Here is a 72,089-nt window from a genome sequence, read left to right as displayed (position 1 = left end):
TACAAGGATCCGTGAGCATTAATTGGGCATACTTATATGTTTGTTTAAGGTTTGTTCGATTCAGAAAAAGGTGCATGGCACCGCAAACGAAAAGGTGCAGGGGGTGCATGGTGTGCCGGGCTGCACCCACTCACTGCAAGGTGCAAGGGTGCACTGCACCGCGGCGACACCTTGCCTTGCACCCTGTTCAATCGAAACTGGGGGTGCAGGGTGCACTGCTGCACCTCGGGGAATCGAGGGTCTAGGTGCAGTGCACCGCGAATAGGTGCAGGGAAACTTGGCTTAATCAAATAGGCCTTTAGTGTCCTTGTTTACAAACAATATTGGCAGAGGTCCTTGTAAGCACTGTCGTCTCCATAGCGTTCCTTGCCTTCCTACGAGTACTCCACTTGTGTCAAAGCCTTTACAGCTGCAGCTGAACACTAAACGTGCAGTAGAAATATCAAGAACACACAATGTGTGATCTAAAATATAGCATAACGTTTTTTTTCCTCTAGACTTCGCGCTTATCGCCAATGTGTTATGAAAACAATGCGACATTGCAGCTCGAGCTTACCTTACTGACAGTACGTTTTTGCTGAGAACTTCTTGTGTTTCTTTTTTTAAGCTAGCTGAAATCATCGAAGGCCGACAACATACATGTGGTATGGAACACGTCAAACAGCACTGTATGCAAGACAAGTACTAGCGTAGGCGAGCACAATATCGTTGTCCTTGCTATAGCGGCGCGCCAAACGCGATGAGAAAACTTCGCTCGATTTCAGCTTCCAATTCCGTTAAATAGATTGCTACCTGTGCTTCTGTATGTTGTAAACTCAGTAACTGCCAACATTATCTCCACCTGACCTTTACGAAAATTGTGAGCATGTACTGCTTCATTCACGATTGAAAATAAACAATGTAAGCTTACTTGTATGACGTGTTTTTTTGCCAGTTGAGGCCTCTCGGTCACCTGGCGATATAATAAAGGTATCGACAGTTATTTTAGAGTATCGTACACACGAACACCGCTCTGAAAGCTGTAGCAAAACACCTAAAACCAGGGAGCGAGCAGCACAGCGAACCCCACCAGCCGCTACCGCAGCGGCGATATTGCTCACTACTTAATGATAACGATAATTTTGCCAGCGCTATCTCTCGGTCGCATACTTTAGTTCAAAACGCCACCGCTACTCTTATTTCCGTTGCACTGTGAAAGGTACAGTTTCCCTTCTCTAAATTTGTATAGGTGTCCTGTGGCTATACTTCTCGGGAAGGTCATGCGTACTACTTCACGCGCTGGTATATGTGTTCAGACCTCTAAAACGGTGTTTATAATTGGGTATGACATGTATTTATGCCTTAGGGATAGACGCCTTTCTTTGTTTTCTTTATTTCATTTAATTCTATTTTCATGCAGTTCGATGATTGCGAGTGCATTGCGGCCGCAGTGTAGGCTTTCATTCTGCTGTTATTCCACGGTTCACTTTGGAGAACAAATATTTTTCTTGTTGTTCAAGGAGCATGTATCTCTTGTGCGTATTTTTGCACATATAGTTTTCCACCAGTAGGTCTTGCGAAACGCAGACGGAAATACATATGTAAACTTCATGCTTCCCATTGGACCACAGATATCCACTGAATATCCAACGGACGTCCTACAAAGGATATTTTGACGTCTGTCGAACATTCCTAGAAGTCCCGATGATGTACTGCGGATGTCCATAGGATCATCCGACGCAAGAGAATTGCACATCCAACGAACGTCCATCGTGCATCAAAATCAAATATTCGGACGTCCACAAGACCTCTGAAGATAACCCATTAGAGCACCAACGTGCTAGAGATGTCCAGCAGATATCCAAAACGGGACACTCGAACGTCCCTCGGATTGACGTTCATAGAAGCGTCCCACGAACGTCATAATGGGTTATTCGGACGTCCAAGATATGTTTAAATACGGATTTTTCTTATTGCATAATCCCGAGTACATCCTAAGGACATATGGTTGTGGATTTAGGATACCCACAGGGCGTCCATATTGATTATAAATTACCATAATTGGGACGTTCCTCAGAATGGGCCCTAGCAGTGCAGCAAGCCTGCTGCAATTTGCATACCATTAACAAAGTAAGCTTGGCCTGGTTTTGTGATGGCTTGTGGGTAATGATTAAAATGAAATGCATGGCTCTTAAAGATCCATCCCAGCGGTCCAATAAGGCAGCCAAATATTTTTGTCATTCAAAAGCTGAAGTACCAGGAGACAATCCAGGAATACAGCCCACCGCATCTCAAAGCACGTTAAATGAAGGCTGCAGTGCAGCTAAGCATTGTGCACATGGTTCCCTGCTACGCTATGCAAATACATTACATACAACTTGATAAAAATGCTGTAATTCAAGACGCATAGAGATGTAAGCAATAATATTTTGTGCTAACGGGAAGGAAGCTACAGAACTAAGTTCTGCAGGCTGCTGAATAATTTGACAATCTCATTAAATATATAGCATTTATTTCAATAAAACAGTTGCAGGAAGATCACTAGTTCAACTCTAGAATGCACTCAGCAGTTTTCAGTAAAGCCCATCAATGTAAACAAATAAAACTCAATAATGTCATCATACAAGCTCAGCCATTAGGAGTTATTTATACCGCACCATGGTTAGTAAAAGTGCACATGAATCAAACTGTTTACGGATAGAAAGAAAATCTGAGAATTCGCAGTGGGGCCACTACGGAACTTATCACGAGGCTTGCTGTGGGCTCACTTCCATGGTCGCAGGTACATAAATGCAAAATTTGCTGAACAGTTCAGATATGTTAGCCACTTTAAGTTGCCAGAGCCTTTCCATAGGCCTTCTTCAGTAGTTACATACACCAACACGAGTTATGCTAAAGATGTCACAACTACATTTGGCATTAATAGTGGCCATTAACAGTTCAGTGGTCATATATAGACACAAACAGCTGCTGTATGATCATCCATTTATAGAGCAAATGCGCTGTGCATCTATAACAAGTTCTGGTAAAGGTCACCAGAGCAAACATCGATACTTCCGTGTTGTGACGAGACCATTTCAGTTTAGCTAATAATTTGCAGATGCACCTCGGCCAGTGAAATAATTTTAAAAGCCCTCTGCAAGGATGGGGGGTACAAAGGAAGTTGGTAGGAGGGCTACTGCGGGCTGGCTTACTTCAATGGTCGCAGGAACATAAATGAAATATTTGCTGGAATGTTCACAGGTGTCTTAGCCATGAAGGAAGATACTCCAAACTTTCTACGGGCCTACTTCAGTGGTCGCACATAGTAAAAGTACTAAAAATTGGATATATACACTGAGCATTAATAAAATTACCAAAGGAACACTTAAGCAGTTGCAAACACGAACGTTACTGGAGAGCTCACAGATACAAAAGCAGTTACAAGACACGTTATTTATTTATTTATTATACATACTTTCAAGGCCCTAAGGCACTGCAGAAAGGAGTGGCACATGACAAGCAATGTAATATGCAGACAATGGTATGCAGGCAACGTTAAGCGATAGCGTGGTAGACTGCTGTTTTGAATGAAGTTACATCTGTGATCTGCATGATGGAAGCAGGAAGGTGGTTCCAGTCGACACTTGTGCGGGGTAAAAAAAAATTATGATACTTGCTTGTTCGGGAGGATGGGACGGCAACTTTATATCTGGTCAGAACGGGATGAAGTGTAGGAAGGTGGGGTGATAAGTTGATTCTTGAGCACCTGGTTTGAGTGATAAGCCTTGTGAAATAGGCAAACACGAGCACATTTGCGGCGCAATGAAAGATCTGGCAGATTCAGGGTTTTTTTCATACATAGAACACTGGAATGGCGGGAATAGTTAGATGAAATAAAGGGAGCTGCTCGATTTTGAATTGCTTCAAGCTTTACGGTTAGTGATGCTTCATTGTTATCCCAAATGGCAGATGCGTATTCAAGTTTGAGCGAACTAGGGTTTTGTAGAGTGTCAATTTTACCGAAGTAGGAACGGTAGAAAAGTTACGACGAAGATATCCTAACATACGATTAGCATTAGCAGTAATATAATTAGTATGCAAATTCCATGAAAGATCATTAGTTATGTGAAGGCCAAAATATTTGTGAGCGTTAACGGATGCTAATGAAGTGTCATTCAGTACATATCGACACTGATTGCTATTGCTGGTTTTAAGTGATATGCGCATCGATTTACACTTGTTAGCGTTAAGTTTCATGAGTCATTTTTTAGACGAGAGTGATACATTGTGAAGATCTCCATGCAGTTTATCTGAATCATCAGGGTTAGTGATCTTTCGGTATATTACGCAATCGTCTGCGAACAGATTAATTGATGATGACTTTACACAGTTAGGGAGATCATTAATATAAATCAAGAAGAGTGGAGGCCCCAAGACGGAGCCTTGTGGCACTCCGGATGTAACTGTTGACAATGCAGATGAAGAGTTATTGGTTGTGACATACTGAGTTCGATTAGAAAGAAACTGTTTAATCCAAGACAACACATTTGGGTCAATATTAAGCTGATTAAGTTTATGGATAAGTAGGTTATGACATACGGTATCGAAAGCTTTGGCAAAATCTAAAAAAATACAGTCAATATCGAATCCTTGATCTAAGGCGGCAAACAAATCATTAGTGAAACAAAGAAGTTGAGTATCGCATGAAAAAGTTTTTCTAAAACCGTGTTGAGATGGATGGAAGAACGAGTTGCTTTCCAGGAAATCGATGAGGTGAGAATAGATTACGTGTTCTAAGAGTTTGCATGGAATGCTGGTTAATGAGATGGGTCGGTAGTTCTCATGGCAATTTGCGTTACCTGATTTATGGACTGGAACCACCCTCGCCGTTTTCCAGTCTGAAGGAAGCGATGAGCACTGTACTGACTCAGTATACAGTTTAGATAGAATAATAGATGAAAATAATGCAGTACATTTTAACATTTTTGAATTTATAAGATCAGGACCTGCAGAAGCTGAGATCTTTTGATTATCAATCAAACGGTTAATACCAACCCAATCAAATGATATGGGAGCACAGAACAAGGAATCAGGAATATTTGGTAAATCGGCAAAGTTATCAGCACAAAGGAACGACGTAAACACTTCATTTAACACAGCGCAACACTGGTTTTCGTCAACATCGCTGCCATCTACATGAATGGAGTCAGCTTTCTTGTCGCCAGCAATACTCCAGAATTTACGTGGGTTAGTTAGTAAGAGGGATGGCAATGTGACATTAAAATAGGTTTTTTTGGCATTGCTAGCCGCATAAATGTACTCGGCTTCTGCACGATGGTAAGCATCCCAGCGATCGGCAAGATTGGTTTCTTTGACACGACGGAAAATACGTTTCTTTTTGTTGCGTAGTCGCTTAAGGGAATTATTAAACCAAGGTGAGCGTGAGTCATCAGGAATCTGCCTTCGAGGTACATTTTGGTTAATTAAGTCGAGCAATTTATTTTTGTAGAGCTGCCAGTTTTCTTCGACAGATCGTTCATCGAATTTGATAAGGTAGTTGCTGGTAAACGTTTGCAGTTCACCGGTCATTGAGGGTATGTCAGCGCAGTTATAGTCAACGATAATTTTAGATCGTCTCTTGGTATATACATGCATTTTCAAGGTGAAATTAATAATCGAGTGATCACTTACGCCTTGGAGGTAAGCTAGTTTAGAAACAAGGTCAGGCACAGTGGTGAAAATAAGGTCCAGGATGTTAGATGACGTAGAAGTTGTACGGGTGGGTTCATGTACTAATTGTAACAAGTTAAAGTCTGAACAGATATTCAGAAATTGTGCATCCTCGGATGAGCTTTTTGCCAGGGTATGGAACCCGAAATCACTTCCCCACAAAATATTAGGAAAATTAAAGTCCCCCAGAATAAACAAAGGTGACGTAGGGTACCGAACAGTTAGATTGTTGAGAACATCATGTAAATCATCGCAGAAAGATTTTGGTGCTGTTGGGGGTCTATAGCAAGCGCAAAAAATGCAGTCGCGATTATCAATAACAACACGTACGCACACAAGTTCTAAAGCAGACACTACTGGAACATTAGGTGAAGAAAGTTGATCATTCACAGCAATTAAAACACCCCGCCAGCACGAACATCACGGTCGTACCGGTAGATCTTGTAGCTTTTTTCACATTCGAAAATCTCACCGTTTCTTATTTTTGCCGAAAGCCAGGTTTCTGAAAGGACAACTGTGTCAGCTGAGCATGCGTCAATGCGAGATGATCAAGTTGTTCGTTTATTGAGAATACTGCGTGCATTGGTGAAAAAGATTGAAGCACCATCTGCAGATAGGGGAGATAGCTACGCCGATCTGTCATGCGCTGGGTTAGCAGGTGCTTTGCGAGTAGGACCTGCACGCGCCTCTCTAGGGGATACCAGTCCACAAACAGTGTCAGTGACTGCGCTGTATATGTAGGCTTTATTGCTGATGACTACTTTATTAAAACGAAGTGAAAAAGGCTGGCCGCTAGACTTGCCAAATTCGAGAAGTTTTTTTCGTGTCAAACGCGTTGCCCTGCAGAAATCTTCGCCAATGGAAACACCTGTACTTTTCAATTTAGGTTTCTGTGAGAGAATACTTTCTTTGGTTTTGAAGGAAGAAAACTTCACGATGATTGGGCGTGTCTTATTTGCAACATAAGCACCCAACCTATGTGCTCTCTCCACCGTGCCATCTGTAATACGCAAATTTAAATGACGTGAGAGAAGCTCACAGATATGCTCTTCCGATTGTGTCCAAGTCTCGGAAACGCCGTCCGGGATGCCAAAAAACAGTAAATTATGTCGCCGTGACCTATCCTCTAGATCATCAAGACGCGAGGCCAACGCAATACTTTCAGACTTAATGGCCTGGGCAACAGAACTGCTGAAATCTGCTGTAGGTAGCGCCGTTTCAAGACATTCGACAGTAGATTCAAGATTTGCCAATCTGCATGCAAGATCTGCGACTGTATGTGAAAGTTCCTCTTGGTTTTCTTTTAGCTCAGCAAATGCATGCATCACCTCTGAGTGGCGACCGTCGAATTTCGTTGAAAGCGCTCCTATGGCGTCAAGCAATTCTTTGTGCGATTTGGTAGAGTCAGCGTTTAGCGGACCGGGATTTTCTTCTATATCCCCGCAAAGCAGTAAAAGTTTCACAACAAAAATGCATTCGCACAGAGTATCGTAAAGCACACTGGGGCACGGGAACAGCAGCAGGCAAAAATTGTTCGATCGTTTAGAATTAAGAGATGAAGTACCACCAACCTGCACATGAAAGAAAAAGGGATTCGTGAGCGACATCACTTTTGCCGCTCTCCCGTGCCCACTGAAGGCGGACAGCCGACGCCAGTCCTTTAAGGGCTCGCTGTGGAGTGATGGCGCTGGTGTTGCCGATGTGCCGCTTGAGTGCAATGCAAAAGCACTGCGCAGGTCACGTAGGACGAACCAGTCATCTTCGCTGATTGCAGCCGTGACTGTCAGGGGTGGTCTTGAGTTCAGAACAGGTGACGATAAAGGAACACTTGGTCCACCGGGAAGCAGGGAAAGCCACACGCCAGTTAGGGCAACAAGCTGCACATGAAAGAAAAAGGGATTCGTGAGCGACATCATTTTTGCCGCTCTCCTGTGCCCACTTGCTTCAACACAAAACCAAACTGATTTCACAGGTACTAGAAGTTACAAGACACTTGCTGTACTTGAGTGGTCACAAACACAAATTCACCATAAGTGTTCATAGGCTTAAAGGCCTCTAAGCAAGTAAACAGAAGCTGAATGCGGCCTTTTCGTGGTCGCAGCCAAATATTGTTGAAGCCGTCACTGGTATCTTGGTGACTACACAATTAATTAAAAGCTTGCAGCATGCTTGCTTCAGCAGTCACAGACAGAAAAATGCATTATATGAGTTCACCCGTACCAAAAGCTAACAGAGGATATGTGCAGGCTTGCTTCAACGGCCACACACACACACACACACACACACACACACACACACACACGTTTCTCCTAAAAATTCACGGGTATCAGACAGCCTCGATGAAAGTAACCAGAGGCAGAGCGTGGCCGTTCTTCCATGGCAGCAGATACAAATACTTCTGAAAAGATCCCAGGTATCTTGGCGACTAAACATTTTACTAAGGCTCACTGCAGGCTGGCTCAGCGGTCGAAGACAACTACATTGCAGTTCACGTGGACTAAGAAATTTAGTGGGGCATTTCTGTGGACTTGCTTGAACAGTCACAGAGACAAAAATTAACCCAGAGTTCACAGGTACATCGGCCCATAGGAAGTCGCCACACGCTGGGTGAAGCTTTTTGTCCATAGTTTCAGATGCAGAACAAATCACGGGTACGCTACACAATTTACTAGTCATCCTGAAGGATCGGTTCCAGTGATCGCAGACACGAAAATACACTGTTGCGATCAGAGGTACTGAGAAAGTTAGCAGATTTCCGTGGGCTTGTTTCTGTGCTGATCATCAACGAAGAATGATGTCGACCAAAAGTGACACCAGGCTGATGGCAGGAGCGCAGCATGGCTGTAAAGTATGCAATGAAAACGTGTTAGAAATGTGTACGAAAATTGCTATCCACCATGTGCATGTTAACAACCTGCGCGTTTAGCAGAAATCTGCAGCTTCTGACAGCAACTTTGCTTCCTTGTGGCTTAATACAAACTCGTTCAGCTAACAGTTATCAGAGGAGTAATGATTTCAACTCTGTACAAAGATTCTAAGGTCAACGACAAGCTGTCCCATCAACCTTCAAAACCACAATTTCTACTTATTGTATACAATCCCACCCCTCTTTGTAACCCCCTGCGTGACATTTAGAGTATTGAAATAAGTAACGAAAATTCAGTTAAACCATCCTTACACAGTTTTTACCATTGCTACCGCGATCATTAAGCAAATAAGCAGCAATGGCAGACGAAGCTTAAGCGACACGGTTACTCACTACGAGCGTGTGATAGAATCAACTCTCACAAACTCTTATAATAAAAAAAAATGCGCGTACGTGCGAAAGAGCTCATCATCGCGCACGTTTCCTCGTTACAGAGCTGAGACGTGAAGTTGAGCTTAACACCGCACTAGCATGCATCCGGTTCACGTGTAAATAAGCACAAACCTGACAAGTCGCCCAGATGTTTCGTTATTACGACAACGTGCACGACATTGCTAGCCAAAAACAATACCAACCGTAAATACACGCGTTGTTAAATCCAGCAGTGCGACCGGCCATCAGGGCAGCAAATTCTGAGAACGCGATACAAACGCCAACAAAGTTCTAATATTCCGAACGCACGCAGTTTTACGATTACTTTGGCAATCGCTGTTACGCAAACAAAACGCCAACAGCACACGCACCGAAGTTTAAGCGACACGGTTATCACTACGAGCACGCGAAAGAATCAGTCAAGTGAGAAAAAGTTTCACTGTTACGTACTAAAGAATACGACCACGTGTGAACGAGCAATTAAATAGGCGCGAAGGTTTCCTTCATCACAGACAGCCAAGGAGTAAACTTGTCTTGATGTCACCACCATCCGAACACGTGTAAATAAGCAGAAGTCTAACAAGTCGCCCTAAAGTTTCGTTATTCCAAGAAAAGTGTATAGGCTATTTCACATGCTACGACTGGAGCGACGAAAATCGATGCAGTCGCATGCGTCGCAATGCGATTTTTAGACGGCCCACTTCACATGATTGCGATTTCAACAATGCGACTGGTGCGACGTCCACGGTTGCTTACTGCCAGGTTTCGTGGCACACGCGGCATAATTCTTTTATTGTAATGAATAAAACGTTTGCATTATAATATTATTGACTTTTTTTGATTAGAAGCAAATAATATGCACGTTTACTAATTTAAAAACGTTAGTTAAGATTTGTCTTGGAGTGCGCAACGGCGGTTTCTGAAGTTCAGTGCGACATGGGGCACGTAAACAGCTGTTCGCAGGTGGTTCAGCGCTGTGTGTTGTCTTGTTGTCTCATCTGCCTTCTATAACCGTTTCGTTCTGCCTGCGCTACAACAACCTACTAAATGACCTATCGACAAGTTCATATAGCTACCCTCACCGTATATGCAGTATTCGGAATTCGGCTTCCACGAAGTCGTCGTGTCAGCCCAACAAGATCCTCGCGCTACCCGTGCTCGGCGTCAGCTTCTGGAGAAATGATGTGTGCACATTGCTCGTGATTGCGCATATTCAATGCCTGCCCCTAGCCATATTCTTGCGCCAAACGCAACAAGAAGCACCAACCCGAAAGCCCGCGTGTGCCCCTGAACGAAGCCTGAAATGATCTGTGTGATTACTGGACGTGGAATGAAAATTGTGTTGTGAAATTCAACCTTAGCGCTAGCCTGGTTCGTCCATCACCGTGCTTGCGCTGCCAATATATATATATATGGGAGCCCTCTCTAAATATTTCTAAAAGCGCAAAAGCCGACGCATCGAAAGTTTCGAGCAGTTACCGTCACTTTTGTAGAAACCTGTACGTTGTAACATAGCATTCTAAAAGACACGCTTCTCGTCCACTTTGTTGTCCGGTGTTTCGCGCTGGAAGTATACTCGGAACTTATAACAAGAAGACCATATCAATACGCGCTACTCATAATGCAGGATCGTAGGCCCACGGCAGGCGCACTTGCCGTAGAATTTTTCAGCTTTCTGCTCAGCCTCGCACGCCGCTCACGGTTAGCCTGTTTTGTGGAAATAAATATTATTATTACATTATTAATGTTATTAAATACTATAGTTTCTTCACGGTAATTTATAGCAATCACACAGATTTCTTAAGCTAGTCATGCATTTAACCTGTATTAGATCAACATTGTTACGACATGCTTATGGGAGTCATTTCAAACTGGATTGCTCAGCCCGAGAAAGTACAGATGCAAGTCCCAATGTTTATTCCAATTTGGTATTCCTCAACAGATAATATTGGCAGAATTTTATGCCTCCTTGCATTTCCTGCAATTCAATGTTCAGAGCTGGAAAAACTGATTCCTTTTCTTGCTGTCGAAAGGTTGCTTCAATGTCGATAGCAAGCTATAATTATTCATTTTAAAAGTGTTAAGCAATGACCGTATCTCTAAGCTTATCAATGCGTTTTTGTTCCACGAACACAATTAAGTTTTCTTTCTCCTTCTCATTGACAGCCATGTAATGAAACTGTTTACTTTCATAAGTATTAGGATGCAAACATTCTGGAGTTTGTCCCGAGCATTTGTTTGCATCCTATAGTGTGCATGTTTGTATCGAGTTCTGGTGTTGCAATCGCGGTGATTTATGCATATTTTTTATACTGCAACAAACGAATTTATGGAACTTTGTTTTCAAATCTACAATGTGGCTATGAAGTAACGACCACATTAATAAGCAAAAAATAAAGAACTGCAGATTCAGTGAATGTGTTGGAATCTACGCGAAGTGAAGTGTTTGTCAAGTGGTCAATTAAATGCTGTTAAAGTAACTGCGATATATACAATTTTCCTTATTTTCAACAATCCAACATGTCGCTTTTGCAAGGCTTGCTTATGCAGCGCATAGGTCACAACCTTAATGTCATGTAATCTTTATGCATTACACTGTTCACAAACTATACCGAAATGCAAACGGTAGTTAATGTAGATGCACGCTGTGAGACATCAACACAGTGACGTTTGTTGAGCAAGGAATGGTGCGAGGTGTATGCAGATGAATGAATCACGTGCTTATGTATTTATTTATATACCTCGCAGGCTGCAAGGTTGGAGCATTATGCGAGGGGGAATAAAAAAGTTGTTACAAAAGGAAGAAGGGCACAACATTAAGAAAAAACCAGCAAGAAAGCAGTACCAATACACTGCACCAACTACCCCAACGTGTTTTACTGGCACAACATTATACAATACTTAACAAACAATAACAGAAAAATTTACTGCCCATGCACCCTGTACAGATGGTAAACCAGCGAAGCTGAAATGTGCGGCCCCGCTGTTTCATCATCATCATCAGCCTGGTTGCGCCCACTGCAGGGAAAAGGCCTCTCCCATACTTCTCCAACTACCCCGGTCAAGTACTAATTGTGGCCATGTTGTCCTTGCAAACTTCTTAATGTCATCCGCCCACCTAACTTTCTGCCTCCCCTGCTACGCTTCCCTTCCCTTGGTATCCAGTCCGTAACCCTTAATGACCATCGGTTATCTGCCCTCCTCATTACATGTCCTGCCCATGTCCATTTCTTTCTCTTGATTTCAACTAAGATCTCATTAACCCGCGTTTGTTCCTCACGCAATCTGCTCGTTTGTTATCCCTTAACGTTATACCCATCATTTCTTTCCATAGCCCGTTGCGTCGTCCTCAATTTCAGCAGAACGCTTTTCGTAAGCCTCCAGGTTTGTGCCCCATACGTGAGTACTGGTAACACACAGCTGTTATAAACTTTTCTCTTGAGGGATAATGGCAATTGCTGTTCATGATCTGAGAATGCCTGCCAAACGCACCCCAGCCCATTCTTATTCTTCTGATTATTTCAGTCTCATGATCCGGATCCGCAGTCACTACCTGTCCTAAGTAGATGTATTCCCTTACCACTTCCAGTGCCTCACTACCTATTGTAAACTGCTGTTCCCTTCCGAGACTGCTAAACATTACTTTAGTTTTCTGCAGATTATTTTTAGACCCACCCTTCGGCTTTGCCTCTCCAGGTCAGTGAGCATGCATTGCAGTTGGTCTCCTGAGTTACTAAGCAAGGCAATATCATCAGCGAATCGCAGGTTGCTAAGGTATTCTCCATCAACTTTTATCCCCAATTCTTCCCACTCCAGGTATCTGAATACCTCCTGTAAACACGCTGTGACTAGCATTGGAGATATCGTATCTCCCTGTCTGACGCCTTTCTTTATTGGGATTTTGTTGCTTTCTTTGTGGAGGACTACGGTGGCTGTGGAACCGCTGTAGATATCTTCCAGTATCTTTACATATGGCTCATCTACACCCTGATTCCGCAATGCCTCCATGATTGCTGAGGTTTCGACTGAATCAAATGCTTTCTCGTAATCAATGAAAGCTATATATAAAGGTTGGTTATATTCCGCACATTTTTCTATCACCTGATTGATAGTGTGAATATTGTTTATTGTTGAGTAGCCTTTACGGAATCCTGCCTGGTCCTTTGGTTGACGGAAGTCTAAGGTATTCCTGATTCTATTTGCAATTACCTTAGTAAATACTTTGTAGGCAACGGACAGTAAACTGATCGGTCTATAATTTTTCAAGTCTTTGGCGTCCCCTTTCTTATGGATTAGGATTATGTTAGCGTTTTTCCAAGATTCCGGTACGCTCGATGTCCTGAGGCATTGCGTATACAGGGTGGCCAGCCTTTCTAGAACAATGTTCCCACTATCCTTCAACAAATCTGCTGTTACCTGATCCTCCCCAGTTGCCTTCCCCCTTTGCATAGCTCCCAAGGCATTCTTTACTTCTTTCGGCGTTACTTGTGGGATTTCAAATTCCTCTAGACTATTCTCTCTCACATTATCGTCGTGGGTGCTACTGGTACAGTATAAATCTCTATAGAACTCCTCAGCCACTTGAACTATCTTATCCATATTAGTAACGATATTGCCGGCTTTGTCTCTTAACGCATACATCTGATTCTTGCCTATTCCTAGTTTCTTCTTCACTGCTTTTAGCCTTCCTCCGTTCCTGAGAGCATGTTCAATTCTATCCATATTATAGTTCCTTATGTCCGCTGTCTTACGCTTGTTGATTAACTTAGAAAGTTCTGCCAGTTCTATTCTAGCTGTAGCGTTAGAGGCTTTCATACATTGGCGTTTCTTGATCAGATCTTTCGTCTCCTGCGATAGCTTACTGGTTTCCTGTTTAACGGCGTTACCACCGACTTTTATTGCGCACTCCTTAATGATGCCCATAAGATTGTCGTTCATTGCTTCAACACTATGGTCCTCTTCCTGGGTTAAAGTCGAATACCTGTTCTGTAGCTTGATCCGGAATTCCTCTAGTTTCCCTCTTACCGCTAAGTCATTCATTGGCTTCTTATGTACCAGTTTCTTCCGTTCCCTCCTCAACTCAAGGCTAATTCGAGTTCTTACCATCCTATGGTCACTACAGCGCACCTTGCCGAGCACGTCTACATCTTGTATAATGCCAGGGCCCGCGCAGAGTATGAAGTCGATTTCATTTCTAGTCTCGCCATTTGGGCTCCTCCACGTCCACTTGCGGCTAACCCGCTTTCGGAAGAAGGTATTCATTATCCGCATATTATTCTGTTCTGCAAACTCTACTAATAACTCTCCCCTGCTATTCCTAGAGCCTATGCCATATTCCCCCACTGACTTGTCTCCAGCCTACTTCTTCCTACCCCGGCATTGAAGTCGCCCATCTGTATAGTGTATTTTGTTTCGACTTTACCCATCGCCGATTCCACGTCTTTATAAGCGCTTTCGACTTCCTGGTCATCATGACTGGATGTAGGGGGATAGACCTGTACGACCTTCAATTTGTAGCTCTTATTACGTTTCACAACAAGACCTGCCACCCTCCCGTTAATGCTATCGAATTCCTGTATGTTACCAGCTATATCCTTATTAATCACGAATCAGACTCCTAGTTCTCGTCTCTCCGCTAAGCCCCGGTGGCACAGGACGTGCCCGCTTTTTAGCACTGTATATGCTTCTTTTGTGTTCCTAAACTCACTGAGCCCTATTATATCCCATTTACTGCCCTCTAATTCCTCCAATAACACTGCTAGACTCGCCTGACTAGATAATGTTCTAACGTTAAACGTTGTCAGGTTCATATTCCAATGGCGGCCGGTCCGGAGCCAGGGATTCTTAGCACCCTCTGTAGCGTCGTAGGTCTGACCGCCGCCGTGGTCAGTTGCTTCGCGGCTGCTGGGGACGGACGGCAGGGCTTTGATCGTTGTATTCATATAGGAGATTGTGGCCAAGTACTGCACCAGGGTGGCAAATCCTGCTCTGGTGAGAGTGTGCGTTACCGGTTCTGCTCACCGGGATCAGGTCGCACTCCAGGCCTGTTTATGCAATTTTCTCAACACGCGGATTTTTTTTCCGGTGGAAAATTGCGCGGCACCGGGCTTCGAACCACGGTGCTCTTGCACGCGATGCGGATACTCTACCTCTTCGCCCCCACAAGAATTGTACGCCCCATTTAACCTACAGTGGTGCCTTCTTCGATCAGTCAAGGTGGACCAATCTGAGGCCGGGTAAACCGCACAGATGGCGCTCAATTGGCGAAACCTGGTAGTTTATGACCTGCGCATAAGTGGCCATACATAATACAGGATAATTTTTTTTTCAGAGGGTCCCCGTGTGGACGGTCGTGGCGAAGATGTGCAGTCCCCTCGTATAGTGATAAACTATAAGAAAATAGATTAAAAAAAGGGGGGGGGAGAAGAAAACAAAGAAAGGAAGAGAAGAGGGAATTTGAACTCGTGATTTTTGGATGGATGTTGCCCGGAGAGATAGCTCAGTGGGTTGGTCCGTCAGGCCCCAGGTTACATTGAAGCGCCATAGCTCCTGTCCAGAGTCTCGTACTTACGTGGAAAGAGACTGATGTTGTCCGCGATAGTCGATTTTTGGTGGTTGGAAGGCATACTTTCTGGGAGAAATGTCCGCCCGTCGATGAGAGGGAACTCGAGCGGCTCTAGAGACTAGGAAAAGCTTGAGCAGGTGTGAGGCGAGCGCGGCATGCTTAGCGCGGGAAGCGAGACCGAGTAACTATCCCAAGGACTGCTGCTCACGAGAGCGAAATACCGTTGTCTAATTATAATAACCCTAATATGACTACTTTCGAAAAGAGAACGGCCCAGAGGGCTGTACTACGAGTGCTATGACTGATAATTTTCTCTCTTTCTCTCTCTCTCTCTCTCTATATATATATATATATGTATATACATATATGTATATATACATATATGTATATATACATATATGTATATATACATATATTAGAACCACGGCGCTTCAATTATGATTCAGTAATTTTCCTTTTCTTTTTTTGTCTCCTCCCTTAAACCCCGGTGTTTATCACTGGGTTAATTAGAATGGTTTATTCACGTCTTTCTATATTATTGGTTATGTCTGTGTTTCTTAATGAGGTTATGCACACCTTTGGGTTGGGTTTATCACATTGTTTATTTGGAATGCCACACATCGCGCTTTGCAAGATCACCATCATGGAAAGTGCAATGAGTTGTTCATTGTGTTAATCCAGCGCGTCTATCAAAATCTTTCTGAATTATGTTACGCATTTGTGGTTTGTAATGCGTTAATTATAATATTTATATGACTCGGTTATGCACTGTGGTTACCAAGTGACACACCGCGGCCGCACATTTAATTAAATGCAGGGACACATTTTTGAACCAATTGGGAAGTCGGAGAGAGACTGCTGCACGCGCACTCTGCTGCTAGAGAGAAACGACGTCACTATCGGTCTAGCCAATGGCCCACCACACCTTTTTTGCGAGATAATTATGACATCATGATCTTGTCTTAACCCCGTCCCCCTCTGTGTCCATTCCCTGCAATAATATGTAGATAAATGTATGTTTGAAATGCATAAGCATTTCTATGTCTACCCAACAAGAAATTTCTCCGTCCATCATGCAAGACGAATGCAATGGCTCACACCCCCCTAAACAATGGCTCATACCCCTACACTAGGGTTTTTGGTATCGGACCATGAGTGTTTTGCCTAGGCATACACCACTTCACTGTAAAAAGAATGAACACCTTTCTGCTAGAGAGCAAGAAGATCATGAGGCGTACTAACAAATGAAAGTTTATTGAACATGCCGAGGAAATACTGGCTGACAAGCAATAAAACGAATTTACACAAAAAGCGGAAGCAAAAACTGATGTGTGTCCATACAGATCCCAACTGAAAACACATCCATCTCTGAAAGTGTAACAGAGGCCATGCTGACAAGATTCTCCCAGTGTCTTTGCATCTACAACATCCATAATTTCTCTAGGCAGCCGATCCCCGCAGAATGCTAGCTACCTCCTCTACAATGCACTCTCCACATCTGAGCGTGCATTGTAGAGGAAGAAGCTAGCATTCTGTGCAGATCGGCTGCCTAGAGAAATTACGGAAGCTGTAGATCTAAAAATGCTGGGAGAATCTTGTCAGCACGGCCTCCGTTAGAAATCGATGCATTTCCTGTCAGAAAACACATATGAATTCTTGCTTCTCCTTTTTGTGTATGTTCGGTCTACTGCTTGTCAGCGAGTATTTACTCGGTGTGTACATTAAAGTTTTGGTTGTTAGATAATCTCGGTTTTCTTGTTCGTCTGATGTGTTCTCTGGTGCCATTTGCAGCCAGGCTATTAATTATTATTTTTTAGACTGCAACAAGTCACTTTAATGGCCCTTATGATGCTTTTGTGTACCTTATAAAATCTTTTATTTGGCCAATGTAGCAAGAATGTACAGTGTGAAGCCGTCAGAACAGGGTACGCTAACTTCTAATTAAAAGGCTTATTGTGAAAATGCAGTGATCTATAAAGGTTATCAGAAAGTAGTACAGCAATAAAACCTGATAAAGACTAGTGCTTCATGATACCAAACATAAAAGCGGGAAAGGGAGAAAATACATATACATATCCAAGTTCAGGGAAAAAATATTGTGATCACCAAGTGCGCATGTGGCTACCTTCCAAGAAATTCATTTTTTTTCCAATGCCATGGAACTGGAAGAATGTGCTTGCATAAGCAAGCTGTCAGCATGTGTATTGAAATAACAACAGTATTTCTTGAAAAGTGCTGGCATGCAGGATTGGCAATTGCAACGTTTTTTTTCCTGCACTTGGAATTTTTCTGTATTTTCTTTCTCTAGCATATTTATTTATGTTTGGCTGCATCAAGCACCAATTTTTATCTAGCCTTGAAAGATGCCTTTCTTTTTCTGGGGAAAACACGGTGAAGGCGGGAGATGGAAATTCAAGACGATGAGCAACACGAGAACAAGGTGAAAGTAGGAGTTAACGTTTCCACCAGTGGAACTTGAAGAAGACAAGTCCACTTGTCGAAACGTTGGCTCCTGCTTTCACCTTGTTCTCGTTTTGCTCATCGTTTTTTTTCTCGTAATTTGTATAACTCGCCACATTTTTACGAATGAACCTCAGTTGAAAGTTAGTCCTCATCCATCTCTAGTGTCATCCTGTTGATACTGCTTCATGCTATGCACTCTTTCAACATTTGTGTGTGTGTGTATGTGCGTGCGTGTACAATCGTGGATTTGGATGTGAAATCGGGCCCTTGGGCAGAGGTATCACAATTCTCCTGTGCAGCCTTATGAATTCATTAACTATAGTGCAACAGAAATACGATGGACAAGAACGAAGTGAACACACAGAGCGCTTCGTTCTTGTCTGTTGTCTATCTGTTGCACTTTAGTTAATAATGAATACACACCAACTCATCCAGTTTTCAATTATTATGTCGGGCAGCCCCCTTGTGTCCTGGAATATCTGTATGGCTATGTATACTGTAATTTACTATCTGGCCATGTGCTTGCAAGTCACGTCTCAATCTTCTGATTTTCCTGACAATCTCGTGTGATGTGCAGGCCCAGACAGTTCCTGGTGAATCCATGCAGGGTGTTGTGCAGGGTGTAATCTGCACTACAAGTGCTGCTTTGATTGCTTTCAGTTCAGCTTTTTTAGGTGTAGGATGACCTGGAATGGTACTCACTTATATGGGGTTTAGTTTTATGTAGTGTCATACTACTGTTACACTGCTATTGCCACATCAGTGCACTATGTGTGCCTGATGTTTGCTTGCACATTCATGATTAGAACCTCCTCTGTGTGTTTGGCAGTTGCATATAGTCTCCTGGCCTAATTGTTTGCCCCCATAACCGAGCTCAGATTGGTCCACCTTGACTGATCGAATAAGGCACCACTGTAGGTTAAATGAGGCGTACAACTCCTGCGGGACCCGCCGTGGTTACTCAGTGACTATGGTGTTAGACTGCTGAGCACGAGGTCGCGGGATCGGATCCCGGCCACGGCGGCCGCATTTCGATGGGGACGAAATGCGAAAACACCCGTGTACTTAGATTTAGGTGCACGTTAAAGAACCCCAGGTGGTCGAAATTTCCGGAGTCCTCCACTACGGCGTGCCTCATAATCAGAAAGTGGTTTTGTCACGTAAAACCCCATAATTTAATTTTTAATTTAACTCCTGCGGGGACGGTAGAGTATCCGCCTCCCGTGCAAGAGGACCGTGATTCAAATCTCGGTGCCACACAATTCTCCACCGGAAAATACAAAAAAATCCGAGTGTTGAGAAAATTGTACAAACAGGCCTGGAGTGCGGCCTGATCCCGATGACCAGAACCGGTAACGCACTCTCTCACCAGAGCAGGATTGGCCACTCTGGTGCAGTACTTGGCCACAACCTCCTATATGAATACAACAATCAAACGCCGGCCCTCAGTCTCCAGCAGCCGCGAAGCAACTGACTACGGCGGCGGTCAGATCTGTGACGCAGCAGAGGGTGCTAAGAATACCTGGCTCCGGACAGGCCGCCATTGGAATCTGAACCTGGCAACGTTTAACGTTAGAACGTTATCTAGTGAGGCGAGTCTAGCAGTGTTATTGGAGGAATTAGAGGGTAGTAAATGGGATATAATAGGGCTCAGTGAGGTTAGGAGGACAAAAGAAGCATATACAGCGCTAAAAAGCGGGCACGTACGGTGCTACCGGGGCTTAGCGTAGAGACGAGAACTAGGAGTCGGATTCCTGATTAATAAGGAAATAGCTGGTAACATACAGGAATTCTATAGCATTAACGAGAGGGTGGCAGGTCTTGTTGTGAAACTTAATAAGAGGTACAAATTGAACGTAGTACAAGTCTACGCCCCTACATCCAGTCATGATGACCAGGAAGTCGAAAGCTTTTATGAAGACGTGGAATCGGCGATGGGTAAAGTCAAAACAAAATACACTATACTGATGGGCGACTTCAATGCCAGGGTAGGCAAGAGGCAGGCTGGAGACAAGTCAGTGGGGGAATATGGCATAGGCTCTAGGAATAGCAGAGGAGAGTTATTAGTAGAGTTTGCAGAACAGAATAATATGCGGATAATGAATACCTTTTTCCGGAAGCGGGTTAGCCGAAAGTGGACGTGGAGGAGCCCGAATGGTGAGACTAGAAATGAAATCGACTTCATACTCTGCGCTAACCCTGGAATCATACAAGATGTAGACGTGCTCGGCAAGGTGCGCTGTAGTGACCATAGGATGGTAAGAACTCGAATTAGCCTTGACTTGAGGAGGGAACGGAAGAAACTGGTACATAAGAAGCCAATCAATGAGTTAGCGGTAAGAGGGAAACTAGAGGAATTCCGGATCAAGCTACAGAACAGGTATTCGGCTTTAACCCAGGAAGAGGACCATAGTGTTGAAGCAATGAAGGACAATCTTATGGGCATCATTAAGGAGTGCGCAATAGAAGTCGGAGGTAACGCCGTTAAACAGGAAACCAGTAAGCTATCGCAGGAGACGAAAGATCTCATCAAGAAACGCCAATGTATGAAAGCCTCTAACCCTACAGCTAGAATAGAACTGGCAGAACTTGCTAAGTTAATCAACAAGCGCAAGACAGCGGACATAAGGAACTATAATATGGATAGAATTGAACAGGCTCTCGGGAACGGAGGAAGCCTAAAAGCAGAGAAGAAGAAACTAGGAATAGACAAGAATCAGATGTGTGCGTTAAGAGACAAAGCCGGCAATATCGTTACTAATATTGTTACGTAAGAAGACGCAGATGAAAAACTATATACAAGTATATTTACAACGTAATACGCCGCACTTGGCCAAGAGGCAACAGCCCGCGCTAGCCTCCAATCGTCGTCGTCGTCTTCTTACTGCTCGCCTCTTCGTCATTGGTAATACTATTCCGTAGCACTACCCCCGGCGGCAAAAGCGCCGTCCCGGAGCGACTAAAGGCCGGACTCGGAAGCAGTGTAGTAGGCCTTGAGCCTACTGACGTGCACGACACCACTAGATGCCAGAGTAGATGACGAGGTTGAGCTCACAGGAGCAATTTCGTACGTCACAGGCGTCACCTGGCGCAGCACGCGGTAGGGCCCGGTGTATCGCGAAAGGAGCTTTTGTGAAAGTCCGACGTGACGAGAGGGCGACCACATGAGCACGAGCGCACCAGGCGAAAACTGTACGTCGCGGTGGCGGGCGTTGTACTGACGCTGCTGAGTGGTTTGCGAGTCCGTCAGTAGAGCACGGGCAAGCTGGCGTGCATGGTCGGCGAGGGCGATGGCGTCGCGCGCATACTCGCTTGTTGAGATCGAAGCAGGAGGAAGTGCCGTGTCAAGGGGCAAGGTCGGTTCGCGACCGTGGAGTAGATAAAAAGGAGACAATCCGGCGGTGTCGTGCCGGGAAGAATTATAAACAAATGTGACGTAAGGAAGGGTAATGTCCCAGTCGTGGTGGTCCTTGGAAACGTACTTGGACAGCATATCGGTAAGAGTGCGGTTTAACTGCTCTGTCAGGCCATTGGTTTGAGGATGGTATGAGGTAGTCAGCTTGTGTTGAGTGGAGCAGGAACGTACAATGTCGGCGATAACTTTCGAGAGGAAGTTACGACCACGGTCAGTGAGCAGCTGTCGCGGGGCGCCATGAAGTAAGGTAATGTCACGCAAGAGAAAGTCCGCGACGTCAGTGGCGCAACTTGTAGGGAGAGCCCGCGTGATAGCGTATCGGGTGGCGTAATCAGTTGCGACGGCTACCCATTTGTTCCCAGAGGATGACGTGGGAAAGGCACCGAAGAGGTCTAATCCAACGCAACAGAACGGTTCCACAGGGACAGTGATCGGCTGGAGATGACCGGCAGGTAGCACCTGAGGTGTTTTTCCGACGCTGGCAGGTATCACAGGCAGCAACATAGCGTCGGACGGAGCGAGCGAGACCAGGCCAATAGAAGCGGCGGCGGACGCGGTCGTACGTGCGGGTTACGCCAAGATGTCCTGCAGTAGGTGCGTCATGCATCTCAAAGAGCACAGTCTGTCGTAGATGTTTTGGCACGACAAGAAGATCAGGTCCGTCAGGGAGGAAGTTCCTTCGGTACAGAATGCCGCCCTGGAGAACATAGCAGCGAACGGACGCGTCGGTAGGTGTAGAGCGCAAACGCTCGATGAGTGCTCGCAGCGGTAGGTCTCGGTACTGCTCATCGGCGATGTTAGCGAAGGCAGACACAGAGAAAATGCCGTTGACGGTACTACTGTCGGCGTCGTCAGGCTCGTCTACCGGGTAACGAGACAGGCAGTCGCGTCCTGGTGCAGTCGGCCAGATTTGTAGGTGACAGTATATGAATATTCTTGGAGGCGTAGTGCCCAGCGACCAAGTCTTCCTGTAGGATCTTTCAGTGAGCATAACCAACAAAGCGCGTGATGGTCTGTGACAACGGAAAAGGGTATGTCGGGCGCAATCATTTTCTGTAAGTCGGCGATGGTACAAGTTGTCGACTGAGATGGTAGAGGAGGATCGGCTGAATTGTCGTCTACGTGAATAGATGCTATTGAGTGATCCTTGAATGAGCAAAGCTGGGCCAAAGACATCCCGCGTGGCAGCACTTGTGTCGTCAAGCCAAAATTGACCACTGGCAGGCAGACGCAATTCGTCGTAATAGATAAAACGGTATGAGGTACCGTGATCCCGTGTTGAAGGAGGACGTCTTGCATAGGAGCCGCGATATAGTGACCGTCGGGCACTGGTAGGGCTGACACTAGGTCAACGTAAGTCAGTGCCGTAGGTGGCAAGCGAGCGAAGTCGACGGAACTGAGGCGGCTGGGGTGTGGTTCAGCGGGATCCAGAACAGGCAGGTCAAGGCGGAGAGTACTGGCGGAACAATCAATGAGAGCAGAATGTGCGGAGAGGAAGTCTAAGCCGAGGATGATGTCGTGGGGACAGTGGGCGATGACTGTGAATAGCACGATTGTGGAGCGATCGGCGAAGGAGACACGGGCGGCACACATACCAATTACGGGGGCTGTTCCGCCATCGGCGACACGGACAACATGCGTCGTGGCGGGCGTGATTATTTTTTTCAGGCGGGTACGAAAGTCCGCGCTCATTACCGACAAATGCGCCCCAGTGTCTATAAGAGCAGATACAGGAACACCGTCGACTTGCACGTCAAGAAGGTTCAGATGAGTGGGCAACGTCAGTAGAGGATTTGGCGGCGTAGGGCAGCAATGCAGCGTCCCCTCGAGGCGCTGCATCGTCTAGTTTTCCGGCTGGGAGCGGCGCCCGAAGGGAGTCGGCGAAAAGGAGCGACGGGGCTGGGGAGAGCGAGATTCTCGTCGTTGGGGCGAAGGTGAACGAGAATAGGTGCGGTTCGGCGCAGGAGAGTCAGTGGCGGCATTATCGGAGCGTGCGGCATAGGGACGAGAAGGGCCACCTGAGGGGCGAGAGTAGGCAGTATAACCAGACCGGGTCGGGGAAGTCCAGCGACTTCAACAGTGCCGAGAAATGTGCCCGATGCGACGGCAGTGAAAACAAATGGGCTTGTCGTCAGCAGTGCGTCATTCAGCTGGGTTGCGGAAACGTGGTGGGTAAGAAGATGCGGGACGGGGCGGAATCGATGAAGCCGGATGGGTATCAGGGCGATGGGCCGAGCAGATGGTGTGAAGGCCCATGTTTTCGAACTCCTGGCGGACAACTGCCTGGTTCAGGGAAACCGTGACTGCAGGTGCGATGGTGGGGATGGAGTCGAAGGCAGCCGGATAGGCGGCCTCAATCTCACGCCGGACGATCTTGGTAATATCGCCAGTGTTGTTGGGACGAGGAGCGTCGGCACAGGAAGATGTCGCTGGCGTGTTGGGCAAACGGGCAAACTGCTGGTCGATACGTCGGCTTTTAGCGAGTTCCAGGCGGCGGCACTCTTTTATAACAGCATCCACCGTCGCGACGTTGTTGAATACGAGCAAGTTGAAGGCGTCATCGGCAATGCCTTTGATGATTTAGGAAACCTTGTCTGACTCGGTCATGTGTGCGTCAACTTTGCGGCACGGAGCCAAGACGTCCTGAAAAGTACGTGACATAGGGCTCTGTTGACGTCTGCACACGGCCGGAAAGCGCCTTGTGTGCGGCAAGTTGGTGACCGTAGGGGTTGCCGAACAAGTCTCGGAGCTTTTGCTTGAGCGAATCACAACTGGTGAGCTCATCTTCGTGCGTCCGATACCAAACTCGAGGTGTGCCACCAAGGTAAAAGACTACGTTGGCGAGCATGATAGTAGGGTCCCACCGGTTATTGTGGCTGACGTGTTCGTACAGGCTGATCTAGTCGTCGACGTCTTCCCCATCTTTGCCCGAGAATACGCCAGGATCACGAGGAGCAGGGAGAGTGATGTAGGTCGTCGAAGTGGCAGCAGGTGTCGGAGGTGGCTGAGTCGAGTTGTCATCGCCGGGAGCCATGAAGCTATAGGCTCGACGTACCGTCCACTGCGAAGCTCCGTGACGAGATACAGGGAACGTCCACCTCCACTAGATATGTTACGTAAGAAGACGCAGATGAAAAATTATATACAAGTATATTTACAACGTAATACGCCGCACATGGCCAAGAGGCAACAGCCCGCGCTAGCCTCCAATCGTCGTCGTCGTCGTCTTACTGCTCGCTTCTTCGTCATTGGTAATACTATTCCGTAGCAATATGGATGAGATAGTTCAAGTGGCTGAAGAGTTTTATAGAGATTTATACAGTACCAGTAACACCCACGACGATAAGGTGAGAGAGAATAGTCTAGAGGAACTTGAAATCCCACAAGTAACGCCGGAAGAGGTAAAGAACGCCTTGGGAGCTATGCAAAGGGGGAAGGCGGCTGGGGAGGATCAGGTAACAGCCGTTTTGTTGAAGGATGGTGGGAACACTGTCCTAGAAAGATTGGCCGCCCTATATACACTATGCCTCATGACCTCGAACGTACCGGAATCTTGGAAGAACGCTAACATAATCCTAATCCATAAGAAAGGGGACGCCAAAGACTTGAAAAATTATAGACCGATCACCTTACTGTCCGTTGCCTACAAAGTATTTACTAAGGTAATCGCAAATAGAATCAGGAATACCTTAGACTTCTGTCAACCAAAGGAGCAGGCAGGATTCCGTAAAGGCTACTCAACAATAGACCATATTCACACTATCAATCAGGTGATAGAGAAATGTGCGGAATATAACCAACTCTTATATATAGCTTTCATTGATTACGAAAAAGCATTTGATTCAGTCGAAACCTCAGCAGTCATGAAGGCACTATGGAATCAGGGTGTAGATGAGCCATATGTAAAGATACTGGAAGATATCTACAGCGGTTCCACAGCCACCGTAGTCCTCCACAAAGAAAGCAACAAAATCCCAATAAAGAAAGGCGTCAGACAGGGAGATACGATATCTCCAATGCTAGTCACAGCGTGTTTACAGGAGGTATTCAGATACCTGGAGTGGGAAGAATTGGGGATAAAAGTTGATGGAGAATACCTTAGCAACCTGCGATTCGCTGATGATATTGCCTTGCTTAGTAACTCAGGAGACCAATTGCAATGCATGCTCACTGACCTGGAGAGGCAAAACAGAAGGGTGGGTCTGAAAATTAATCTACAGAAAACTAAAGTAATGTTTAACAGTCTCGGAAGAGAACAGCAGTTTACGATAGGCAGCGAGGCACTGGAAGTGGTAAGGGAATACATCTACTTAGGGCAGGTAGTGACCACGGATCCGGATCATGAGACTGAAATAACCAGAAGAATAAGAATCGGCTGGGGTGCGTTTGGCAGGCATTCTCAAATCATGAACAGCAGGTTGGCACTATCCCTCAAGAGGAAAGTGTATAAAAGCTGTGTGTTACCAGTACTCACGTATGGGGCAGAAACCTGGAGGTTTACGAAAAGGGTTCTGCTGAAATTGAGGACGACGCAACGGGCTATGGAAAGAAATGATGGGTGTAACGTTAAGGGATAACAAACGAGCAGATTGCGTGAGGAACAAACGCGAGTTAATGAGATCTTAGTTGAAATCAAGAGAAAGAAATGGACATGGTCAGGACATGTAATGAGGAGGGCAGATAACCGATGGTCATTAAGGGTTACGGACTGGAGTCCAAACGAAGGGAAGCGTAGCAGGGGGCGGCAGAAAGTTAGGGTGGGCTGATGAGATTAAGAAGTTTGCAGGGACAACATGAACACAATTAGTACATGACCGGGGTAGTTGGAGAAGTATGGGAGAGGCCTTTGCCCTGCAGTGGGCGTAACTAGGCTGATGATGATAATGATGATATTGCACGGTATTGGCCTGTTGTGCTTCAAGTTCAGGTGCTCCCGAGGTCGTTTCTGAAGGGAGGGGTAGACGTCCTTGCATCTCATATGCTAGCTGGCATAGTATCTTGGGACCAGGCTCTGAGCTCTTGAGGCAAAGAACTTGTGCTGCAGGCTGCAACTCTACTTTGTCTAGGTGCTTATTCGTTTGCCCTTTCTCACAGAGGTCTTCAGGCATGGTAAAGTCGGAAATACGTGTTGTTACCCGATGCCTGCATTCGATGAGATGTCTTTTTTATGGGCTGCTGGTAATTCATACTGTACCATACCTTGGACACAAGCACAGCATCTGCGATTTTCCATAGTATCCACGAGTCCACCCCTCATGATTTCAAGATTATTCTTTTCACCAGGTGTAGAAATTGCGTCCAGGCGTGGCATAATTGTTTCACCCACATGCTGGCTCTGCCATCATGGTCTTACATTAGCTGAGGATTTGTGGATGTTGACTTGCGGGTATGTTTCCCCAGCTATTGGGAGCAGAATGTGCAATCTGGAGTATTCCTTGATTCTAGTCTTTTTTCCGACGTCGATGTAAGCTGACTTATCAGAAAGCGAGAGGCCAGACTGGCCAAGAAAGTCTGCAGTGTTGTCGAGGGCTTGTTGCATTATTCTTGATTTCTGTATAACATAGCTTTCCCAAAGACTGTAATAAACCACAGGCTGTAGTATTTCTTGTAGTATGCTTGCGTTGTTGGTGTGGGTGGGCCAAATGTACCTCCAACTCTCACCTGGAATTTTCTGTCTTTCAGAAAGTTACTGTTAAACTTAAGTGCTCTATCAGAAATGTTTTGCTCATCGTTCCTCTTATTAGAGTAGCATGAGGTACTGCTGTTAAAAGCCTCTTCACTCTCTTCATTCCTTCATAAGCGGTATTACACAATGTCCTGCAATAAAGTTTCTGCTGCTTATGGCCCACTCATATCTGCCAGAGGGGACAACTCTTGAAAAAGGTTTTCTTTGTGCTATGTGTGCGATGCAGTATGAGCATTCATGTCTTGACAGTTATACATCTGTAGAACCAGCTTCCTACTTGCTATACCTGATCATGCTTATTTGTGCAGTGCTGTTGAACAATACATATTGATGCAATGAACATTTACGCACTCAAATTATCACGAAGGATGGTTGTTTTACAATTCTGCCCTTTGCTTTCTATCGGTGTTAGATTTTGCATAAGCATGCCCCCCTATGCAATAGTATTTTGAAGTTTAAGGGTTCAATAAAAGGTGATGAACTAAATATAAGTGCAAGAGCTTTTTTTTACCTATGACTCCCGACGAAATGCGACTTCCATGGCTGGCAAATCAACCCCTCGCCTTGTGCTAGCAGCCGAATGCTATAGCCACAGTGGCAGGTGAACAAATTGAAGAACGATATGTCTGTCTATAATTTTTTTTCTTGCCTGTATGTAAGTAAAGTTTGGAATAAGTTTGTCACTGCAAACAAGCCCAGTTTGTGGTCTTTTATTGAATAAACCACATGTTGTGTATAGTTGAAATGCAGAAATTTGTTCTAAAATCCTCGGGTGATATATGTTCTTGCAAGTAGCATGGTATTTCATTACTTATAAAGATAGTAATCGCAGCGGATATCGTTACATGGGTTTACACACTAATATATGTGATCACAAACTTATTAGAAACTTACTAGAAACATGTGAGGCATGAATGTTTCTGCACACTTGATCAGCTGTGAACGTGCAAGAACTGCTTCTACTGGCTGACTTCACTGCACAGTTTTGATTTACTTTTCTTCAGCGTGACGTTTTATACTGTTTTATCCCCACAAGAACAGGTCTTTTGCTTGCTCTTCGCATTGTTGCACGAGTTTTACATGAAGGTGAAGGAGGGTACGTTGTCACTGTGCCACTATAGCAAGCAAATAATTTACTTAATCTACTAGCTGTAGAGTTAATTACCTTTCAAAGCAAGTGTTAATACAGATGCAGTAAGGATACAAAGTCCGCAACATACTCAATGTTTATTGGTTTCTGTGGAAGAAAAAAGAATTCTCCAAAGAAGAGGTGCAACTTAACGTGCATGTAATATTCGAAAACAAATTAACGACGCTGTTTACTCAAGCCACAGATTTAATGCTATCGTAGCAAATTCATTATGATAGCCTACACTTTTGCTCTGTCAAATTTAATAAGTGAGGTAAGATAAGCTTTCAAGATGCATCGGGAAAATCACGCTTGAAAACCGACAAAAAAATGCAACTGAACGGTAATGCGTTCAGCACAACGTTGAAACTTCGTGTGCTTTGCTGTCTTGTCATTTGCCCTTACCGAGGTTGAAATAATTCAAACTGCTCCGTAAGCGCGATTTTTGCATGCTACTGAACAAAAGAAAGCTTTGACGACCTCGTCGTCTAGTGGGGCTCGAACACCTCCTAGTACTGACAACTCGCAAAGGCGTACGAAGCAAACGTGAAAATGCATTTCATTTGCTGTGTAGCGTGTCAACAAACGCATAGAAACGGGAGAATGGAATCTGCAGTACAAGCTTATTATTCTCCCTTCCCGTACGTACCGAATTCGGGCATTGACGTCTCCGCGCATTGCACTTGTTGTGCGAGACGCCATTTTCCAAAACAAACGTGCGAAATAGCTCCGTGATAGCTCTCCGCGCAATTTCGACGGAAAATCGCAGTGATCGCTGCGGCGGTGCGACTGTGCGACCAAGCGGTTTGTCGCAGCTAAAAATCGGGGGGGGGGGGGTCGACACTGCGACTGCGATTTTCATCGCAAACGACAGAAATGTCACTTCCGGTGCGACGAAAATCGCATCATGTGAAACAGGCTTATGCACGGTTAGTAAGAACAATATAGCAGCCCTAAAGACAGGCGTATTAAAATTCAGCAGCGTTGCCGGCCATAACGTGCAGCAAGTGTCCCGACCGAAATAAAAATGCGTACAAAATTCCAGCTATTTCAACCTTACGCAGTTGTACGATTGATTTCTCTCGCAATCACGGCTACGCAAAGAAAACGCAAACGAAGCTCAAGCAAGGCTTCAGGATAACTTCACTTTGGCCTAGTTGGTATTTACTGCATATCATATTGACCGCAAATAAAGACGGGGAGAAGCGGGAGAGAACACATAAACAGCACGGGCGGTAACGATGTAACTGATCAGTCACATTGTTACCGCCCAGTAAATACATTTAGGCCGAAGTGAAGTTCTTCTGAAGCATATATCTCGTACAGATGGCCCCTCTTTCTGTGTTCCATCGTCCGTTGTGTCCCCAAACGAAGAATTCGTCATCAGTTACATCGTTACCGCCCGTGCTGTTTATGTGTTCTCTCCCTCTGTCCCCGTCTTTATTTGCGGTCAATATGATATGCAGTAAATACCAACTAGGCCAAAGTGAAGTTATTCTGAAGCATGTATCTCGTACAGATGGCCCCTCATTCTGTGTTCCATCGTCCGTTGTGTCCCCAAACGAAGAAGCCCTCATCAGTTACATCGTTACCGCCCGTGCTGTTTATGTGTTCTCTCCCTCTTCTCCCCGTATTTATTTGCGGTCAATATGATATGCAGTAAATACCAACTAGGCCAAAGTTAAGTTATTCTGAAGCATGTATCTCGTACAGATGGCCCCTCTTTCTGTGTTCCATCGTCTGTTGTGTCCCCAAACGAAGAATCCCTCATCAGTTACATCGTTACCGCCCGTGCTGTTTATGTGTTCTCTCCCTCTTCTCCCCGTCTTTATTTGCGGTCAATATGATATGCAGTAAATACCAACTAGGCCAAAGTGAAGTTATCCTGAAGCATGTATCTCGTACAGATGGCCCCTCTTTCTGTGTTCCATCTTCCGTTGTGTCCCCAAACCAAGAAGCCCTCATCAGTTACATCGTTACCGCCCGTGCTGTTTATGTGTTCTCTCCCTCTTCTCCCCGTCTTTATTTGCGGTCAATATGATATGCAGTAAATACCAACTAGGCCAAAGTTAAGTTATTCTGAAGCATGTATCTCGTACAGATGGCCCCTCTTTCTGTGTTCCATCGTCCGTTGTGTCCCCAAACGAAGAATCCCTCATCAGTTACATCGTTACCGCCCGTGCTGCTTATGTGTTCTCTCCCTCTTCTCGCCGTCTTTATTTGCGGTCAATATGATATGCAGTAAATACCAACTAGGCCAAAGTTAAGTTATTCTGAAGCATGTATCTCGTACAGATGGCCCCTCTTTCTGTGTTCCATCGTCCGTTGTGTCCCCAAACGAAGAATCCCTCATCAGTTACATCGTTACCGCCCGTGCTGTTTATGTGTTCTCTCCCTCTTCTCCCCGTCTTTATTTGCGGTCAATATGATATGCAGTAAATACCAACTAGGCCAAAGTGAAGTTATTCTGAAGCATATATCTCGTACAGATGGCCCCTCTTTCTGTGTTCCATCGTCCGTTGTGTCCCCAAACGAAGAAGCCCTCATCAGTTACATCATTACCGCCCGTGCTGTTTATGTGTTCTCTCCCTCTTCTCCCCGTCTTTATTTGCGGTCAATATGATATGCAGTAAATGCCAACTAGGCCAAAGTGAAGTTATCCTGAAGCATGTATCTCGTACAGATGGCCCCTCTTTCTGTGTTCCATCGTCCGTTGTGTCCCCAAACCAAGAAGCCCTCATCAGTTACATCGTTACCGCCCGTGCTGTTTATGTGTTCTCTCCCTCTTCTCCCCGTCTTTATTTGCGGTCAATATGATATGCAGTAAATACCAACTAGGCCAAAGTTAAGTTATTCTGAAGCATGTATCTCGTACAGATGGCCCCTCTTTCTGTGTTCCATCGTCCGTTGTGTCCCCAAACGAAGAATCCCTCATCAGTTACATCGTTACCGCCCGTGCTGCTTATGTGTTCTCTCCCTCTTCTCGCCGTCTTTATTTGCGGTCAATATGATATGCAGTAAATACCAACTAGGCCAAAGTTAAGTTATTCTGAAGCATGTATCTCGTACAGATGGCCCCTCTTTCTGTGTTCCATCGTCCGTTGTGTCCCCAAACGAAGAATCCCTCATCAGTTACATCGTTACCGCCCGTGCTGCTTATGTGTTCTCTCCCTCTTCTCGCCGTCTTTATTTGCGGTCAATATGATATGCAGTAAATACCAACTAGGCCAAAGTGAAGTTATTCTGAAGCATATATCTCGTACAGATGGCCCCTCTTTCTGTGTTCCATCGTCCGTTGTGTCCCCAAACGAAGAAGCCCTCATCAGTTACATCATTACCGCCCGTGCTGTTTATGTGTTCTCTCCCTCTTCTCCCCGTCTTTATTTGCGGTCAATATGATATGCAGTAAATGCCAACTAGGCCAAAGTTAAGTTATTCTGAAGCATGTATCTCGTACAGATGGCCCCTCTTTCTGTGTTCCATCGTCCGTTGTGTCCCCAAACGAAGAATCCCTCATCAGTTACATCGTTACCGCCCGTGCTGTTTATGTGTTCTCTCCCTCTTCTCCCCGTCTTTATTTGCGGTCAATATGATATGCAGTAAATACCAACTAGGCCAAAGTGAAGTTATTCTGAAGCATATATCTCGTACAGATGGCCCCTCTTTCTGTGTTCCATCGTCCGTTGTGTCCCCAAACGAAGAAGCCCTCATCAGTTACATCGTTACCGCCCGTGCTGTTTATGTGTTCTCTCCCTCTTCTCCCCGTCTTTATTTGCGGTCAATATGATATGCAGTAAATACCAACTAGGCCAAAGTTAAGTTATTCTGAAGCATATATTTCGTACAGATGGCCCCTCTTTCTGTGTTCCATCGTCCGTTGTGTCCCCAAACGAAGAATCCCTCATCAGTTACATCGTTACCGCCCGTGCTGTTTATGTGTTCTCTCCCTCTTCTCCCCGTCTTTATTTGCGGTCAATATGATATGCAGTAAATACCAACTAGGCCAAAGTTAAGTTATTCTGAAGCATGTATCTCGTACAGATGGCCCCTCTTTCTGTGTTCCATCGTCCGTTGTGTCCCCAAACGAAGAATCCCTCATCAGTTACATCGTTACCGCCCGTGCTGCTTATGTGTTCTCTCCCTCTTCTCGCCGTCTTTATTTGCGGTCAATATGATATGCAGTAAATACCAACTAGGCCAAAGTTAAGTTATTCTGAAGCATGTATCTCGTACAGATGGCCCCTCTTTCTGTGTTCCATCGTCCGTTGTGTCCCCAAACGAAGAATCCCTCATCAGTTACATCGTTACCGCCCGTGCTGTTTATGTGTTCTCTCCCTCTTCTCCCCGTCTTTATTTGCGGTCAATATGATATGCAGTAAATACCAACTAGGCCAAAGTGAAGTTATTCTGAAGCATATATCTCGTACAGATGGCCCCTCTTTCTGTGTTCCATCGTCCGTTGTGTCCCCAAACGAAGAAGCCCTCATCAGTTACATCATTACCGCCCGTGCTGTTTATGTGTTCTCTCCCTCTTCTCCCCGTCTTTATTTGCGGTCAATATGATATGCAGTAAATGCCAACTAGGCCAAAGTGAAGTTATCCTGAAGCATGTATCTCGTACAGATGGCCCCTCTTTCTGTGTTCCATCGTCCGTTGTGTCCCCAAACCAAGAAGCCCTCATCAGTTACATCGTTACCGCCCGTGCTGTTTATGTGTTCTCTCCCTCTTCTCCCCGTCTTTATTTGCGGTCAATATGATATGCAGTAAATACCAACTAGGCCAAAGTTAAGTTATTCTGAAGCATGTATCTCGTACAGATGGCCCCTCTTTCTGTGTTCCATCGTCCGTTGTGTCCCCAAACGAAGAATCCCTCATCAGTTACATCGTTACCGCCCGTGCTGCTTATGTGTTCTCTCCCTCTTCTCGCCGTCTTTATTTGCGGTCAATATGATATGCAGTAAATACCAACTAGGCCAAAGTTAAGTTATTCTGAAGCATGTATCTCGTACAGATGGCCCCTCTTTCTGTGTTCCATCGTCCGTTGTGTCCCCAAACGAAGAATCCCTCATCAGTTACATCGTTACCGCCCGTGCTGCTTATGTGTTCTCTCCCTCTTCTCGCCGTCTTTATTTGCGGTCAATATGATATGCAGTAAATACCAACTAGGCCAAAGTTAAGTTATTCTGAAGCATGTATCTCGTACAGATGGCCCCTCTTTCTGTGTTCCATCGTCCGTTGTGTCCCCAAACGAAGAATCCCTCATCAGTTACATCGTTACCGCCCGTGCTGTTTATGTGTTCTCTCCCTCTTCTCCCCGTCTTTATTTGCGGTCAATATGATATGCAGTAAATGCCAACTAGGCCAAAGTTAAGTTATTCTGAAGCATGTATCTCGTACAGATGGCCCCTCTTTCTGTGTTCCATCGTCCGTTGTGTCCCCAAACGAAGAATCCCTCATCAGTTACATCGTTACCGCCCGTGCTGTTTATGTGTTCTCTCCCTCTTCTCCCCGTCTTTATTTGCGGTCAATATGATATGCAGTAAATACCAACTAGGCCAAAGTGAAGTTATTCTGAAGCATATATCTCGTACAGATGGCCCCTCTTTCTGTGTTCCATCGTCCGTTGTGTCCCCAAACGAAGAAGCCCTCATCAGTTACATCGTTACCGCCCGTGCTGTTTATGTGTTCTCTCCCTCTTCTCCCCGTCTTTATTTGCGGTCAATATGATATGCAGTAAATACCAACTAGGCCAAAGTTAAGTTATTCTGAAGCATATATTTCGTACAGATGGCCCCTCTTTCTGTGTTCCATCGTCCGTTGTGTCCCCAAACGAAGAATCCCTCATCAGTTACATCGTTACCGCCCGTGCTGTTTATGTGTTCTCTCCCTCTTCTCCCCGTCTTTATTTGCGGTCAATATGATATGCAGTAAATACCAACTAGGCCAAAGTTAAGTTATTCTGAAGCATGTATCTCGTACAGATGGCCCCTCTTTCTGTGTTCCATCGTCCGTTGTGTCCCCAAACGAAGAATCCCTCATCAGTTACATCGTTACCGCCCGTGCTGTTTATGTGTTCTCTCCCTCTTCTCCCCGTCTTTATTTGCGGTCAATATGATATGCAGTAAATACCAACTAGGCCAAAGTTAAGTTATTCTGAAGCATGTATCTCGTACAGATGGCCCCTCTTTCTGTGTTCCATCGTCCGTTGTGTCCCCAAACGAAGAAGCCCTCATCAGTTACATCGTTACCGCCCGTGCTGTTTATGTGTTCTCTCCCTCTTCTCCCCGTCTTTATTTGCGGTCAATATGATATGCAGTAAATACCAACTAGGCCAAAGTTAAGTTATTCTGAAGCATATATCTCGTACAGATGGCCCCTCTTTCTGTGTTCCATCGTCCGTTGTGTCCCCAAACGAAGAATCCCTCATCAGTTACATCGTTACCGCCCGTGCTGTTTATGTGTTCTCTCCCTCTTCTCCCCGTCTTTATTTGCGGTCAATATGATATGCAGTTAATACCAACTAGGCCAAAGTTAAGTTATTGTGAAGCATGTATCTCGTACAGATGGCCCCTCTTTCTGTGTTCCATCGTCCGTTGTGTCCCCAAACGAAGAATCCCTCATCAGTTACGTTACCGCCCATGCTGTTTATGTGTTCTCTCCCTCTTCTCCCCGTCTTTATTTGCGGTCAATATGATATGCAGTAAATACCAACTAGGCCAAAGTTAAGTTATTCTGAAGCATGTATCTCGTACAGATGGCCCCTCTTTCTGTGTTCCATCGTCCGTTGTGTCCCCAAACGAAGAAGCCCTCATCAGTTACATCGTTACCGCCCGTGCTGTTTATGTGTTCTCTCCCTCTTCTCCCCGTGTTTATTTGCGGTCAATATGAGATGCAGTAAATACCAACTAGGCCACAGTTAAGTTATTCTGAAGCATGTATCTCGCACAGATGGCCCATCCATCCATCCATCCATCCATCCATCCATCCATCCATCCATCCATCCATCCATCCATCCATCCATCCATCCATCCATCCATCCATCCATCCATCCATCCATCCATCCATCCATCCATCCATCCATCCATCCATCCATCCATCCATCCATCCATCCATCCATCCATCCATCCATCCATCCATCCATCCATCCATCCATCCATCCATCCATCCATCCATCCATCCATCCATCCATCCATCCATCCATCCATCCATCCATCCATCCATCCATCCATCCATCCATCCATCCATCCATCCATCCATCCATCCATCCATCCATCCATCCATCCATCCATCCATCCATCCATCCATCCATCCATCCATCCATCCATCCATCCATCCATCCATCCATCCATCCATCCATCCATCCATCCATCCATCCATCCATCCATCCATCCATCCATCCATCCATCCATCCATCCATCCATCCATCCATCCATCCATCCATCCATCCGTCCGTCCGTCCATCCGTCCGTCCGTGTGCTGCTCGCTCCCTGGTTTTTGGGTGTTTTGCTACCGCTTTCGGAGCGGTGTTCGTGTGTAGGATACTCTAAAATATCTATCGATATCTTTATTTTATCGCCAGGTGATCGACAGGCCTCAACTGGCAAAAAAAAAACGCGTCATACAAGTAAGCTTACATTGTTTACTGTCAATCGTGAATGAAGCATTACATGCCCATAATTTTCGTACAGGTCAGGTGGAGCTGATGCTGTCATTTACTGAGTTTACAACATACAGAAACACAGGTAGTAATCTATTTAACGGAATTAAAAGCTGAAATCGAGCGAAGTTGTCTCATCGTGTTTGGCGTCCCGCTAAAGCAAGGCCAACGATATTGTGCTCGCCTACGCTAGTACTTGTCTTGCATACAGTGCTGTTTGACGTGTTCCATACCACATGTATGCTGTCTGCCTTCGATGATTTCAGCTAGCTTAAAAAAAGAAACACAAGAAGTTCTCAGCAAACATGTACTGTCAGTAAGGTAAGCTCGAGCTGCAATGTCGCATTGTTTTCATAACACATTGGCGATAAGCGCGAAGTCTAGAGGAAAAAGAAAACGTTATGCTATATTTATGATCACACATTGTGTGTTCTTGTTATTTCTACTGCACATTTAGTGTTCAGCTGCAGCTGTAAAGGCTTTGACACAAGTGGAGTACTCGTAGGAAGGCAAGGAACCTTATGGAGACGACAGTGCTTACAAGGACCTCTGCCAATATTGTTTGTAAACAAGGACACTAAAGGCCTATTCGATTAAGCCAAGTTTCCCTGCACCTATTCGCGGTGCACTGCACCTAGAACCTCGATTCCCCGAGGTGCAGCAGCGCACCCTGCACCCCCAGTTTCGATTGAACAGGGTGCAAGGCAAGGTGTCGCCGCGGTGCAGTGCACCCTTGCACCTTGCAGTGAGTGGGTGCAGCCCGGCACCATGCACCCCCTGCACCTTTTCGTTTGCGGTGCCATGCACCTTTTTCTGAATCGAACAAACCTTAAACAAACATATAAGTATGCCCAATTAATGCTCACGGATCCTTGTAAGATGCAATTTACGGTTTCATGTTGAAAAAACATCTCGGTTTGCGTGTTCAAACAATGCAAAAATGTTACAAGGAGATGAACACGTCAGTTGAGTAACAGAGGTGAGCAAGGGAAGCCTCAGCCTGTAGCCAACATTTCAAATATCAAACATATTTGTGAGGGCTATGACGAAGATAAGTTCCCACGCTGAGGCTTCCCTTGCTCGTCCGCTGTTGATTGGCTGAATGTTAAGCCAAACTTTGAGTATATTTCAAAAACTTTTTGTGAACACACTGTCCTCAGGTATGTCATCTGTTGTTTGAAGAGAAAGAAAAATTGATTTTATTGGTTTGTCATGTTTCAGAAGTGTGGAGTAGGCCAGTTGTGTGAAGTTGCCTGTTCTAGCCATCTCTTACGGTGCAGGGCAAGCCTAGTTACTGATTTTATGCTAATGAAGAATGCAATATCCAGTTCTAATTCTTACCCTATCACTTACCATCGTAACAATGTTCCCTTAGATTTCATCATGTCCTATAAATATATTGGTGTACATATTACAAATAATATAACTTGGACCAATATAGAATATGTCATTAACAATGCTATTCACCTGCTCGGGTAGTTACAGTGCAACTTTTTCAAAGCGCTGTCTACTTTAAAACTGCACCTTTACAACACGCTAATATGCTCACAACTTGAATATGCATCTGCAATATGGGATCGCAGTCGCGTTAGTCTCACTACTTCACTTGAACTAGTGCAAAATAACTCTGCTCGTTTCATTCTTTCTCATTATAACTGTACCGCGAGTATAACCTTAATTACGCTAACCAGCACTTATTGGATCCCCTAGCTAGTCGCCATGTTTCGCTGTTTCATATAATTTTCCGTCATACCACACTTCACGAGGACTTCATACCGTGGCCTCAAGTACATTTCAAACTGCATCGATCATCGCAGTAACGGAGGGATTGTTTCTTGCTGCACAAAGTCTTTCTTTCAATCTTTCATCCCCTGTACATCTCAGGAAAGGAACCACTTTCCCTCAAGTATCGTAGCCATCACCGATAATAAACTTTTTTGCAAAGCAGCCAACATTGTATAATCAGGAGAATCATTGTATTAACAAAACTCACTGTTGTTGTTTGTATTATTCTACTGCTTTGTAACCACTCCCCTCTTCAATGGCTTATCGCCCTAAGCGTACTTTAAATAAAAAAGAGAATAATAAAGTGAAGGGTGACTGCCAGAGTTTCAGTGAACATGAAGCATCATTTCATGAAAATTGCACTGAGCGGTTTTGAAGGCTTTAAAATTCTTTGCAGTTTCATGTAACAAATTAAAGCTATGAAGGAGCATGTGATACTTGTTGGTAATGCCCGTCAATCTGATTTTCAAATAGCAGATGACAGAATTTGTGCATTACCAAGCAGGAGCTTGCTACATGACGAGAAAAGAAAGAAGTTGGGACTCAACTTGTTGCTTCTCCGATTTTCATAAAATGCCCTTAGAATCAAGCAAGCTTGTATGTCAAATTTTAGCATTCCCGCTCGGTACGATACAAAACTGTAGACTGTTGCTTTCCTGATAGGGCTCACAGCCCTCTATCTGGTAAACTTGCAAATATTTCATGGTGAGGCACGTAGTTCAAGAGGACCTGTTGTCATTACGGTGTCTGTTGATCCTCTTATGGCTTGACATAGGCAGCTTGTACACCAATAATCTCTCTTTTGTCCTTCTTCCTGAAAAGAGCAATCATGGAGCCATGACAAACATGCAAGCCAAGAATGGTGAAACAAAAGCTCGTCCAATAAATGAACAAATCACAGTTCTAGTTGAAGTGTTCAGAAACATACCTTGCAAGGATTCTGCCTCTGTGGCGACACATTCACTGTTGACTTGTACGTCCAGAGACAATAGAGTCCAAAGTGGTGATCAAATATGAGTAGCATCTTGGAGGCTGGAAGCAAAAGAAGAAAACCTCAGTTACTATGGTGGAAGCATGGGTGAGTTTGTGATTCATGTATGACTAATAACAGTGCACAAAACGCTCCATGACAGAAAAGCACACACACACACATAACACTGTTTTTATTGTGCATTTCTTTCAATGGTGTCCTTGTGCGGGCTGTGCTTAGTCAAGCCTCGATTCAATTTTTTGCCACCTACTAGGTAATAAACACAGTAATGCTATTATGTATCAAATGATAGCATTCCAACTGTATCACCGCAAGTACACTTGCACTAATCTACTGCGAATTTATCGCAGTGCATCGTTCATGCAGACACAGCCAAAACTATTTATTTTTTATACTGTACTCCGTGTTAGGAATTTTAGCAACGTGGCAAAATAATAAGAGCCTTGTTTGAATTGCCTTTGAAGAGCAATAAGTTTATTATGATTTTCCACATTGGAAAAAATATTGACTGCAGGAATCTGTTTTACCCGTTTGCACCCAAAGAATTTGAATGTTGACAATGCGAAGCAGTGTTTCTCGACCCACCGGTGCACACACCCAGAGGCTGCAAGGTTAGTGCTGTTTCTTGGGTAGTTTCCAGACAGACTGTGCTCGGTTCCAGCGACGAGTTTTCACGCTAGCTAGCGCATTTTTTTCAAGCAACCCATCATTACGCGGCGAGACGCGGCAGATCACTGACGACGGAAGCCGTGCATGTAGCCATTGCGCCAGTGAAACGCCGCAGCTCATAAAATTCGCCGTCTTTAAACACGATCGCCTGGTAGCGGGTATAGAATGTCGGGTGCATAAACTGGCTGAGATATTATTGTTGGCTAATTAAGACGAACGTGCGTGATCCTGCACGAAGGAAACGACCACCCCGTTCGCAAATATAACCGCCGTAAAATTTGAATCGATCAACCGCACGGACTTATTCAAGTAATAAGGCACAGGCTTTAATAAGGCAAGTTTAATAAAAACAATTGTCTGTTTCTTTTGGAAAAAGTTACGCGTGAACTATGTTTGATGATTATTATGTGTACATATATAGATCAAATATTGAGCCGCGCGTTCAGCGCCCCTACAGAAAAATACAAATTATAGTATTCAATCAAATTACAGCAGCTCCACTTACGCGCTTATGCTGGAACGCGCCGCGGTTGATTTTTCGCCCTCTGAGGCGCTCGCTAGAACTTCAAAGTGTTTGGGGCCTGGTGAGAGCGCGTAGCACACCCACCCAGCAACCATCAGGCCTTCAGGCATTCCAAGCTTACGCAAAAGGCCAAAGAGATCCAATAAGACGGCAGCATTAAGTCATGTGACCGACTACGGCCAAATCAGCGCAAAACGTGCATGTGCACCCAACAGACAGTGGTGATTCGATTGCGTAAAGGCAGTCACTGTTCTGTACAACGGCAGGTGTCGCAGAGGTTGCCGTAATCTTCTTTCTCGACATGTGCGGAGAGCGTAGGGGCATGGAATTACTATGCTGACTCTAGAGGACAAGCTACCCATAGGGCCCATGTATTGAAATCGGGAACCACAAGAGCGCCGCCATATTGCTACGCGCCGAGGTTGCCAGTTCCTGAGACGCTTGCTAGACTTGGTGACAGTAGTGCCTTTTAATCTGGCAATCGTAGCAGCGTAGCAGCATGGCGTCGCGCTTGTGGTGTTGTGATGTGGTGTGCGTGCAGCCGTGTTTGTGGGGCTCTATAAGTTGGTTCTTAAGTCTATGTTGCGGGATGGTGTGGGTGTGGTCCATGTTAGCCGTGCAGGTGGCAGTTATGCAAGCGAAGGATGATCCTGTTGAAGTTTCCGGCGGTATGTGGTTTTCAGTGCTCACAACTGTTGCAGGAGTCTGACTAGACGAGGTTACGAGTTAGGAGCTCGAAGCTGTGGTCAGATTCCTCGTTGGCGTTCCGTAATTCTCTTCGCACGGGCGGGTTATGTTGCAGAAGCTGCTGTCACGATCTATCGTCGCGACGATTGATCGTTTTTTTATTACAAGTAGTGATCCAGCTGTAGGGCACATGTAACCGACAAACGGAAGTCTCAGGAGAGCACCTGAGATTATAATAAAGCAGGCGGCGCAGGAACGCCCGGGCACCCAAGGGACAGTGGGGGGATCAAAGCTTGAAGCAGAACGGTGCGTAGGTTGGGGCTGCCGAGGCAGGTGTGTGCAAGGGAGTGTTGGCACGGACAGCTTCCATGGGACGCGCAGCGGTGCCTCGCAAGGTCGAGATACATTAAAGGCATCTGCGCCCATGATATTTCTTTTGCCTCGATGCAGTGAGCACGATTAACGAGAATAATATGGAGGGCATCCGGTGCAGTCGCGAATGCGAGTCATTGTATATGTAGTTCGCGTCGCCAGGCGTATGTAGCAATAGAGTTAGTTGTATGAACTTTATGCATAATACGCCTCGTTACTGTACCTTAAAGGAATGGGTCTAAAGGACGGTGTAGGTACGTTTTTTCGTACCGCCTTAATCCTATACCCCCTCCCCCTACGAACACGCGCAGCTACCCCCTTTTTTCTATATGTATACATACATTTCCTTCCCATGACGGATTGACGAGTTCAAGTTGTCAACTTGTCAATAACTGTCATAGGAATTACTGTAATAAACACAATTCCACGATCGAAATGCTTACTTTTATTTTTTATTGTAACACTGAGAACTACATAGAACCTTATTTTGTATATGTGAGAGAATATAGGCCTTTTGCACATTTGGATATCACAAGCCTAATCCAATGTGCAATACACAGACAAAGCTGCTGCTACAACACGAACTGCATTGAGGGCCACACAACACATACGTAATGAAAGGTGCAAAATATAGTGGGAAGCTTCAAAATACGCTCTGTAGAACTGCAAAGTATAACATATTGTACGTGTACACTAAATATTCAAAAAAGCAATGCATCAATGTCCCATTTGCCTTCAAGTTTATTATTAAGTTCAAGTTTACTGAAGTTTATTATGAGCATATGTACAAGAGGAATCTGCTGACACACCCGCAGTCAAGGTGGCTGTTCGAGGTGTGCTGGCTGCCTCAATGTAAGAAAAAGAAATTGGGTGAATGTCGACACCAGTGGCCCTGCTTCTTGCCTCTGCCCTGCACGTGCCTCCACGGCATCTTTGTTGGTGGAGTCTGCAGAGGTGAGCTGGCGCGGCGAGGCGTAGGAGTCATCCGAGAGAAAGAGTATCATTTACATGGAGAAGTGGCTGTTCACATTGCCTGTCGCTTTCCCTCAAATGCTTCCTTGGCGACTAGGGTGACACACCCGCAGTCAAGGTGGCTGTTCGAGGTGTGCTGGCTGCCTAAACGTAAGAGAAAGAAAGAAATTAGATGAATGTGAATACCAGTGCTATTGCTTCTTGCCTCTTCGGCCTCTTGGCTTGCGGAGTCTGCATGAGGGAGCTACTGTGGCTAGGCGTAGGCATTGTCTAAGCAAAAAGAAAAGGCCATTCAAATGGGGAATTATGGAAATAAATGCAGTTCTTATATCTGCTTCTTGCACTCTTCTTGCCTAAAAGTTTTCAAACATAGTGTCCAGAATACACCAGCACTTTGACTGCTTTTGCTTTTTACCTGCAGGTGTTGCTGTGAGATCCTTAGTATGGCTCGATGCAGCATTTTAACACTTGATGGAGGTATTTGAAGTGGTACCAAAAATATAAAAAAATCTTCCGTGTATGCACGAATGCTTTCAATTTCTAAATGCAGTGGTAACTATCGCTATTGGGGCAAGGCCTTCCACATTTATGCGGCAAGTGCCATAGCTCGAAACTGAACTTTTCCTTTAGTGTTTCACAAGGCGTCTGATATGCCCACATTAGATGTGATTCGTTTCTTTTTATTTATCCCAGTGTGGAGGGAGCATCATTAAATTGTTTTTTTTTTTAATTTTTGCTTGTCTTGTTGTTTGGTTCGTTTCTGAATTTATCAAGTAACAGTCTCATGATGCTTAAGTGACTTATGTAATGACAATCATCAGCTTTTCTTCTTGTAGGAAACATCGCATTTCCTGACCCATTGTTTGCCATCGCATCACTCAGATAATTTTCCAGAGTATTCTAGTTATATTGACTTGCTTGACCTCCACTAAAGTCTTGCATTTTCAAATACCATTCTTTCCTTAAAATCATTCGACACTTGTCATATTTTTTGTACCTTGGGCTTCTGATACTATGCATTCACCATTTTTTCTTTTTGCTTCTGACTGGAAATGTCTTTAATTCAGAGCTTAAATTTTACCATTGGAACACGCAGAAGGGCTTGCCACTGCAAATCTGCACAACAGGGACACATGTTTCATTAAACATTCGCAAAATCCAATAGAAGATTGATGAATGCAGCTTGCAGCGTGATTTGACCTAATGAGGCATAAAAGTAACTCATCTCGCTTGCTAAATTAAAACACATATTAGTGTGATGTACAACATATGTTACCCTAACGGGGTCGGATCTCTTGCTTATACAGCAAAATAATCGGTGCGCAAGAAAAAAATTATTTTTGCTTCCCGTTGTACACACTGATTTAGGGAACATGAGCTGGAGCTGTCCACATGATCTACTTATTTTACCTGCGAGTATACTCAACAAAAATGTGTCCCAGCTGATTAGTGGTATTTAAGATTATATCCGTGTTGCATATGTGCGTGTTGCCTAAAATAATTGAATTTTCAAAATGCTCGTAGGGATCTGATGAGTTTATGGATATATGTAAAAGACTGAGCATCAATTGCAAGTGAACGGTCCCACAGGCCCGGAGTCGATCATGCAAATAAATTCTCTGCACACATTTGTGACCAGAAAAGATATGCCACATGAAATGGCATGCAAGTAAGTGTTGAAAATATTGCACAGGTAATAAAACGCCTACGCTATTAATATGTGGGTTCACGCACTCGATTTCATCCGTATTAAGCACTCGCCTCTTGATTGCTTCGTGGCACATAAATACTCGTCATCAGGCTGTTCTTGTGCTGTGGCCTTTGTAGAAGCATGATAGTTCAACGTGCAACAATTAACCAGGTTCTATGACTTGCTTGTGGATTCGCCAGTACAATTCCGGTGCGCTGGTCCGCCTGTCCCGCAATTTCCTACTCAAGGGAAACCTGCAAATAAAAACACCGCTCCGCATGCAAAAAAATGCTCTACTGTTACGCTTCTCAAACGATTGTGACGCATTGCAAGAGCTGTCTACTCGCGTGATGTTCTGAGCAAGAAGATACATTCGTTTACTTACATGTGAAGGTACTTTGGGTCTTTGGTGGCACAAAAGGCACGAATGTGCCATAGCGTCCGATGTTGACGCGTGATCGTATGTCACACCTAAACTGTACGAAACTACTACGCTTCCAAAAAACAAAGATTCGAAATCGAAATTCATGTCATCCTTTGTAGCCTGAATGCGTACACCGTGGTTTATATAAGTCACGCACTTAGCAAGCGCTTTCTGTAAACTTAATATAACGCATCACCTTCATAAAGCCATAAGGTATGCAATTTTAAAAGGCAAAGCATAAGGTGACCTGTATTTGCTTTCAGCCCTTTCCATAGTAACTGCGCTGGCCACATTGACCAGTAGCAACAGGGTGGCGCCCTAGGGATTCCCACTTTTTCGGGCCAGCTTTCGCTCTAGAGTTGGTATACTAACTCTATGCGTAGGACACGATTGATTCGGCCTTGCGGTAGCCGACAATGCGCAGCTGTTCTGCCCCTTTGTGACGTTTCCTCCCGATATGCTTGTCAACTTTCGGTCGTTCATTTCAACTTCTCCATTTATCGTCTGCACCGGAAGTTTGATCCCGAGTGCAGCAACTTCACATTGCTGGCTGACATGTCTTTTCGGAAGAGCGTGCGCTGAAAGCAGCCGTGGTGGAGACTTCATATTCCGCGATATGATCACGTAATACGTGTTGGACTGTGTGTGTTGGTCGCACATATGGCCGGTATGGGAAATCCCCTTGAAAACACCCTTCGGACATCCACAGAATTAAAGTTTTGGGATTTTGTTTAGATCCCAGATGTTCAATCGTGTGGATGTCTGAAGGATGTCTTAAATAGGACATCCCGAAATTAATGTCCACATGTTATCCCCTGGACGTCATGACTGGGACTAGGACGTGCGGATCTAATCGGTATGTCCAGTGGATATTCGTGGTCCAATGGGTGCCACTTCAAAGAACGAACACATTTTGCCCCATGCGGCGCCCTGTACTCAGATTTACGCGAAGTATTCTTATAGAAACATGAGAAAAATACTGAGCCACTCTGTGAAGGTGGTTGACCAGCGAAGCTGTTTAGCACACGACACAGAGGTGACAAATAATCTTGAACAAAGGTACGAACTCATTTATTGTCTTAATCGGTGGCTATTATTTCACTCGCAACTGCAATCGCATTGTTTTATAATGTCAAATCCATGCACGTACGCCGCTGGGTGGTCGGTTGGGCCGGATTGGTGTAGCATTGCAAGGGTGTCTGAAACACGGAACGCGTAAACCGGCTCCCTTTTCGGTACCGACACATCCACATTGAAATCACCGACAACAACAACAGGGGTAGTGTCATCGCAGCTAATTCGCGGCGAGTAGCCATGAACCTTACGGGATTATGAGTAATTGCAGTTTTTGCTTGCTTACGGGGCCATTGAGGATGACAGTTTTCGACATGCTGTTCTGTATGTTATATGCGTGATTAGAAAGAATTTAAGCACTATTCGCTTCATTTTGCTGAGTGCTTGTAGCCTCTGCCTTACGGGGCTATGATCGAGCCATTGAATTTTTTACTTGCTTACGGGAGCATGAATGTTTACGGGGGTATGAGCTATTGATGATGATAGTTTTTGTTTACGGAGAAAAAAAATGCACGGAACCCTAGCTATATACAGCTTCGCTGTAAAAAACTGCAGTACAACATTCCATTCATGTTTACGTCTTCCCCGCGTAACAGAATGCGGAATTATTGGTACGGGTTCTTTTATTAGGGTCGCACCTCGAGCGCCGAAAACAGTTTTAGGTACCCATTATATATGCTAATCTTTGGCCCGCGAGCTGTGTGAAATTTTTATCTCCTTAAAAAAAAAAGCGGCGCGGTCGCCTAATTAGTGGGTACATAGTGGATATGGTGTTGCGTTGCTATACTCGAACTCACGGGTTCAAACCAGGTCGCGGAAGTCGATGCGAACGAAATGGAAAAACACTCGTCTACTTCTGTTTAGGTGCATGTTAAAGAACACCATGTGACGAGAACTGAACAGGCTGCCTCATAATCATACCGCCAGACGTAAAACGCCAGAATTTGTTTAATTAAAAAATAAAGGAAGGTAGCTGCGTTCTTCGCTTTTTTTCTAGGGGTGTAAATAAAAGAAATAATTCTCGAGTCCGATTTCTGAGAAAAACCATGTTACGCTTATCTCATGTTTCATACCAGCCATTCCCACCTGTACGTCCGCTCAACTAAGCAGTTTCTGTATTATAAAGGGCTGCTTTCAGTTATCCGGCGCACCACTATAACGACAGTAATGAAGCAATTAAAGCAACGGCATGCCTCACATAAAGGCAGAGGTATATGTAGATCTGCTGTCTTCGTTAAAGAAGATAAGTGTGGTACCACATTGGGCACCCAGTTTTGTTGGGTTGCAGACATGGTGAGACTGTGAAAAAAAAAAATGCTTTCCTTGCGTGAATCAAGTTAGCAGATTTACAGGCTGCGCCAAAACGGGGCATTTATATGGAATGACAGCTAGGAACATGTTCAGAAGAACCGATTAGCACCCCTGCGTTTATTCTCTCGGGAACTGGTGTGCCTCTGCGAAATAGCCACGACTCCCCAGCAGCACAATCATTCGGAATCAGAGTCCTCACTTACCACGAAACAAAGAACCTCTTAAAAGCCTCTTGAAATGGCTACAAACGGCTATAGACATTTTGGTTTATGATAAGACTGAAAATAGAATTTCTTCTAAACATAACGTCACACTTGGGATCATCATCATCATCATCATCACCACCATCATCATCATCATCATCATCATCATCATCATCCTAGTTACGCCCACTGCAGGGCAAAGGCCTCTCCCATACTTCTCCAACTACCCCGGTCATGTACTAATTGTGGCCATGTTGTCCCTGCAAACGTCTTAATGTCATCCGCCCACCTAACTTTCTGCCGCCCCCTACTACGCTTCCCTTCCCTTGGAATCCAGTCCGTAACCCTTAATGACCATCGGTTATCTTCTCTCCTCATTACATGTCCGGCCCATGCCCATTTCTTTTTCTTGATTTCAACTAAGATGTCATTTACCCGCGTTTGTTCCCTCACCCAATCTGCTCTTTTCTTATCCCTTAACGTTACACCTATCATTCTTCTTTCCATAGCTCGTTGCGTCGTCCTCAATTTCAGCAGAACCCTTTTCGTAAGCCTCCAGGTTTCTGCCCCGTAGGTGAGTACTGGTAAGACACAGCTGTTATACACTTTCCTCTTGAGGGATAGTGGCAACCTGCTGTTCATGATTTGAGAATGCCTGCCAAACGCACCCCAGCCCATTCTTATTCTTCTGGTTATTTCAGTCTCATGATCCGGATCCGTGGTCACTACCTGCCCTAAGTAGATGTATTCCCTTACCACTTCCAGTGCCTCGCTACCTATCGTAAACTGCTGTTCTCTTCCGAGACTGTTAAACATTACTTTAGTTTTCTGTAGATTAATTTTCAGACCCACCCTTCTGCTTTGCCTCTCCAGGTCAGTCAGCATGCATTGCAATTGGTCTCCTGAGTTACTAAGCAAGGCAATATCATCAGCGAATCGCAAGTTGCTAAGGTATTCTCCATCAACTTTTATCCCCAACTCTTCCCACTCCAGGTCTCTGAATACCTCCTGTAAACATGCTGTGAACAGCATTGGAGATATCGTATCTCCCTGTCTGACGCCTTTCTTTATTACACTTGGGATATGCTAGTATATATTCTATCTGCGGTAAAACCCACTACTGGTGTCACTAGAGTCGATTTTGGTAAACAGATTAAGAACGTCTAACTGAAGAACTTTTTTAGATCTTTTTGTCTGAAAGTGCATAAAATGGCAAACGACGTGTTAAAGGTGCGGTTACACAGACAAATCGAACTCGTTGGAAGCAACATAATAAGTTGGCTTTAATGTTAAATACTCTCACACCAGAATTTCAACAATCAAGGGCGTGCTATTGGTTTCCGTACGGGGCGCGCACACAACGCCTGGAAACCATTCTTCTATGCAGGTACTGACAGCAGCAGGAGCGAAACGCCGATGTTGCAGTGACCACTGCGGTGTCACAGAGCCACCGCGCTGCGATCACTTCGGCGGCAGTCAAGTAGACACGCTCCAAATTTGTCAGACACCTCATTACATGGTGGAAACACTGGGAGGCAGGAAGTTTGAAAAAACGGCCACTGCCGCCCGCAATGTCTCGGTCGTGGGTTCGTTATGCCAGTTGTGCGTCATTCTAAGCCATTCTGTACATTTATACTGGACATTAACTGGATTAATTTAACTGTGCTGATGCTGTTTGCCGTGTGTTTTGCATCAGTGCTTTGTGACATCGGCTGCATTGCGTGTGTTCGCCGACGGCTTACTACCACAATGGCGGGATCTGCGTTCACCGCCTTCGTGTCTCGGTGCGTCTTTGTACGTCGCACGTTCGGATAACACTTTTTCCGGTAAGTGAAATACGTTGCACTTCGTTTTTCGTCAACAATGTGAATATCTTTAGGTGTTACCCGCGACAACTCTTGATGGATGAGCTCTTCTGCCCTGTGGGTTTTCGCCATGTTTACCTTTATACGAGGGTTCTGCTTGTGTTCAGCAGTTCAGCACTACCGCGCTGCACAACTTCCGCAACGCTTGTCAGAACATTGCCCTGCTTGTTAGTCTTTGTGGTTAACGTAGCACGAATCAACCGAAGGGAGTGCATTCGAAGACGACGCGCTGGCTGTAATCCTGAACCAGACTGAACTCGCCCTATTTTGTGTCTTTTTGTTCTTGCATGGGTTACAGCATTGCGTACGCGCGCGCATGTCTCAGTGACTATGCAGCTTGCAGCCTTCCCACTTTATAGCCAAACAAAAATATAACTGCAATGTTTACTTAATATATACATTTCCAAATACAATCGTCTGCTGATGTACAAATTTCACTTGTGTTTTGTTCTAAATTGTGATAGCGCAGCACGTCATGCCGCATGTGTACTGGGCGGGCTACTGCCATAATCCATGTGACGTCACATAGCGATATATATATATATATGCACGCCGGCACTGAATAAACTGATTCCATTCCCGGTTTGGCTGCGTGATGACGTTATAACAACTGGCGACGAGGGTCTTGCGTACCCACGTAAGCGACGGCCTTGGTCTTGCACGGGTGGACAGGCACGAACGGAAACAAGCGAGCGGAGTTGTCGTCCAGCTTCAAGGCGCTGCACGTGCTCCCGGAGCACGGCACCGCCCACCGAACACCCCTGCGGAGGAAGTACTCGGCCACAAGGAACGACAACGGGGCTTGGAGCTGGCAGCACGTCCAAGCAAGGAAACGCCAAACTGATGAGTAACGGATATATGTACTGCTGTCAAAATGCCGCCACTGGGAAAGATGTCCGAGTTCGACCCGAAAACGCAAAACTTCGAGTCGTACTTAGAGCGTTTTGAACATTTCTTAACGGCTAATGATATCGTCGACGCAAAGCGCCTTCCCGTCTTTTTGACAGTCATAGGACCAGAGGCTTACGAAGTACGGAAAAGTCTTGTTGTGCCGGCAGCCCCGGGAGAAAAGTCGTACGCAGAAGTTAAACGCCTCCTGAAGGAGCACTACAGCCCCAGGAGTTCCGTAATAGCAGAACGATGCAAGTTCAACCGGCGCGTACAACAGGAGGGCGAAAGCGTGGAGGGGTTCATCGTGGAACTGAAACATTTAGTCAGGAAGTGTGACTACGGTGACTTTTTGCAAGACGCCCTCCGAGATAGGCTGGTTGCTGGCATACGGAACGAAGAGACCCAGCGTGCTCTGTTTGCTGAACGAGAGCTGACATTTGATGGCGCTTGCAAAATCGCCCTGGATAGAGAACTAGCGGCGCTAGACACTGAACAACTACGGTCAAGAGAACGAGAGGCACCCGTGCTAGTCGTGAAAAGCCGACCACACCAGTATCAGAGACCAGCTAATCCTAAGCATGTCGAAGCCCGCAAGAACGAAAAATGCGCAAGATGCGGCAGGGGACACTCGTCGGAAGAATGTTGGTACAAAAACTTTATTTGTCGCAAGTGTTCGGCTGTAGGTCATTTGAAAAGCATGTGCCCAGTTGCTAGAGCGAAGCCAAAAAACATGCATGCGCTCGAGTGTTCTGACGATGACTCGGAGCAGGAACTGTACCATGTCATTAACGCCAACCAATCATCTTATGAAGTGAGTGTGGAAATAGAAGGGCGTAAACTGAATATGCAAATTGACACGGGAGCGGCTGTCACAATTGTCCCGGAGCAAGTGTACCTGTCCGAATTTCCACATGTAAAATGTGAACCTTGCAAAATGTCGCTTCGCACGTATACTGGGGAGCAAATGCAGCTAAAAGGGCAGTGTGACGTGGTGGTTAAGTACAACAATCAGTGCATGACTCTACCAGTCATTGTTGTAAAAAAACAATGGGAGGAAGTCGCCTGTACTAATGGGGCGAAATTGGTTAGAACGTTTGAAGCTTGACTGGCTAGAAATTGGCCAGATTGCAGTTGAAGACAGAGTCGCGGTGCTAAAACAGAAGTACCCTTCCGTGTTTTCTAAAAAGCTGGGGACAATAGAAAAATTTGAAGCAAAGATTGTTATGAAACCGGGTACAGGTCCTAAACGAGAAGAGAGGGGGTTAACCGAGGGTCCCGATTTTTATTAGTCATATCATAAGAAGCCAACAAACACTGACACCAAGGACAACATAGGGAAAATTACTTGTGTTTAATAAATGAAATAAGGAAACGATAAATTAATGGAAATTAAAGTGGATGAAAAAACAGCTTGCCGCAGGTGGGAACCTGGTATGAGCCAGACACCACGGAGGTGTTATCAGAATTTAGCGATTTATTTGCCCTAGTCGATTAGACTGCCACATTTCACTTTTCACTAGGTGGGCAATTATTCAACATGGACCATTACTTGAATACACCTCTTTGTGTGCAATGGCTTCTCAATTGCGAGTCAATGTAGATGGTCAGAATTACCTGAGCCTACAGATGCACTGATTAATTTGCTACCTATACGAATCACTTTGCACTTTATAGGGGTATTACTCAGGCTCGCGCGTGCGCACCTGACCCTTCTCTGGATCGCACAGCGCCGATGGAGCGGCAGTCGCTCGCTAGCACTTTCGCGGCAGCCCTAGCAGTCAGAGCTGTGACCCCTAACCCGCGGTTCGCAGTGAGTTGCGACCACGGCGGGTTCAGGCCAGGGGGGACAGGGTGAGTCTCGACCTAAGGTGTTTATTCACCTTAGAGTACAAGGATACCAACTGACAACAACAGCAACAACACATACAAATACAACACAAAAACAAAACCACAGCGGCGGAGCATTCCGCGCGTCTGGGGCAAAATAACCGCACAATGTGGGAACCACAAAAGAGGCTGATAAGAGTTCAGCTCACCCAGAGTGGATCCGCGCTCGGGCCCTGGGGCGGTCAGTCGCTCACAAAGGCCGAGAGCAGCAGGGGGACGGCGTGCGGCGGTCTCAGTGGCTGAATTGAGATGCGGCCTGTCGCAAGCTCCTCAGCCGAAAGACAACGGTGCATCGAGGGAATAGCGCTTCTCCCCGAGCGGCGGAGAGGGAGTCTCCCCGGTTCCAAGAAAGGGAAAGGAGGGAACGGGGTGCCTTGGGCTGCGGCGTCGCGGCCAGGCGCGAAGAGCAGCGGGAGCGGCGAAGGTGCCCTCTCCCCGCTACCCTCCGCGAGCGAGCACGTGATTATCGCGTGATAACCGCGTGGCCGCTCCGGAGATATCGGGATGCGCGTGCGATCCCCACAACTTTCTCGCGCAAACAGCGTGTTAACACTTCCAAGACAGTGGGCAATCTTGTCAATTAATGACATCATCAGATACTTTTATTTTTGTATGACGCATCATCCAAGGTAATGCATCATTGGTGTGAGGTATTGCCCTAAGCCAATTAGGGTCACATGAAAATATATCAACAAAAGGGATTGATCCAGCTAGGAGTGTTGCTTTGGAACCCTACTTTATCACCAGTCCTGCTTTGCATGCTACCTGCTTACTCTGTTCTGTGTCATGTTTAAGCTTGAAAAAAAAAAAATGGCAACAGCTAGCAGTGTAAAATGCCAAACTTTCTTTTAGATTAACAATATAAAACGCTATTTACCTTTTTATTTAAGTTAGTACATCATTTACTTGCAGAGTGGATTACTGTTTTAAACTGCTTATATTTTGCAGGAAGCTTCTCAGACTTGTTTGACAAGTTGATAAGTGCCTTTTTATCCACAAAACACATTATATTAATTTCAAGGCTGACTTTGTCTGACTCTGTTCTGCAATTTAACTATATGCCAGGAAATATACTAGTAATTTTAAACATCATCACGTGCATACCTTAAGATACCCGTAATTTAGGAGAAAGGAGTGCTTAAATTTATTTTTAATGTGAGCCAGACTTCTAACTTAGCACATACTGCTAATTGAAGTTCCAATTTCAACATTCCCATTTCTTCCATCGCCTTTTCCCCCTTTTCTGTGCAGGTAATGCTTGCTTATGTTTACAAGAACTTTTGTGTCGAGACACAGGAACTTTCATTCGTGGCCTGTGACAGCAAGCTTTCGTGGGCAGCCAGGGCTCTCCTACGAAGGCTGGCCTGCTCTGGCAGCAGCGGCAATCATCTTCAAGATTTATCCATGATCCCCTTTGCTGCTGTTTGTCACTCTTCTTAAATACACTTTCTGCATCTTTTCTAATTTATTAGGTAATAAAGCATGACTATGTGACATGGTGTGAAGTAGATGTCTTGCTGCATTTTCGCTTGCAATCATCTTTTATGCACGAAAAACTCATCTTAGAGTGTATGAAAATAAAAAATAAAAGCATATTATGATTTATCTTTCAGTTCCGGTAACATGCAACGTGCAAGGAATTCAATAATGGATGGTATGCTGAAGAACTGGCCATTATTTCTGCGTGAAGCTGTGCAAGCATGTAGCGTCACCTTACAAGGGGCACCCACAAAGTATATTGCAATTTGCTTTTAAATGAAGCATGGACATCAGAAAAAAAAATATTTATATTGCCAGTTAGAGTGGTTCGGAGAGTGTTTTTCCAGGAGGGCTATTCTGCAAGAGTCCACCTAGTGGGCTGTCCATTTCGGCCGCCGCTGATTGGCTGTAGGCCTATGAATGACGGTGACAACGGGCGCACCTTGCTTCCGGTTCCTTTGTGAACCGTCAGTTAGACGTCAGTCCTGTTGCAGTTACTCTTCACGTTTCGTGTGATAGCTGAATATGCTTCGGCGCGTACACGTGATTCAAACAGCCACAGCGCATCAACGGATCTTTCTGCGATTCCTTTGTTTTGAGTAGACCACAGCACTACGATGGATTCGAGCCTGGTTTTCTTGCTTTTCGAAAACGGAAAGGCGACATTGAGAACAACGGGACCCGTTCGCCATGTCAGACGAGCCTCTGCGGAGGCAATTTCGCCAGTGGGGGCAAACTCCCCGGTTTCGGTATCAGAGGTAATTGGCGCCATCTCTGTATTGGGCGAACGCAAAAATCCGTTTCCCTTGCATGGCCTCGTAGATCGTCGCGCGCAGGCGCGCCGATCCAGGTGGCCGAGCCCTTGACCCTCCCCAACTCCCATAGTTAGAACAACTCTAGAGGAAAAGCTGGGCCGGAAAAGTGGGAACCTCTAGGGCGCCGCCCTGTTGCTACTGGTCAATGTTGCCAGCGCAGTTATTATTGAAAGGGCTGAAAAGAAGTACAGGCCACCTTATGCTTTGTCATTTAAAAACGCATACCTGATGGTTTTATGAAGGTGATGCGTTATATTAAGTTTACAGAAAGCGATCGCTAAGTCCATGACTTATGCAAATCACGATGTACGCATTCATGCAATAAAGGATGACGCGAATGTCGGTTTCGAATCTGCTTTTTGGATACGTAGTAGTTTCGTACAGTTTAGGTTTGACATGCGATCGCGCGTCGACATCGGACGCTATGGCACATTCGTGCCTTATGTGCCACCGAAGCCCCGAAGTGCTTTGGCATATACCTTCACATGTCAGTAAACGAATGCATCTTCTTGCTCAGAACATCACGCGAGCAGACAGCTCTTGTGATGCATCACAATCGTTTGAGAAGCGTCACAGTAGAGCATTTTTCTACATGCGGAGCGGTGTTTTTATTTGCAGGTTTCCCTTCAGTAGGAAATTGCTGTACAGGCGGACCAGCGCACCGGAATTGTACTAGCGAATCTACAAGCAAGTCATAGAATCTGTGTAACTGTTACACTTTGAACAATCATGCTTCTACAAACGCGCCACAGTAGAAAAACAGCCCGATGCCGAGTATTTCTGTTCCACGAAGCAATCAAGAGGAAATCGAGTGCATGAACCCACATATTAATAGCGTAGGCGTTTTATTAACTGTGTAATGTTTTCAACACTTCCTTGCATGCCATTTCATGTGGCATATCTGTTCTGGTCACAAATTTGTGCAGCGAATCTATTTGCATGATCGTCTCCGGGCCTGTGGGACCGTTCACTTGCACTTGATGCTGAGTCTTTTACATGTATCCATAAACTGCAGATATGCACATCAGATCCCTACGAGCATTTTCAAAATTCAATTATTTTAGTTAGACAACAGGCACGTATGCAATACTGACACAATACCACTAAGCAGCTGGGACACATTTTTGTTGACCATATTCGCAGGTAAATAAGTAGATCATGTGGACAGCTCCAGCTCATTTTCCTTAAATCAGTGTGTACAAGGCGTATGCAAAATTGTTTTTTCTCGTGCACCGATTATTTTGCTCTATAAGCTAGAGAACCCACCACGTTAGTGTAACGTGTCTTGTACATCACACTAATATGTGCTTTAATTTACCAAGTGAGATGAGTTACATTATGGCTCATTCAGCCAAATCACACTGCAAGCTGCATTCATCAATCTTCAACTGGATTTCGCAATTGTTTCATGAAACATGTTTCCCTGTTATGCAGATATGCAATGGCAAGCCCTTCCGTGTGTTCCAAAGGTAAACTTTAAGCTCTAAAATAAAGAAGGCATTTCTAGTCAGAAACAACAAGCAAAAATGGTGAATGCATAGTATCAGAAGCCTACGGTACAGAAATTATGAGAAGTGTCGAATGATTTTAAGGAAAGAATGCTATTTCAAAATGCAAGACTCTTTAGCGGTAGTCAAGCAAGTCAATATAGGTAGAATACTTTGCAAAATTATGCGAGTGAGGGGATGTCAAACAATGGGTTGGGAAATGCGTTGTTTTTCTGCGAAACAAAAGCTGATGATTGTCATTACAGAAGTCACTTTAGCATCATGAGACTGCTGCTTGATCAATTCAGAAATAAACCAAAAAACAAGACACGCAAAAATAAAAAACTAGTCATGCTCTCTCCACACTGGGATAAATAAAAAGCACATCACATCTAATGTGGACATATCAGACGCCTTGTGAAACACTAAAGCAAAAATTCAGCTTCGAGCTATGGCACTTGCCGCATAGATGTGGGGGCCTTGCACTAATAGTGATAGTTACCACTGCATTTAGAAATTGACAACATTCATGCAGGCAAGAATGGTTCTTCATATTTTTGGCTACCACTTCAAATGCCTCCACCAAGTGTTACAATGCTGCACGCAGCCATACTAAGGATCTCGTAGCAACACCTGCAGGTAAAAAGCAGAAGCAGTCAAAGTGCTGGTGTGTTCTGGACACTATGTTTGAAAACTTTTAGGCAAGAAGAGTGCAAGAAGCAAACATAACAACTGCATTATATCCATAAGTACCTATTTTAATGGCCTTTTCTTTTTGCTTAGACAATGCCTATGCCTAGCTACAGCAGCTCCCTCATACAGACTCCGCAAGCCAAGAGGCCGTGGAGGCAAATGCACGTAAGAGGTAAGAAGCAATAGCACTGGTATCGACATTCATCTAATTTCTTTTTCTTTCGTTTAGGCAGCCAGCATACCTCGAACAGCCACCTTGACTGCGTGTGTCACCCTAGTCGCAAAGGGAACATTTGAGGGAAAGAGACAGGCAATGTGAACAGCCACTTCTCCATGTAAACGATACTCTTTCTCTCGGATGACTCCTACGTCCCGCCACGCCAGCTCACTTGTGCACAAAGATGCCGCCGAGGCACGTGCAGGTCAGAGGCAAGAAGCAGTGGTACTGGTGTCGACATTCCCCCAATTTCTTTCTTTTTCTAACACTGAGGCAGCCAGCACATCTCGAACAGCCACCTTAACTGCGGGTGTGTCAGTAGATTCCTGCTGTACATATGCTCATAATAAACTTCAGTAAGCTTGAACTTCATAATAAACTTGAAGGCAAATGGGACGTTGCTGCATTGTTCTTTTTAACATTTATTGTACACATACAATATATGTTATACTTTGCAGTGCTACATAGCGTATTTTGAAGCTTCGCCTTATATTTTGCACCTTTAATTACGCATGTGTTGTGTGGCCCTCAATGCAGTTCATGTTGTACCAGCTGCTTTGTCAGTGTGTCGCACATTGGCTTAAGCTTGTGATATGCACATACTTCTCTCACATATACAAAATAATGCTCTATGTAGTCCTCAGTGTTACAATAAAAGCGGAAAGTAAACAATCCGATCGTGTAATTTTGTTTGTTGCAGTAATTCCTATGACAGTTACTGACAAGTTGACATCTTGAACTGGTCAATCCGTCATGGCAAGGAATTGTATGTATACATATAGAAATAAAGGGGGTATGTATGTGTGTTTGTAGTGGGGGGGTATAGGATTAGGGCGGTACGAAAAAACATACGAACACTGTCCTCTACACCCATTCCGTTAAGGTACCGCAACAAAGCGTATTATGCAGAAAGTTCATACAAGTAACTATGATATTACTATATACGCCCGACGACGCGAGCTACATATGCCATGACTCTCATTCGCGACTGCACCGGATGCCCCCCCATATTATTCTGGTTAATTGTGCTCACTGTACCAAGGTAAAAGAAAGGTCATGGGCGCAGGTGCCTTTAAAGTATCTCGACCTTGCGAGGCACCGCTGCGCGTGCCAGGGGAGCTGTCCGTGCGAACACTCCCTGGCACACACCTGCCTCGGCGGCCCCAACGTACGTACCGTTCTGCTTCGAGGTGCACTGTCCCTTGCGTGCCCTGGAGTTCCTGCGGCGCCTGCTTTATTGTAATCTCAGGTGCTCTCCTGAGACTCCCGTTTGTCGGTTACATGTGCCCTACAGCTGGATCATTACTTATAATAATAATAAAAAAAACCTGATCTATAGTCGCGACGATAGATCGCGAAAGCGGCTTTTGCAACATACCGCGCCCGTGCGAAGACAATTACGGAACGCCAGCGAGGAATTTGACCGCAGCTTGGAGCTCGTAACCTCGTCGAGTGACACTACTGCAACAGGCGTGACCGCTGAAAACCGCACACCGCCGGAAACTTTAACAGGATCATCTTTCGGTTGCATAATTGCCACCTGCACGGCCGACATGGACCACACCCACACCATGCCGCAACATAGAATAAAGAACCAACTTATAAAGCCCAGACACAGGGCTGCGCGCACACCACTTCCCCACACTACAAGCGAGACGCCATGCTGCTACGGTTGCCGGATTAAAACTGACTACTGTCACCAAGTCTAGCAAGCGTCTCAGGAGCTGGCAACCTCAGCGCGTAGCAACATGGCGGCGCTCTTGCGGTTCCCGATTTCAATGCATGGGCCCTATGGGTAGCTTGTCCTCTAGAGTCAGTATAGTAATTCTCATAGAGTTTCTCACTACATTACCTAGAAGGAAATCTGGCGCTGCTGCGCTGTGGTATGCATGGGAAGGCCGGTATATTGTGGATTCGGATTGGCATCGTTCTCGTATAGACAGGACACCTTGAAGACGCGCTTGGCAAGTACCGTTCCGTCTGTCACAATGATTCATTTTCTACTAGAACAGCACGTGAAAAGCTGTTTTAGCTTTATTATTACGCGAAAACATGTTTTGTTTAACTATGAGAACTTGTTATTGTGTGTACGACTACATGTTACGTAAAAAGTATCAGCGGGCCGCTAAAGTTGGAGGACAGACGACAAGGTTCGCGCTCGCTTTGAAACAGTTGGTCGTCTGTTCTTGCTTTTCTTCCCTTGGTCATGCATCGTGGGTCAGTAAAGATGTAATATGCGTGAATGGAAACATTTTATGAAGATTTTACTTTGAGAACGCGCTATTTGTGTAGCCATATCCACGTTTTAGACGAAGCCTCTTACAACACCAACCAACACGAGCCTCGCAGACACATATACCGTCATTCCCATGACGGCACGGTGCCCCCTTAAGAAACTCCCATAGACGGTGGCACCAGATTACCCTTTAGGTGTTATAGTGAGAAACTCTATGGTAATTCTATGCCAACTCCTCTCCAATTGCCCTCCCTCGTTACTCCCTCGCAACTCCCTCACCTTCGACTGTCTCCGCGCGCACGCTGTGCGGCCCCGCCGGCCCGGAGCCAACACAGCCCGCTGAATGACGTTTCATGTTTCGTTATCTGCTGTTATCGCGAAGCGTGCGCTACTGTGCTTTGACCAGCGTGGCTAGTTTCGTCAGTTTCGTGGTCCTCGGTAGCTGTGTGCTTGTGCTCCGCGATGTTTCAGCCGTTTCACGACTCTTACCGCTCGTGCATCGTGCAGTGGTGCACAAATACCTCAAAAACAAGCCCTGCAAGGTTGTTCCGGGTGCCTAAAGACAACAGGTGAGCGCTCAGACCCAAGGACATCAGAAGGTGCATGTACACGAACACAGCCCTGTCCATTTGTGTGCTCCATGAGGCTCCGTACGTCGCTGCGCCTTGATTGTGCTACACTTGCCTCTTCCCGGTAGAGAAAGCTGACAAATAGATGTTCCTTCTCATTGTCACCTGGTCTGTGACTTGCGTTTTTCCGTGCCAAGTCTCATTCTCCAACTTCAGTAACTTGCCCAGCTTTCCATACCACCCTCAGTGCTTTTTCTGTGTATCGCGTTCTACAAACGTACTAACAGCTGAAAAATTACTGTTAGTGTTTGTGTACTATCTCAGTAACCCCTAATGGGAAAACCGCGCGAACACCCTTCATGGGTAGGTATGATACGCTTTTTTTTCTTCTGGAAAGCATGAGCATTGCAAGTGTCCTACATGCAGATTTTTGCAGTTCGTGTTTATTATACAAAAAAGAGCCTAGTAGGTACGACTTAGTGCCTTAAGTGAAGTAGTTTTATTGCTAAGCATTGCATTTTGGGTCGAAAGAAAAGTCCATGCCGCACGCGCCAGCTTGCAAGCAATGCCAATGCGGTCCGTAGCGCGCGCATTGCTTGCGAACTGGCGCGTGGTGCGCCGTAGCACGCGCACGATAAAAAAAAAAGAAAAGCGCGCGGCATACAGGTAAAAACAAAAAAAAAAAGTAGGTGGCGCGCGCGGCATGGGGACAAGAGTGAAAGTGAGTGGAGCGGGTCAGCAAAATAAAAAGGAAAGAAAAACGTTTGGGAGAGGGGGCGCCGCGCGGCTGCTATTCCTGTTGCCATGACAACGTAAACGATCGTGTGCGCCGCCATTTTGCTTCTGCGTCGCCCATTGGTTAGGGCCGTAACTGAAGGGGACCTTGGCGCTAGCGTCGAAAGAACGTCTGCTCGAAAACGGCCAATGGATTACGGTTACTCCCAGTTTTGCTGTTTGCTGTGTTTGGGGGCTGCAGCTAGCAGTTTACTGCATCTCAGAAGCGACACCTGTGTGGCTGTGTTGTACAGTGCGGGTATGTGTAGCTGTAGTGTTCTCGCTTTCTGTTGGCACTAGATGAATGTAATGAACCGCGCAAATCTTGCATGAATAGTGAGAAAAGAAGAGCAGTAAGAATGGTTCCACATCATTACAACATTCCAGCATCATAGCATCATGACATTATAGCATGCCGTTGCGATGATGTCATCACTTCATCCCCCTAGTGCCATTGTGATTTCTTTCTTGTCATTTCATCCTCTTTGTGTCATTTTCATTATCACTCTCATTGCATTGCTATTACATATCGTGCTGTTGTCCGTGCCGTTGTCGTCGTACCCTGAAATCACCTGTCATTATTTCATGTCACACCGTTGTACTCATCGTGCCAGCATCTTGGAGTCAGAATTGCACAATACCATCTCCATCATTGGCTTTAATGTCATGATTACACCATTGTCATCTCAGCATACCAAGTTCATGATTCCATCATCATGTCATCTGTGTGTGTGTGTCAGGCCATTGTCATCATATTATTTTCTACATATCATCGTCATCTCATGGTTGGCGTGCAGTGGTCATAATGCCGTCATCACCACACCATCGTGTACATCGCGTGGTTTCTTTGTTGTTATTAATGCTCCATCCAGAACTGTCATTCAATGGTTGCTGTGCTGTTGGCATTGTGACATTCCGGTAGTATCATAGCAGTGATGTTGTCGTAGTGGTTCCAGTGTCGCACTTCCTTTGACAACGTCTTCTCAACTTCGCATCAACTTTGTTGCACCACTGTAGAGCAAGGTGGTCTTCATTGCAAGTGTTCGTATGAGTCATTTAGTGTGCAATTGCTAATTTTCGAGGAGCAACAGCTTTCTTCAAAAACATAGATGAAAGGTTTGCGTGAAGCAGTTTTAACAATGCATGAGACAAAGAACAAGTTTTGCTAAATGTCACTAAATGACAATTAGTTTTCCTTAACACGAACTTCAAATATTGGTTGCATGCTCCCAAATCTTGCCCACGGATGTATGACTTTATACTAGCCGCCCCGTGTTTGTGACGTCATACACTACACCACCACATTGGCCACAAACTATGAAGTTAGATCCATTTTGCACGAGTTGATGGCCAGCAAACATCATCTTAAGCGACGTCACAACCGGTCCTTCTTTTCGTCTACCTGCAGCACACTGCGTTGAGCTTGGACATGTCAGCTGCCTTGCACAGTGGCCAAAGAAAAAACGACGATCCTGCAGTGCTAACTCTGTCAGCGCAATTGATGAGGGCTAATTCGAATTACCTGCAAAAGTTCCCCGTGTCATCAGGACACATGATCAGCGTGAATTTTTTCAGCGTATGCGCCATATGTGGCATGTTTAGCAATCGTTGTAGGTATTTACATTGAGTTAGTGTAGGATGTGACATCGCCGAGTCATCGTGACGTCTCATGAAGCAGCCAACCATTTCGGTTTTGGTGTCTTGTTTATTCGCAATTTAAAATTAGCGATCAGCTTCTAAGTCAATTGCACCATCCTACTGGTAAGAGCACTGTCTATGGCATTTGGATATGTTAACATCCTAATTTACTTCAATACCAGAGGTTCCATTTAAAGTACATGCAAACTGTACAAGTGCCTTGCCTGAGATAACCGTCAGAGCGATCGCATTGAAGGGTGTTGAGCTTAACAGAGAAATTAAAATGGTGGTTTTGTAAGAAAAATGGCAATTATATTTAATGTAGGGACTAATTTTACTAGAAATCCGCTAACATGTCATTTCGGGAAGCTTCACTGAAAGAAGTTCACCAGGACGTGAAATGCGTAACATAAAACGCATATATGTACATGAGCGTGAGTAACACATAAGAATGATCTTCATACATGTGGTACAGCATACGTAGCATTGCTGCACATTCACTAAGCTTTATTGTGTGTAATATTGAATTGGCAGCATATTTCCAACACCTGTGCGGACTCGAACTATTAGGTTTATGTGTGTTAAAAGTACAGCTTACGCAATTGTTCCTTGTTTGAGTGGCGGATAAAACTTCTTAAATTTCATTTCCTTTTTTGTATTGAGCAACTGTGAAAATAAATTTAAAACGGAAACTAAGCATTGTGTAAAAAAGCAGTGTAGGGCTGATCATACGAATCTTTTTGTTTTTAGGTGCGTTTTGCAACACGTTGGTCACCAGATTGGCTGAAATGGAATGTAACGAGCAATGTTGCAATATCAAGTGCACCTGAAAGTGTCACCTGCATTGCTGTGACTGAAAAAGTCTGATTTTTGTGGAATGGCTGACAAAGAAAAGCTTCTTATTACCTTGTATTTCCATGTGCTCCTGCAAGGTCATGGTCACTCATGACCAAAACCAAAAATGCATGCACTTCATATGCCATTCCGTAGTTTGCACCTCATTTATGTTCATGTGAATTATTTAATACACACAGTTTAGGTTTCAATAGCATAAGTTGTAAATGAACGCACTCCAACGTTTGTGGAAACAGTTTGCTGCTCTGTATGCACTGGAAGACATGTTCTGTGGCCTGTGCTGTTACTGTGTTTGCTCACTCAGCTTCATGCGACAATTCTTTTAATAGACTGTCCTCTTTGCACGATTGCCCATATTCATCATGTTTCCTTTAGTTTGTTGTCGAATACTTCCATAGTGTTTCCTTCATGCGTTACATTGCGCCACAGATCGTGAATTATTTGTGTTGGAAGTCGTTTATATGACATGAGATTTCGCCTCTGTCTGAGGCGACCACGCATTTGCGTCCTTCCATCGAGGTGTGGTTTACTTTTTCGACGTGTTATGCTCGTAGTATGCACTGCAAACAAGCGTGAGTGCGCAACAGCTCATCAGTATTTCCTTATTAGCGCGAGTGTGGAAAGCAATGATGACAGCATTTCGCTGCTCGAACATAAACTTCCGATCCATGCAATTTATAGCGCTGGTATGTATTTGTGTAATCTACATGAAGTATACGTGATATTGTGTTGGCAATGAGGGTGCAAGAATTAGTTTAAGCATTGGCTTTTTTCTATACACCAATGGCACAACAAAGTTGCGCATTACCTCTTTAAACTTGAAAAGCACTGGAAGTGCATGGTAGTTCACAAGGATATTGCAAGGGTGGGACTCCCTTGTCAATTGCACCATCTTGACAGAGATGCAAATTCGTGTACCAAACTGCGCCACACACAAAAAATTGAAGGATATTGTGCCATGCTGCACGACAATGACTTCGCGACATGTGTGCTCCGGCAGTGGCCATGAACAGCAAGCGAATTCTTTCTGAAAAAAATAAGAGTACAGCCATTCACATGCTGCACACCAAGCCAGCGTGCCTCCCGCATGAATTTTTGCGCTCATAACACTGGACTTTTCAGCGCTTCCTGCAAGTGGCTCGCGGCTCTCTGGCTCTGCAGTGACATATTGTCACCCAGCTATGGCAACTAAAACAGTTTAGCACAGACAGATTGAGAAAAAACGTCTGCCTTTAGCGATGGCTGGTCCTCGGAGAGCACGCGCGCAACCACGAACTTCATCGTTCTCGCCTTAAGGGTCCCGTGTCAACACGTGCAAACCTATTTCGCGTCATTGCTCCCCTCTCAAAAGCGACCGGCCCGGTCGCTTCAAGGGCAGCGGGCGCGCACTATGGGCAAGAGTGCCAACATGAAAAGACAAAAAAAAAAAAAAAACATACAGGAATGTACACAATGCTGAAGCGGTTTGTGAGGGTTGCTTAGCCCTGGCGTGCGTAGTACGGCTTCATCCGTACTACGTGGACGACTTCAGCACGGGGACGGCGTCGGTTCGAGCCAGGATCAGAGGTTTGAGGCACCACCTCGTAGTTCACATCACTGAGGCGGCGTACAACTTCGTAGGGGCCGAAGTAGCGCCGCAACAATTTCTCTGAGAGCCCGCGGTGTCGGATAGGTTTCCACACCCACACGCGGTCGCCTGGTAAGTACTGGACATTCCGTCGGGTCCGGTTGTAACGGTAGGCGTCGGTATTCTGCTGGGTGCGGATGCGATTCCGAGCAAGCTGGCGAGCTTCCTCGGCTTTCTCGACGAAATCTTCAGTGTTGTCATTCCTTGTGGTTCCGTGGTCTACCGGGAGCATGGCGTCTAAGGGGGTGGTAACGCGACGTCCGTAAACAAGCTCGAATGGTGTAAACTCGGTGGTCTCCTGCACAGGGGTATTGTAAGCAAACGTGACGTATGGCAAAATTTCATCCCATGTTTTGTGTTCCACATCAATGTACATGGAGAGCATGTCGGCTAATGTTCTGTTTAGGCGCTCTGTTAAGCCGTTAGTTTGGGGATGATAGGCTGTGGTCTTTCGGTGGTCGGTGTGCGTCAGTGTGACGACTTGTTGCAATAACTCCGCTGTAAACGCCGCACCGCGGTCAGTAATGAGTACAGCGGGTGAACCGTGGCGAAGCACGATGTTGTGGACGAAGAAGCTGGCGACTTCAGCAGCAGTTCCCCGCGGCACAGCTTTCGTCTCCGCATAGCGAGTTAAATAGTCAGTTGCCACGACTATCCACTTATTTTGCAAGGAGGACGTGGGGAACGGCCCAAGAAGGTCCATTCCCACTTGCTGGAACGGCGCCGGAGGCGGATCCAAAGGCTGAAGGAGGCCGGCAGGCTTGACAGGTGGAACTTTACGCCTCTGACAGTCACGGCATGTTCGCACATAGCGCTGAACCGACGAAAATAGGTGTGGCCAATAGTATTTTTGCCGTATGCGCGCTAATGTCCTCGCGAAGCCTAAGTGGCCGGCACAGGGATCGTCGTGACACGCCTGTAAAACTTCCTCGCGCACTGCCGCCGGAACGACGAGAAGGAACGTTTCCTGGCTGTTCTCGAAATTTTTCTTGTACAGGACATCGTTTCGCAGGCAGTACGACGTCAATCCTCGTGAAAGTGGGCGTGGGACAGCAACGTCAGCTTCCTCAAGATATCGGATGACTGGAAGCAGCTCAGAGTCTGCACGTTGATAGTCAGCCATGCGCACCACGTCGACGACACCAAGAAACGGCAAATCTAGCTCCAAGTCGGAGGATGTCAAAGGAATAGGAGAACGTGACAAGCAGTCAGCGTCGCTATGCTTATGGCCGGATCTGTAGACAACAGTTATGTCGTATTCCTGGAGGCGGAGGCTCCAACGAGCGAGGCGACCTGACGGGTCTCGTAGATTGGCAAGCCAGCAGAGCGAGTGGTGATCACTGATCGCTCGAAATGGCCGGCCGTATAAGAAGAGTCGGAACTTGCTGATGGCCCACACGACTGCTAAGCATTCTTTTTCGGTCGTTGAATAATTAGCTTCTCCTTTTGTCAGACTACGACTGGCATACGCAATTACACGTTCTGCGCCATCTTGCCATTGAACCAGAATGGCCCCGAGTCCTACGTTGCTGGCGTCGGTGTGTATTTCAGTTGCCGCGGTGTCATTAAAATGCGCCAGCACTGGAGCGGATTGAAGGCGTTTACTCAATTCGGTGAAGCTCTTGTTCTTTCGTCCACGCAAAGGGCACATCTTGTCGCGTCAGTCTCTTGAGCGGTTCAGCAATCCTTGAGAAGCCTTCAACGAAACGACGGTAGTAAGCGCAGAGGCCCAGGAACCGCTGAACAGACTTTTTGTCTTTAGGACGAGGAAACTCTGCAACGGCAGCGAGTTTTTCTGGGTCTGGTAGTACTCCTTGGGAGCTGACCACGTGGCCTAGAAACTTGAGTTCCTGGAAGCCAAAGTGACATTTTTCAGGCTTGATGGTGAGGTTGGCCTTGCGTATTGCGGTAAGAACACTTCGTAGCCGGGTGATATGTTCATCGAACGTGCTGGAAAACACAACAACGTCGTCTAGGTACACTAGACACGTCTGCCACTTTAGTCCAACGAGTACAGTGTCCATCATTCGTTGGAACGCAGCAGGAGCGTAACAGAGACCGAAAGGCAGCACTTTAAATTCGTACAGCCCATCGGGAGTCACGAAGGCGGTTTTTTCACGGTCACGCTCATCCACTTAGATTTGCGAGTAGCATGACTTTAGGTCTAACGAAGTAAAGAACTGAGCATGACGCAGACGGTCGAAAGCGTCATCGATCCGTGGCAGGGGATAAACGTCGCGTTTGGTGACTCGGTTAAGCCGTCTGTAGTCAACGCAGAAGCGGAGTGTGTTGTCTTTCTTTTTTACTAGTACGACAGGCGATGCCCACAGACTTGTCGACGGCTGGATGACGTCATCCTTCGGCATTTCTTGAACTTGAAGCTTAATCGCCTCCCGCTCCATAGGTGACACGCGATACGGATGCTGACGAACAGGCCGCGCCGACTCCTCTGTAACGATCCGGTGTTGCGTAACGGAAGTGCGCTGGACTTTGGATTCCGTGGAAAAACAGCCGGAGAATTCTGTCAGTAGGCCCAGCAGCTGATCCTTCTGGACATCTGCTAAGTCAGCATTAATGTGGACGCGGGTATTCAGGCTGGCGTGAGTTGTTGCGTCCGGTGAAGTCACTTGTAACGTGCCGATATCGGAGAAGTCAGCAATTTCGTTCAGGAATGCCACAGCTGTACCTTCATAAGAAGCCAACAAACATATGACTAATATGACATGATATGATAATATGATATGACTAATAAAAATCGGGTCCCTCGGTCAACCCCCTCTCTTCTCGTTTATTACAGCTGTACCTTGAGGGACGTGCTGATACTCATGACTGAAGTTTGTCAACAAAACTTGCGAGCACTTATGCTGTATTCGAACAAGGCCCCGGGCGATGCAGATGTGTTTTTCAAGCAGCAGCGGGATATTTGCCTCGGCAATACCCTCATAGCCGTCGAATGCGTCGCAGGTGACGAGGGTCAATACGCTGCTCCTTGGCGGCACCGTGATGTTCTCGTCAACAATCCTCAAGGCGTTGACATACGTGTCGTCAGTGCTGCTCCCTGCTAAGGCCTGCGCCGTCGAAAACGTTACCCGCGACTTTTGTAAGTTGATCACAGCTCCATTAGCCTGCAGAAAGTCCATTCCCAGAATTAGGTCCCTCGAGCAGCTTGGGAGGATAACAAAATCTCCGAGGTACGTAAACCCACGAATGCTCACTCGCGCTGTGCATCTCCCTACCGGGGTTAGCAGATGGCCTCCTGCAGTTCGAATCTGCGACCCTGTCCACTCGGTAGAAACTTTCTTCAGCTCGCAGGCAAGGTCCATGCTCATAACTGAGGTGTCCGCTCCACTGTCGATTAACGCCGTTATTTCTTCGTCGTCTATGGTGACGGGAATGTTCGACGTTACTACCTCTCGTAAGGTGTTCGACTCCGTCTGTACGTCTGCGTCGTTCTGTTTTCGTCGTTGTCGTCGTAGTGGAGGATATTGCGTACGGTCGTCGTCAGCGGCCTCACCTCCGGAGGTCGCTGAACTCAGTTTTCCCGACCCGCCGGGCTAGGCGAGCGGCGTCTCAGAGCGCCGCGAGTAAAAGCTTGGCTTGGTGATGGTGACCTGTAACGAGCAGGAGACGACGAACGGGGCTCCGGCCATCGCTGATCATGATTGCGACGATTTGTGACGAAACTCTCTATTTCCGGCGGCCGCTCACCAGGTCGTGGACAAGGTGCATTCGGCGAGAATCCACGAAGCCCCAGATGACGATAAGGGCACATTCTATAGATGTGCCCGGCTTCGCCACAATGAAAACAAAGGGGTTTGTAGTCTGTGGTGCGCCAGACGTCGCTCTTCCTAGTCCTTGCTTCGGCGATGTGCGGTGGGCTGCGAGGCGGCCTGAAGCTTACGTCCATTTGTTGAGTGGGGTGTACCATGCTGCACGCACTTGAGGGTGGCGGACGGCGTACTGCTTCAGCGTAACTCATTTCGGCGTGCGGTACCTGCTGTGGTGCCTCGTACTGTCCAGGAACATGGACGGCCTGTCGGACCTCGGCGCGCACCATTTCCGCAATGGAAAGTTGTCCCACAGGGGCAGTGGTCGTCTGCATCTTCTGCAGTTCCTCCTTGACGACAGCCTTGATGAGTTCTCGCAGGGCGCCAACGTCGTTACCGAGGGTAACGGCAGAGAGCTCCCTTGAAATCACGGCGTCGCGGTTGTTTTGCCTGTCCCGCTGTTGAAGGGCCTTTTCCATAGTACTGGCTTCGTCATGGAACTCTGCAAGTGTCGTCGGCGGATTTCGAATTAGGCCAGCAAAGATTTCCTCTTTGACGCCGCGCATGAGATGGCGCACCTTCTTTGTTTCAGTCATCAAAGGGTCCGCACGTCTGAAAAGCCGATTCATGTCTTCTACGTACGCAGTCACTCGCTCATTCGGGCCTTGAATTCTTGCCTCCAACGCTAACTCCGCCCTCCCCTTCCTGTCCGCCCTGGCGAAGGCATTGAGGAACTGCCTACGAAATTCTTCCCATGACGTCAGTGTCGCCTCGTGGTTCTCAAACCATGTTTTCGCGGAATCTTCAAGAGCGAAGTACACGTAACGTAGCTTACGCTCGTGGTTCCAGTCGTTGAGGTTGGCAACCCGGTCAAAATGGTCAAGCCAGTCATCGGCGTCCTCTGAAGCACTTCCGTGGAAGAGATTCGGCGTCCGGATGTGATTGACGACAACGTGCGATGCTGCAGGAGTGGCAGGAGGTGGTTGGGTCGTCATTCTAGTTCGTTCAGGTAGCAGACCATGCTGTGGCTGGAGTCCCTGGAGGCGTCGGCTGGCACGTACGTGCACAGGGGTAAGCTCGGTTGAACTACTCGCCGGACTTAGGTCTGGGGTATGCTCCGGAGATCTTAACATCGACCGTACCCAGCACGTCCACCAGAAATGTCACCCAGCTATGACAACTAAAACAGTTTAGCACCGACAGATTGAGAAAAAACGTCTGCCTTTAGCGATAGCTGGTCCTCGGAGAGCACGCGCGCAACCACGAACTTCATCGTTCTCGCCTTAAGGGTCCCGTGTCAACACGTGCAAACCTATTTCGCGTCAATATGGTGAACCAGAAATGATACCGCGTTGATTGGACCACACGATTTAATAACAGTGCAGTTGTCATGAGCGTTGGCATGGCAATATATACTTCGGTCATAGTGCCACCAATGCTCTCGCCTTTATACAGAAAAACATGCGCCCTGTTGTCTCTTGACACACTTTAATGTTCCGTTGGTCTGTTATATTTCATTGTGGTTTCGAAGTGCCCTGTAAATTCCATTATTCCACCAAAGTTGACATTGGCCTGCTCCAAACTGCTTCAAAATGAAATCTTTTCTACCCCGAATTGTTCAAAAAATAAATGTAGACTGCACCAAGGTGCTCCAAAATACAATTTTGTCTGCTCCAAACTGCTCCAACACGCAATGTCACTTGCTTTAAGAATCACTGAAAAATGATTTTGGGCAGTTGCACCATTGACATTGCCACACTACAATATTAATAAACCTTCAAACATATGGTGGTATATTTAAGAAGTTTTAATCGTGATATATGGAAGGACAACATAGTATTTAAAAAACAACACTAAATTGGGCTCCATTATTTGGTATAAAGGAGGCCATGAGTGTGGCCAACTCCGCAATGGGCCTCAGCTGCCGCTCCAGTGTGTCCGCTTGCCGTTCCATTGCATCAGCAAGTGTGGAGACCTGGTTGTTGAGGCACTGCAGCTGAGCAGTTTGCTGCAATAAAAATCTCTCATCAGCAATGCTTCTGCACAGGTCACTGTGAAATGCACAGTTTTGCTGAGCATGTAGTCGCATTAAACGGCAAAACACATTACCATTTATGGCCACTAGCACCGATAATTTCATACAAACTTGGACGCTTTCGTACACATCCACCTAACAAATCGTGCTGTCACGTTTGCACTCGCTGTCGTTAAAACATGCGAAAATGTAATGGACATAGCCAGGCTACCACTTCCACTCTAATAGCATGCAGCTGCACTCATTCAGCCTCGCTTCTAATACAATGTACTGCCGCCATCACGACAAAAATATGTGAGGATAACTGGTACTGTTGTGAAGCAGCACTGGATGCAATTGCAGTGGGAGCACAAGAGTGTGGTTGGGTCAAAGCCAGACATGCGATACATGTAGATGATCTAATGAACCATTAGTGTGGCTGTCAGCCGAACCATGTATTGTAAGTGAACATGGCTAGCCTTCGCTCACAAAACTGTGTTTTTTGCACATACGTCAATTCGTGTGCGATTATTTTGTGTCATCTACGGCCCACCCTGGACATGCTAATACAGCGTTTACATTGTGTCTCGGCGACTGATCATGCGGCGTCATGCAGGTGTGGCTCGACAGAGGCATGCATATCTGGCCTGTGCCTCTGGGCCAGCAGAATGACAGCTGGTTTCACATACTGCTGAAATGGACTGCATGCCTAGCGGTAGCTTAGGCGCAACCTTGCTCTTGTATAGATTTCATACAGTGCTGTTTCGCCATGGTGACGTTGCCCCGTGATTGCACCCGCATTTGGTTGAAGTGTCGCAATGGCACCACATCACGCCAATTTTCTAGTACTTGCTAGTGCTTGCCTAATGTGACTCCTACTTGCACGCGTGCAATCTCAATCTCGGTACCGCTTGCATCACTGCAAGGACGTATCAACATATTGTCTTGCGAGGGGGAAATGTTGGGTAGGCACTGCAGCATGTGTTTGAATGTTAGGTACATAGACAAGTGAACAATGCACTCTATGTAATGTCAACCTGACTGCACAGGACATATGCGAGCCTGTTTCGCGAAACAGCTTCTGGAGCTTCGTTTGGCTGCTCTGTACTATCAACCTTTTAGCTGTTGTTTTTTGTGCTACTTGGAGCTTTCCTACATATGATTGCATACCCATTCGCTCAACTATTTCTGCTACTGCACTATAGCTCAGGATCCATAATTAAAATAGAATGCATGTTCCTGTGCAAGCCAAGTTCGTTTCTGCGAAAACTGCGAGCATGTATTGCATTTATAGTCAGATGTCGTGTAATTTACTTCCATTTATACAAGTAACTTTGATCCGTTGTAATGGACTTATTCATTAACAGTGTGCGGTTTGTGTTGATTCACATATTTTACTGATTGCCCCGTCACTGCTTTGCAACTGAAATGTTTATATGTATTCATATTGTTTGTGCTATTCATTTGCCTTACTAGCAACGTAAGCTGTGTGTTGAATAGCATAGCATTACAAGTACGTAAAGTGATAGAAAAGAAGGCAAATTGCAAGGAGGGGTACAGGCAGTATAAAGAATGGCACCGCTATCTCATTTTCGTTTGACATCTTGCTGCGTCGCCCCGCCCTGCCACAAGTGCGCTTCGAGGCTATCCGTTACGTGCTCGTGTGTCTCGTTTCATAAAAACTGCGGCTGTACCTCACATTGTCATATGTAATGTGCTGGCCGTCCGTCTCTATTGTTAAGCAGAATTGCAGTTTTTTTCCCGTTCGTGTGAACACCATGTTTGTAAAACTTGGTGGTGCAATCATATGTCACTCCGTTCTGATTTCTGTCAACATAATTGGCATCAATCTTTTAACTATGCTGCGCGCCGCTACGGACACATGTGCAGTCATAAATAGAATAATAAAAAGTTAAACTGCTACAAAGCAATCAACAATGCCTACTTTACCTTACGGGCTCACATATGAGATTCGGATAATGCCAGATGTGCGGTTACAGTACAGTTATAACAGCCATTACAGATGGATGAAATTCATGCTTGGGTACAGATGTTCAGCAATATTGCTACGGAACAGCCGCCACAGTGTGGCTGCACTGAGGAGGACGAAGACGACGTGTGTGCCGGTTTTGATATAGCGTCGCCATTTTGGCCTCCATGAGCTTACCTGTAAATAAATTGTAAATAGTATTCGGCTTCAGCTTCACGTAATAATATGCATGGCTTCTTGACGTATTTTGCGAACAGGGTAAATTTTCAGAGAACGTTTGAAACTAGACACAGTATAACTGCATTGGTACATTTCTTAGAGGACACTGACAACAAAATGCTTGACCAGTGAAAAGTTCGCAGAGTGCATGTACAAGCAGGACTGAATTCTCGGAGTGCAAGACCCAGAAAAGCGCAGCAAACAGGCACACATCAATGACGTTACATGTTCAACACATGTTACGTCACTTCCACTGAACAACAGATGTGCACTGTAAAACAATGCAATGTTACCACACACTTAAGAGTGTACTTAGCTTGTGACAATAGGTAAGCAACAAATACATTCAATTTCAAAGTCACATTGTGATGTGTAGGGTTGCCTGTGCAAACATTGCTATGCAACTAACAGCTAGTTAAAACAGTGTTGCATTGTTGTACTTGCACATCTTTCACTTTTTG

General features: G+C 45.7%; 2 protein-coding genes across 2 annotated transcripts in view; one reads left to right on the top strand and one right to left on the bottom strand.

The window, feature by feature from the left end:
* The first annotated feature begins 49,344 nt into the window (after positions 1–49,344).
* On the top strand, positions 49,345–52,503 carry LOC126545679 (uncharacterized). Its single transcript, XM_072286031.1, has 2 exons — positions 49,345–49,913; positions 52,500–52,503. Exons 1-2 carry the CDS (start codon positions 49,345–49,347, stop codon positions 52,501–52,503), a joined length of 573 nt encoding a protein of 190 aa, XP_072142132.1.
* Positions 52,504–69,194: 16,691 nt separating this feature from the next.
* LOC129380373 (uncharacterized) overlaps positions 69,195–72,089 on the bottom strand; it is a 17,822-nt gene continuing 14,927 nt past the window's right edge. The window contains exon 4 of the mRNA XM_055061173.2: positions 69,195–69,413. Coding sequence (XP_054917148.2) covers positions 69,246–69,413 — 168 coding nt within the window. The 3' untranslated portion in view covers positions 69,195–69,245. The remainder of the gene's footprint in view (positions 69,414–72,089) is intronic.

Source organism: Dermacentor andersoni, chromosome 1, assembly GCF_023375885.2.
Source record: "Dermacentor andersoni chromosome 1, qqDerAnde1_hic_scaffold, whole genome shotgun sequence".
NCBI classification, from domain to species: Eukaryota; Metazoa; Arthropoda; class Arachnida; order Ixodida; family Ixodidae; genus Dermacentor; species Dermacentor andersoni.
This window is presented reverse-complemented; position numbering and strand designations above follow the sequence as displayed.

Excerpts from the sequence above, each read along its gene's own strand:
- LOC126545679 (XM_072286031.1), top strand. The coding sequence starts at position 49,345 with ATGCCGCCACTGGGAAAGATGTCCGAGTTCGACCCGAAAACGCAAAAC.